At 42.2% G+C, this 70,295-nt stretch overlaps 4 protein-coding genes, 1 long non-coding RNA gene and 1 other non-coding gene across 14 annotated transcripts; 3 read left to right on the forward strand and 3 right to left on the reverse strand.

The window, feature by feature from the left end:
• Nucleotides 1-1,995: 1,995 nt before the first annotated feature.
• Nucleotides 1,996-36,347, forward strand: LOC117761257. The gene is made up of 11 exons (XR_004613812.1): nt 1,996-2,150; nt 4,071-4,252; nt 5,394-5,525; nt 11,001-11,142; nt 12,513-12,695; nt 13,094-13,184; nt 14,053-14,130; nt 32,504-32,623; nt 35,391-35,604; nt 36,006-36,093; nt 36,293-36,347. It is a non-coding gene; the product is annotated as an uncharacterized LOC117761257 (long non-coding RNA).
• trnaq-uug lies at nt 2,396-2,467 on the forward strand. Its single transcript has one exon. It is a non-coding gene; the product is annotated as a tRNA-Gln (tRNA).
• Nucleotides 3,665-30,127, reverse strand: LOC117761254 (tensin-2-like). 4 transcript variants are annotated; one of them, XM_034584959.1, is made up of 27 exons: nt 29,344-30,127; nt 22,988-23,093; nt 22,816-22,853; nt 13,547-13,579; nt 13,382-13,431; nt 13,064-13,247; nt 12,800-12,850; nt 12,548-12,670; nt 12,391-12,455; nt 12,132-12,215; nt 11,934-12,046; nt 11,785-11,845; nt 11,398-11,473; nt 10,993-11,122; nt 10,015-10,080; nt 9,783-9,899; nt 8,213-9,619; nt 7,951-8,101; nt 7,016-7,851; nt 6,785-6,914; nt 6,328-6,422; nt 6,027-6,104; nt 5,758-5,835; nt 5,374-5,542; nt 4,722-4,790; nt 4,381-4,410; nt 3,665-4,203 (listed from the first exon to the last, which is right to left on the reverse strand). In XM_034584959.1, exons 1-27 carry the CDS (start codon nt 29,467-29,469, stop codon nt 4,059-4,061), a joined length of 4,611 nt encoding a protein of 1,536 aa, XP_034440850.1. In that variant the 5' UTR covers nt 29,470-30,127; the 3' UTR covers nt 3,665-4,058. The 4 variants fall into 4 exon arrangements, with proteins under 4 accessions (XP_034440850.1, XP_034440851.1, XP_034440854.1 ...); XM_034584960.1 differs by lacking the exon at nt 4,381-4,410 and having other exon boundaries at nt 29,344-30,123; XM_034584963.1 differs by lacking the exons at nt 22,816-22,853; nt 22,988-23,093; nt 29,344-30,127 and adding an exon at nt 21,080-21,775.
• LOC117761255 (eukaryotic translation initiation factor 4B-like) lies at nt 33,396-43,533 on the reverse strand. 5 transcript variants are annotated; one of them, XM_034584965.1, is made up of 16 exons: nt 43,405-43,532; nt 41,531-41,680; nt 40,660-40,862; nt 39,929-40,045; nt 39,613-39,667; nt 39,244-39,462; nt 38,898-39,029; nt 38,489-38,656; nt 38,288-38,380; nt 38,053-38,239; nt 37,860-37,948; nt 37,424-37,685; nt 37,251-37,288; nt 35,454-35,583; nt 34,992-35,064; nt 33,429-33,967 (listed from the first exon to the last, which is right to left on the reverse strand). In XM_034584965.1, exons 1-16 carry the CDS (start codon nt 43,415-43,417, stop codon nt 33,890-33,892), a joined length of 2,007 nt encoding a protein of 668 aa, XP_034440856.1. In that variant the 5' UTR covers nt 43,418-43,532; the 3' UTR covers nt 33,429-33,889. The 5 variants fall into 5 exon arrangements, with proteins under 5 accessions (XP_034440857.1, XP_034440859.1, XP_034440856.1 ...); XM_034584966.1 differs by lacking the exon at nt 34,992-35,064 and having other exon boundaries at nt 33,396-33,967; nt 43,405-43,533; XM_034584964.1 differs by having other exon boundaries at nt 38,053-38,380; nt 43,405-43,533.
• A 1,955-nt stretch (nt 43,534-45,488) lies between these two features.
• On the reverse strand, nt 45,489-49,255 carry LOC117761256 (keratin, type I cytoskeletal 18-like). 2 transcript variants are annotated; one of them, XR_004613811.1, is made up of 7 exons: nt 48,689-49,237; nt 47,317-47,399; nt 46,872-47,028; nt 46,608-46,772; nt 46,399-46,524; nt 45,927-46,212; nt 45,489-45,793 (listed from the first exon to the last, which is right to left on the reverse strand). XR_004613811.1 is itself a non-coding variant. In XM_034584969.1 (7 exons), exons 1-7 carry the CDS (start codon nt 49,157-49,159, stop codon nt 45,754-45,756), a joined length of 1,263 nt encoding a protein of 420 aa, XP_034440860.1. In that variant the 5' UTR covers nt 49,160-49,255; the 3' UTR covers nt 45,489-45,753. The 2 variants fall into 2 exon arrangements, 1 of the variants encoding a protein (XP_034440860.1); XM_034584969.1 differs by having other exon boundaries at nt 45,992-46,212; nt 48,689-49,255.
• An 11,630-nt stretch (nt 49,256-60,885) lies between these two features.
• Nucleotides 60,886-66,848, forward strand: LOC117761259 (keratin, type II cytoskeletal 8-like). The gene is given in 12 exon segments (XM_034584970.1): nt 60,886-61,447; nt 63,058-63,266; nt 63,884-63,944; nt 64,050-64,145; nt 64,236-64,400; nt 64,618-64,641; nt 64,643-64,727; nt 64,730-64,743; nt 64,893-65,113; nt 65,219-65,259; nt 65,690-66,138; nt 66,241-66,848. Coding segments are annotated over 12 exon segments (1,851 nt in total). The 5' UTR covers nt 60,886-61,009; the 3' UTR covers nt 66,289-66,848.
• The last annotated feature ends 3,447 nt before the right edge of the window (nt 66,849-70,295 follow it).

Genomic DNA, 70,295 nt, shown 5'->3' on the forward strand with positions numbered 1-70,295 from the left:
AGTTTAACCCTAAGGTCTAAGTAATGAAGTGTCATTTGATAAAAGAATTTATTCTCAGATAAAGCATAAATAAATTGGTATGTAGTAGGTTAAGAGTATGTTATATGATTAAATGGTACAAATAAACACAACATATTTTGTTTTAAATACTTATGGTAGTGATACTATTAATGCTGGGTGAGTTGTTGCTCAAATAAACAGTTTTATGTTGCAGAAAATATGGAGCATTGTTGAAATTCCTTTGTCGTCTTCAAATATTGACTCTAGAGACCAGTGGTTATTTTTCTTTTTTATAATTCCTCAGCCGATAGCCAAGACGGAGGTGGACGCTGTTCCTGGACTCCTACTGTTTTTAGACTCTGTACAACACAAACATAACAAGACTTATTGAAACCAGATAACCCTTACAGGACCAGCTCTCAGATTTAATGATGCAGTGAGACTGACAGTGATATTTCATTCACACACACAGAAATATTAAAACCCCACACTGGCTCTACAAGTCTCTCCGCTGGGAGCTGCAACGTGGAGACCTGACTCACTGTATGAGGACCAGCGTGGTCCATCAGAGTTCCTCTAGTTCCCCCTTCTGGTAGGATGAGGGACACCGCTCATGCCTTAAGTGGAGCACACAAGCTTTAACGACACCACACAGCTAAATCTTGCAGTGTGTTACAGTTTTCCAAATGGCACAGGAGGAAGTCAGCCATGAATCACTGAGTGTCTGCCAATGAATGCAATGCAACCGGTAGAGCCAGTCCCAAGCGATTACATATTTGTGCAAACTTGCAAGAATGGTAATGTGGCCTATGATTAAAACTCTAAAAATAGATTTTATACTAAATGGAGGAAACATCATTCCCAACGCCAAGGAGGTTATTTTCACTTGTTTCCATTTGTTTGTTTGTTTGTTTATTTGTTTGTTTATTTGTTAGCCAGATTACGCCCCAACAAAAAAACAGTGAAACTTGTTGGAAGGATGAGCCGAGAGAGAACACATCAAATTTTGGCACCAATCCAGACAAAGAGGCGGATCACTTTCTTTAACATGACGAGATAAAGCTTCTTTTTTTTTGTATTTTATTCGCACTAATTTCCCAGGGAATAATACATACAAAAGGGTTGGGATTGGCTGCAGCAAGATATATAGGTTTGATTTGTAAAATGTTTTTAACCTTAATTGATTGCTCCATACATTTGTGATTGTAGAAAATAATTGTGTGTGCAGTATGTGTTTGTTTCCACAGACCTCTCCGGCAGTGAGTTCAAAATCTCCTCAAGCAGAGTTGTTCTATAGGTGAACCCAACATCACTGAGGTTTAAGTAATCTCACAAAACACAGTATCACTTCAGACGTCTAAGGTTTTTATAATAGATCAAACACCAAAGAGAGCATGGGTTTGCAGGTGGTTCCATATGTTCAACCAGTTAAAGAGATTTGCTTATTTTGTCAACTAGTAAAAGTTCAACTGAATTCTGTTCTGGTCAGAATGATGCATTGTTTCTTCGTCATGCAAGCCCTGGATTTGGATGAACTGCATGATGTAAACACAAAAGACTAAAATAATTGAACTACAATGGAGTTAGTGAAGTAAACAATCTCTAAATGATTTACTAAGCAAATAATACACTTAAGATACTAGTTGTTGTTACACCTCAGTGAGGTCAGGATCTGATTTCTCTATAGCAGACCAGGTGAACTACTCCTGTAGTATGACCACGCCTGTGACCTGGCATACAGCGCTTTTAAAGGAGTGGCTGAAGGAATCGGGTTCACATGGTGGGTTTTATTCTCTGCCCCAATAATGAACAGGGTTATTACAGGTATTATAAAAAGTTACATTTGACCCATGCAGGGGCAGTGGTTGGAGTAATGCCACGTGAATCCATACAGACAGCATATCTCTGGGCGCTTGCCTGTGACGCCTAGGTGTGTTGCCACAGGGGGGCGCTGCACGAGTTTGGCTAGCCTCTAGCTAGTCACTGGCAGGAAGAAGAAGAAGGAAAGGATGCACACTGGATGATGGTCAGAGAAAGTTCAGACACTACGAGTCTTTTCTGCGATGGTAGGAGTCTGGCTGTGACGTCGACTTGTGTGTTTGACTACAGAAATCTCCAGTCTGCCAGCAGGTGGTCGGCTTTCTGTACAAGTAGGTGGATGTGTGCGTTAAAAACGAGCCGAGTCTGGTTCCACTCTCTGACGCCGCTTGTGTCGAGTTACGTTTCGTTATCCGGGTCAGCTTTAGTTAGTTAGCTAACTAATATTGCCGAAACACGGTTAGGTAAAGCTTCATAATCCTGAATTCAACAAAACGTGTTGTAATGGAGCGGTAGTTTAACGTACGTCACCAGAGTATAGAATTAACTATCTTGACGTTGTGCATGCACTACACGTGGTCCCATGGTGTAATGGTTAGCACTCTGGACTTTGAATCCAGCGATCCGAGTTCAAATCTCGGTGGGACCTCACCCTTTTGTTCTCCTCTTCTCGATCTGTGCATTTTCAGTCATTGTTTTAAATGCACGATACACTGGCCTCCTCCTTTTTTTCACAGATGGTGTCTGTCATTTTCGTTTAGGTTTTAGATCTTATCACACTCACTTTTGTTTTTCATTTGTGTGAAAGATGACACAGCATTCACTTCTTGTTTATTATTCAGCATTTATTTTGGTTTCAGTCGCGAACAACTCCTGCATACATGCGTCAACCGATTTTAAAAATAGAAACCTCAAAATGTTCAGCTCGTTTGGTACATTTTTGTTGTAATTTGTCTTCTATCAATTCCTCAGACTTTTTGAAATATGCAGCCTTTTCTGCATATTTATGACATGGTCAGAACTTGCCATTTCAATGTGATTCAATAAAGCATTTCAGAACACAGCATTGACCGCTCATTTTCTTTTTACTTATTTGATATTGTAAAAATGGGGGGAAATGTCATGATCGACAGCTGAGACTGACTCGGACCTGGATCTCATGGTTTCACCCCCTGATCCCTATTGCGCAGATTCTGGCTCCAAAATAACACACTCGACTCAAAATGGCAGCATTTGTATCTGAGTTATTTAGGCTTCGTTTCTGGATAGTGGGAGAATGTGGAGACGCGTCGTCCATCTTTATTTAGTCAATAAGTTCAATACAAAAAGGAAATAGTTACCAACCAGTTTGCAAATAAGCACTGAAATATTTGACACAAAGCTATTAAATGATGAAGCACACATTTGTAACTGATGTCCTTTTATTGCTTTTATTTTCTTTAAAAGCCCCCCCCCCCCCCCCCCCCCCACCTCTGAGGCCTAAAATATATTACTTCTTTTACATAAAAATCCATTATGAAAAAAAATTGTCATCTAAATAGTGTCTCAGTTTATAGAAAATGCAATAACTCATCAACAAAAAGACATTGATAAAAAAACATCCCCTGCTTCCATGGCATTTTTACTTTTACAAAGTAAAGGGGTTTTGTAGAAAATATTCAATATAAATATTAAAGTCCTGTCCATGACTTTTTTAATTAGTTAATTCTGTGTTCAGGCTAACCTCCCTTTTACTTTCTCATGTGGTAGGTAACCACACCACATTTTGTTATATCATCTACCTGTCTGTTTTAAATTGTAGGTTGGTTCAGCATAATACACTGTCTGTTGGTATAAAAGTTTACCGTTTTTATTTTCAAGTTTTTTACACAACATCTTTCATTTAATCACTTTCTTTACCTTTCTCACCCTGCATGAGGAGCAAAATTGCCCCACTTTTCACTTAAAACATGGCCCTCTCCTTCTAATGTGCCCAATCTTCTCAAGCTTTGAATGTTGATGTAGAGAAACTTAAACAGTAAGGACATTGTGGCAAATGGATTGTCGTGCAGTTTGTTGTACATCATATAAACAGTTTGTAACATGAAAACAAATTTCAGGTGTTTGAATCTCATTTGGCAAATATTACAACATTTTGGCTTTGGCTTATCAAACGATTCCTCTGTAGACTGGCATATATAATCTCTTTAGGATCTCTCCCACATCCCCACTAGTCCAGCTTGTCAGATTCTTCTACTCTCTCATCTCCGCAGCTGCGGTCCCAGCATGACTTTGTTGATAAAGTTGACGATGGCGACTGCTGGCTGCTCAGGGTCCATCTCTGCAAACAGGTGACAGACGTTTTCCGTGGAACTGCCCGTCCGCCTGGCCACAAAGCCGAACATCCTGCAGAGAGAAACCAGACAAGAGAAGTCAAACGACTGGAGAATAAAAGGTATTTGACACTGAGAGAAACCCCAGAGTAAAACATCACATTGTTGTGAGTAATCGCCATGCAAAGTAGCACAATTTATAGCTGATATCACACAACCAAGAAGAACACACAGAGACACAAGCACTTACTTGCTTGATGTGCTATCAGAATTAGTCCACCTGAAGCACGGGCACCCAACGAGACACAGAGACAAAATGCAGGAAGACATGAATAACAAGGACAAGGAGACTGTTTTGTCAAACTAAGCAACAACTGGCACTTCTCATACGCATTCACTTCTCAGAGTAAAAGAAAACAGACGAGCAGATAACAGAGGGAACTTATATTCATAAAATATAAGCCAATACAAGATGAATGCTGCAGCAGCAGAAACCACACGTTTATTACTTGCTTTGGTGAAGATAATCAGCAGCAACATGTTCAAGCACAGGTTTGTTTTTTATTCAAATCAAAAGGGTTTGTTTTTTACCTCTTGTCTTGGGGGTCAAGGCTGCTGAAAGTGACAGTGTTGATTGGGTAGTGTCTCCTGAAGAACAGTCTGCAAACAACAATAACAAACACTATAGCTCATCTGTCTTTGGGTTTAGTTTTATGAACACTATCTGAAAGGTTTTCTGTCAAACTGATGCACACACTGTGTCATGCACCAGAAACTTGATGCAATAACAAATACCACTTTTTAAATAGATTAACCAATAACAAACTATTTAACTGAATTAAATGTGTGATAGATACTGGCTAACAAGTAGGATGGGGTAATAAAACAATATCAATATAATTTCATCGATTGCAATATGAAAAAAGTTTAATATATATAGGATATAATGCTTATAAGATAAGATAAGCCAAGAGAAGATGAGCTTTATTGATCCTATGATGGGGAAATTCACTCGTTACAGCAGCAGATAGTCAGAACAAGGAAGACAAGATTATACGTGAAACTATAAAAAAATTGATTCAAATGGAAAATTAAATTAGATAAAATTACAGACAATATGTAGATAATATACACCTTTAATGATAGATGGAAATATTATTTATGAAAATTTTTATCTTGATATCATTTTTAACCATATCGCCCAGCCCCACTACCAAGCAAGGCTGTTGTGTCTGAGGTGCACCTTCTTTTGCTGTCTGTCAGAGTGATCCCCTGAGAGGACACTTTAAAGTGGACCACCGTCGCCACTGGACGCAGACTCAGAGCCAAAGTGCACTTGGTTGCCTTGGAAACTGCCTCCGGCCCAGTCAGTGATTCGGTTTCCACTGAGTTCAGGTAAAGCACGTTGCAGCCTGGGTTAACAAGCAGATGAGAAAACTTATATAAGTCACATAAACATACAGTACAGTGTGTGGTATTATTGGTCGGTGCTACATAAATATGAGGCCTCAGCGGTCTCTGCTGGTCAAATGAAAGAACTGCAACCACTGCTCAACATGTGATTCAGCATCTGTTGAAGTTCATCCAACAACAGAATCACCAAAAACTAAACAAGCTCATGTAATACCTGCTCCTTGTTTGAGGAGGTTGGCTGCTGTGCTGGTGTTTGTTGCACTCTGTGTCTCTTGAAGTTCCCCGACCAGATCTGAAACATCAGAGTCTCCGGTTAGATAACAGCACTGTCTCAATTATTGAGGATCCAGACTGCAGCTGCTGTAACAACCTACTAGGCTTTGAAGAGAAGTCATTTATATGTTCTCTCGTAGTAAATGTAGCTGAAAAGACTGATATTTGATTTTGATTGTAAAAACAATGTATAAATGAGGCTGATTGGACCTTTTTCTGGGATGCGGAGGGCACAGGGTAGAGAGATGGGTGTAATTGAATGCTGGTACACCATGGCAGATAAACTTCCTGCAAAAGAAGAAGTCAAAGAGAGAAAATAGGTTAAAAAATATATATTTTGTATGCATGTATATAGTACAGAGTAGAAATAGGTAAAGAATAGAAAATAAGGGTCAGGGAAGGACGTAACTTTTTGTAGTTCTTACTGGTTAAAGCTCTCAGTGTCAGTATCTCATACAGAACTAAATATGTGAAACGCATTATGGCAGTTAGAGTCTACCACATAACTGACCGAAGTAGGACTCGTTCTGACAGCCCTTGATCTTCACTCCTCGTGGCCCAGTCTCGATGAGGAAATGTCTCACCAGCTGTTCCAGAGGATCCCCTGGGTGAGAGGAGAGAGGAGAGAGGAGAGAGGAGAGAGGCAGTGATGATGAAAAAATAAGGCTGACTGTCTTGCAGCAGAGAACATGTCTTTAGGATGCATGATTATGTTTGCAATAGAAGCCAGTGACAACATAAACCATATTGTCACTGCTTTTGTTTTTCCTTTCATGCATGAACAGAATAGAACAGACGTACATGAAAAGGTTTGATCCATCATTAACATTTGCTGTTTGAATGCATGAGAATAATGAATATGACTGATAAAATACATTTGGGTAACTATGACTTAAATAGGAGGCAAATAAACAAGGTAAGCAAGGTATGAGCCTTTTACCGAGTGCCTTTGTAGTATTAACAATACATTCATACCAGTGATGTTGGCATTAGGAGGGGGGGTGGCCACTTTGAGGGCCAGACCGTACGCCCCCTGGAAGGAGTTACTGTCTCTGATAAGAAAGGTTCCTGGTTCCTTGTCCTTCAACACAGCTATAGCTATGGTAGAGAGGACAGATTATTAACTCTCCAGTAATTACAGAAGACTGGATTACTTGGCAATGATAAATACATACATTAATTTTCTCAACAATCCTCACCTTGGTCTCTGGAGATGCCTGGTTTGTACCAGTACTTGGAACTATCCTGGACAAATTTAGCATTAACCCTGATGTCTGCATCGTCCTTGTAACTACACTGTGCAGACCCTCGTCTCTGCTGTCCCACAGCGGAGGAGAAACTCACATGGTGTGTTGGGGAAGGAGCTGAGGAGACTCTCAGAAGAGAGTTGTGTGCGTTCAGGGATCCTGCGGAGGAGGAGAGGCGTTTCTTCTCCGGGAGTGGTGGCTGGATGGCGGGGATAGTGACTGCAGTGTACCCCGTGTACGGGACATGGGGGACATTCAGTATTGGGTAGTAATAGGACGCTAAGGGAAATGTGGGTGTGTTATAACCGTCAGGAACAGGTGACGGAGGTTTGTTTTCAGCTGAGCTGTCTCTGTCTGGAGTCAGTCTATGGCCCGTGTCTGTCGCCAATGGGGAGTGCTGGGGAGAAGACTGCAGCTCTGGGGAGCCAATAAGAGAATTTGGGGAAGTGGTGGAGGGGCTAGAACTGAGACTGGCAGACGGGTTCACAGCTACACTATCGGATGGAGTATCGCTGGGAAGAGCAGCACCATTGAGTTGCATTTCGACCGGAGTGATGATGACAGCAGTGTAACTTGAAGTATGTGGCTTGTTAGATCCCTGGGTGCTTCCTGTGATCTTGGCTGCACCATCAGAACTTGCTATCTGCTCAATTGATGGTTGTGATGAGATTATAGATATGCTGGAAGTTTGTGTTTCTGTTGGTGTTGTGCTAGTTTTGTTAATATTTGTGTTGGGTTCTTGCTGTGCGGGGGTTTCTTGGCTTTGAGGAGGGCTGTCAGCTGTTACACTGGGGACAAAATATGAGAAAATGAGATAATTATCCACATATATGGATAAATGTCAATTTTAGTATGAGTAGGAATCAAAAAAAGGAAGTATAACCCACCTGTCTTCAGTGTGTGTGGGGCTGCTGCTACCAATTATTGTGTAGTCATGATCAGAGTCCAGTCCGGGAGTGCTTGATGGGCCATTAGAGTCTGATTTACCCTCTGAATCCTGGGATACGTCATCCTCTGCATCAGTTTTTGCCTTTTCCACTTTGAGAAGTGAGATGAAGGAAGATGATTGTATCATTTATAACAAAACAATCAGAAAAATTTGTGAAGTAAGAAGTTAAAAAAGCAATTCTCACTGTATCCCTCATTCACCTTCAGCACGCTGCTGTTCTCTGGATTTGGACGGCATCTCAGGCAGCCTGCCTCTCCCAGGAGATGGGCTGTTAGCAGGTAGAGGCGAGGCCGATCCAGAGTGGTATCCCGAGACGTAACCCCGGCTCTCGTGGCTCTCAGCTGGGGATGATTGATGAGAGCAGGGGCAGGAGTGGCGGGGTGGTGGAGGGGTGTGGTACCCACTGCTGGCTCCATCCCGCACGTCCACCAGAGACTGGGGACCGTGGTAGGTCTGGTGAGGTGCGTGGCCAAATCTCGGCTGCTCCTGGTTTGGACCCTGATCCAAAGTGGAGTGGCAGACTCGGAACACAGGGGTGGCTGATTTGCACTGCCAAAACTCGGAATCTCTCACCAGCTCCCATGGATTTTCGTTTTCCCACAGCGTAGGCACCTCTCTTGTTTGTTGTACCCCTGCTCCTTGGGACCAGTGCGGGGTCTGTATTTGGTCTAGGTGAAACGGGTGGAATGTTCTGACTGAGTCTGACTGGTGCTCTCGCCTGCTGGAGCACTCTCGACAGAGGCAACCAGAGGACGGTGTTGGAGAGCTGAAGAACATTTCCCTGTAAGGGCTGGAGGGCAGTGACTGATGGGACAGATGAGTAGACGGGCTGTGTTTGGAATAATGGAAGAAGTGACACTCCTCCGCATTGCAGAGTCTGTTGCTGGGAGGGAGGGAGTTGCTATGTGGGTGTGTGTGGTCAGGGGGAGAATAAGGGTAGTAGGGCCTGTGGAGACAGGGCAGGGGTGGGGGCGGAGGTGGTGGTGGATGTTCCCATGGTAAGTCTGGTAACAGATGGGCACTGTGGCGATGGCAGAGTTCCATATGAGCTGAATTTGGGGGAGGGGACACAGATTTGGTTGGTAAAGCAGGCAGCGTTTGACTCTTTGGATGAGTCTTAATGCTGTTGCAATGGCCGAGACAATGACCATTAGAAAGGCAGGGCCCTCTCTCCCTTTCCCACCCCACATCGCCACACTTTGCTTTTCCACGACCACAACATGAGTGCTCTCGCCTCAAACCTCCAGAACTTACAAGGTCTCCGTCATCTAAAATAGCCGTCTCCCTATCCTTTTCTTTCCCTCGTGTTTTCTCTCTTGCTCTGTCTTCCCCATGTCCACTCTTCGACGCACAGTCAGTGTTTTCTCTTTCAGGGCTGTTTGTGGATGGAGAGGCATCTTGCAGATGATCAGTGGGTGGTGAAGAGCGACTGGAGTTACTGGTGTAGCTGGGAGGCTGGGGCTGGCTGGGAGTTTGGGGCTTCACTGTTGGGCTGCTGGTGAGGCCACCGTTGGTAGACGCTGGTGAAGCAGTCGAACCGGGCCCACGTCTCTTCCTCACCTGTGCGTACAGACTGCCGTCCAGAGGGCCCCTCGTATGACAGATATCTGGTAGAAAGGAGAAGGGAGTGTGAGAAAATGTTTGACTTTTCCTTCTTAATGCGCAGCTTACATACACCTGTGGTTTAGGTTAAGGGTCAGGCAAGCTGTTACTATGGTTAAGGTTAGAGGTCATAGTGTGTGTGCATATGTGTGTGTGTGTGTGTCTTACTCTCCATGCTGTCTTGGTGATGCAGGTTGAAGTTCTCATAAGAATCCCATCTGACCACAGGGTCTGAGGTCTTATAGTCCACTTTGATAGAGGCATCATTCTGACGGCATTCTCGACCTTGAAAAACAGACGTTATGATGTGACACACATGAAGATAAAATAAAGAGAGGGATTAGGAATTTAAAATGCACCACAAGATGCAGTGTGAGAGAAATAAAATGATAAAATTCACCTTTCATTTTTTCTGGCCCATTAGAGAAGATAAACTCGACTGTGGCATCGGGAGGGAACCTGTCATCTATAAACGGATATACAGGCAGACTAAAATATCCAGACTGGAGAGAGTGATACAATGATAAGACAGAACATGACTAAAGTAAACAGAGCACGGCGCTTCAAAGAAACGCACCAGCCAAGATTTATTTTTACTTTCATGCATGAGTGTGGGTAATATCATTTATACATTGACAGCACGGAGCACTTAGAGCAACTGTCAGGAGGCTGCTGCTTACTGAGCCGGGTTCAAGAATTTGTCTCATGTGATGTGACAGTCATTTGCTGTTTGTCTCAAAAGGCACCACAGTGGATTTAAGTGGCTCTTGAATTGTATTGATATCTTAACAGTAGAAATATACAGATTTCCATTTGTACATTACGATGTTTAGATTTCACTGCAGTACAATGTATTCTACTTCAATGATATAGTGCTATAGTTACCTGTAGAGGCCATATTTTCATAGCTACTCAACCCATTTCCACAAAACTTGGTGGAAGAAGGGGAAATGGGCCAAGGAAGAACATGTTAAGGGAATTAAATAAGGGATGGATCCAAACATTTTTATCACTTTATTTAACTTTGCCTCTTTTGACATGTTCACTGATTTCCCAGAGAATAATTCATGGATCTTGATGGGAAAATTGGCCATATTTAGGGGACTGATGTCTATGAGTTTGTGGAATTCGGTGCCTATCTAAATAAACATCTGGATCTAGCGGATGGGGTTTTGTAGGGCGGTATGCTTTTACCAGGCCCTTTTATGTTGATAATCTTTGGTGCAGATCTGGACAAAGGTGAAGAACCAGGAATTGTGCCATTCTAGTTTATGACTATAGTTTTCTCTCTAATCCCTTCTGTGATTCCTTCATGTCTTTCCAAAACTGAAACTGACTTCTTAGTCCCTGCATTTTCAAACCATCCTCTATTTTATACCTGTGCAGGCCACGTCCAGTTCAGTCTTGCCAAACCACAGCTGGGCTCCGTGCACGGTGCAGGTGTGAAACTGGACTCTGAAGACCACCTCCCTCTCTGCTGCTTGACTCCGCCGGTGATAGCACTTCACCTGCAGAAAAGGAGGCATGTGTGAGTAACAGAGCTATAAGTGTGATCAAATATTACATCATCATCTTTGAAAATAATCAAGCATGTTATAAAGTTATAAAAGTGTATTACAGACCGGACAAAGAAATGTATGTAAAACTGACTGCAATAAGCAGGTATTAGGTAATAGCAGCAGATGTACTGCAGTGTATAGGATGTGCGTATATACCTAAGATTAGAATCAAAGTAAGATTTCTAATTAGAGACAAACAGTTCACAAGAAGCTTTTTTTCTCACCATAATGTCCCCCTTTAATAACAGTGCAGGCTCCATAGTCACACACAGCTTCCTCGCCCTGGAGCTCTGAGGATCACTGGACACACACACACACACACACACACACACACACACACACACACACACACACACACACACACACACACAGTGTAAAAAACACAGCCACAGAACCATATATAAATCCAGTCAAAAACATGTCTCAGTCGAGTAAAATGCTGGCAAACAACATTCACTTTAACGTAAGCACAGGCCAGCCTACACCTAAACACAGACACCGGCCTGTATAGACAACATCTGTCAAAGGGACAGAGGGAGGGAAAGACTTCTGCCCGCGGGACATGAACCAAAAACCCAGGGGTACAACCCGACAACTGACCATGTACTTACTAGACGCCTGAGGTGTAGACCAGCTGTAGAGACTGATAGATCTTCAGGAAGGGAAAGAAACCTGCAAAGACATTAAGATTAGTTTTTTTTGCCTTTGACATTGTTAAACACTTTCTGTTCACACAAGCCTTAGTTCGTATAACACTGACCTCCTCTAGTCTGGAAGTTTGGTAACGAGGGAATGATGATCTGGTGGAGGAACAGAGCACTGCTGTTCATTTTGATGGTGCCTGACAGCAGGCCGCTAAAGTAGTAGATGTACCTGAAAATACATGAGGTGAAGAAACAATGTGATGACAGCAGCTTCGCAAGAAGTGGTGTATGGAGGAGGAGGAAATATGTCCGACCTGTTCTGAGAGGGCTGTAGCGAGGAGGACACTTTGTCTTCACAGAACTTCCTCATGGCCAGTGTGGTGAGAGCCTGGTCCGCTCTGTGGGCACAAACACACATGTATTAATGAATCTTATACAGATTTGTGTAAAAAAAAAAGATGCAATGTACGAGGTAGGGATTGCTCCTGCATCTTTCATGGCAGGAGTATTGATAGGATCATGGATAATTGATTTTTACACGTGTCTTATCATATTAGTAATAATAGAGATTACCCAGCGGATATCTTGCTGTAGTGCATGTAGGCAGACACGATCACCCCCGTCTTCCCTTTGTTTCCCTGTCAGAACACAGATCAGGGTAACTATGATGTTGTTTTTTTCCTCCACTTTAACAGCAAACTAAGTTGATGTGGACTCAGGCTGTATAAACCTTGCAGTGGAGGACCACTACGTTACTGGGGTCAGAGGTCAGCCAAGTCTCCATTGCCTTACAGACGGCACAGATCCTGTCCAAGGGTGGGGCGTGGAGATCAGGCCAGCCATAGTCCTGCACCTATGAAGAAGCAGAGGAAAATACAGTGAGTTTGTTAAACTTGTCAATACAAAGTGATCTCATAGTTTATGCATCTCATTAGTGTCTCAGTTACATGTTATCTTTTCATACAGATGTCAAAATATGTACCTTTTGGTTTAGTCTGGTGATGTCATGTCTCTTCTCTGATAAATTCAGTAGCTGAAAAAGGCAGAGATATGACAGATTTCAGAAGATATCACACATAAAAAGTCTCAAATGTAATAATCAGAATTTTTGCCCTTAAAAACTCTTAAATACATTACAATATTGAGGGTTTGAATATGTTTACATAGGTCTTGTTTCCATTGCAGCCATTACTAAATTTCATCCTTTTACGATACAAATTGCAACCACTTCAGTTTGATTACTGACCAGAAACTTGTCTTGGTGCTTGGATTTCAGCATAGAGGCCACTTCCTGGAGGTTCCTGCGGTAGCGCTGTTCCTCCAGGTCTGGCAGGAAGAAGACGGAGATGATCCTCTCTGTGATGTAGGTGAGGTCAAAGTCGTAGTGGCGCTCCATCACATGCTCCATCACTTGCTCCACACTTTTACTCCTGGACATTGAGAGAAGCCGTGCTTTCAGTGCAGCCAAAACATCCATGAGGAGATAAAGATTGACAAGCTCTGTGTCCATAATGTGGATTTTACTATAAATATAATTTTCTTTTGTCTTGTTGATTTGTCTTACCTCGGTAAGGAGCCTCTTTTCTTCTGGGATGTAGATTTAGTGGAACCTCTCTGAGAAACAAACGTAAAAGAGTAACTATGCTGCAGTTATTGATCACTTTATTGATCACTTTATAAATTACCATTAATTTAAACTACTTTCTAACAAGTGCATGTACAAACTTACCAGATCTGATGTTGAGGTGCAGGTGGGAGACACCTTAAAGGAAGACAGGAGAATATGGTTAGTTTGTCCAGCAGCCACACAAACCTATGCACACACATACAGGCACACAAACACACACTGGGAATGAACCAACACACGCCAGGTCATGTGTTTGGTTTAATGCTCTTGGTGCTGCTCCAGCAGCGCAAATTAAGAAATGGAGGGATGGAGGGAGGGATGAAGAGCTGATGGAGAGGATGGTGAGATCTGTTCCTACTCTCCTCCTGCAGCTGGGGCTGTCAGCGCTGATTCTCATTCCACATGTCACATTATTTCAGACACGCACACACACACACACACACACACACACACACACACACACAAAATTCTCCCTTCACACACTGTGGAACAACCAGCTGGTGTGAAATGTGTTGACCAGACATTAGAAAAAGCAGAAGTCTTCAGAATAAAGTGAGATACTCAATAAAAATGATTGATTGTGTTTTCTCTTTCTTTGTCTCGTAAAGAAGAGTGAGTTGGGAGAGATTGATCAAGTTTACTGGAGGACGACTCGACATGTGGCGTGCAGTTCTTCTACTCTGCTGGTGAGCCAACAGCCAAAACCACAAACACACGTAAAGAGAGAGAGAGAGAGAGGTCATGCAAACAGACTACAGCCATTATGCTACAAATAGACCTGATCGGGTTTCTGTGGCTTCCTCTGCTCTGGATTGTTTATCATGAGGATAATAGAGCTGAAGTGATGTGTGGGGAGAAAGTGATATGTCAGTCGGGGCATGTGTTACTTTTCGTGGTCATTTGATGGTGTCACAAGGTAAAGTTAGTAATTTATGATGAAAACATCACGCTTATAAACCACTACTATAACAAAAAAACTGAAGGAAATGAGCCAAGAAATGGTTTCAAACATTCAGTATTATGGCACAGCTACATGTATATGTGCGCTGACTGTAAACCTTGGCAGGTGACACCTTGTCAACCTTTGACCTTTGAACCATCCCACGAGGATGACTGACAGCTGAGCTGCCCTCTGAGTGCTGGACAGTGCTGCCAGGTGTCAGACAACAGGTTAACAAGTCAAATGCCTGACAATCACAATGATCTACGACTGATAAGCCCCCAGGACAACAACAGCAGTCAGGTAGTTATGCACTGTGTTAAAGACGAGACAGATTGTATACCTTCTTCCATTCAGATCTTGTATTAGATTAAAGCACTACTTTGTAAACTGTCCCTGCTCTGACACTCAGAGTAACTATCAAAATAGAATAAAAATAAACTTAAATGCAGCTCATACTCATTACAAGTGATTCTCCAGTGTTTCAGTTCCAGCTCCAGCGGAATTTAATTTTGGGGTTGTTTGATTTCCTCTGACAGTCGAGGTTGATTTGTTTTTGACTGTGTTCAGTGGGTACAGAACGTAATCATGCCAACATTACCATTAGGACAAAACTGAGTCAACCAATAATTCATTAATTTTAATACCATGCTGCTTAATACAAACCATTTCTTTCTCTAGAGAAACAGAACAAGACGTATCATGCATCTTCGGTTCATATCTTCACATCTCCAGCGAGGAGGTCATGTCTCCACCCCTGTCCGTTTGTTTGTTGGTTGGTTTGTTTATTTGTAAGCAAGATCACACAAAAATGTCTTGACAGATTACCATGAAACTCTGGAAAGGTGTTATGGGTTAGAAAAGAATCGGTGCGGATCAAGACTTTTTTATCACTGTCTTTAACATTGCGCGATTTCCCAGGAAATAATTCATAGATCTAGATCAATAAAATCAGGCACATTTTAGGGAGCTGTATATATATTTATATTCGTGTGTGCAGCTTGATTAAAGGCGACTTTTGGGCTTTGTCAGAGGTATTTGAGTTTAGCACTTGTTTTAGTGCTGTGTATTACCAAAAACTAGACACAATGACATCTGAACCATAACATTTGATTTCTTTTATTAAAAAATAGTCCAAAAAGCTTTGTAATGTGTTTTCTATGGCATGAAACCAAAGCTTTCTTTGTTATAGGACACACAGAGTCAGTGATACATGAAATGGAGAGAGGGGGCCACAGTAAAGGGACATAAATAGACATGTGATCTACAGAGGAATGAGTTAAAGGAGGAGTGCAGGGAAAAGGACAGGCTGTAATTGGTTACAACACAGCAAAATATGCTGCAGCTGAACTGACGGAATGATGTGGCCAATATTCATCACCAACATGCCTCACTAGTTGATTATTGGTCAAGGACTTTTTGAATCATGAGTGGTCTCTGAACAACTTCTGAGTCGATCATCTCTCTTCACATGCTGTACCACACGCTGCTAATCTCTACTTTCCTGTGTTAGTGTACAAGGACGCATCATAAACGTGTAATAAAGCCTACAGTAGGAAATGAAATGGCGATCAAGCCCCAGGGGAGAACTCATCTCTTAATAGCTTTAATAACAGTGAAGTGGATAAAGTGGTCGACTCCAGGAAGGAACAGTAGGAGACAGATGCAACACGTGAACCCGCGTATTAACACAAACATGCACACAAAAGAAGAGCAGGGCTGAACCTAGAGGCAGAGAGCAACGACATGCAGCATAAAGGCAGAGGAGGAGGACGGTAGAGTCAACAGGAAGCAATTTGCAACAGGATGTCAGCGCTGGTCAACCTGGGTTTACACATACAAACACACACACACATGCAGGGTGTATACACGTGTTTTGGGTAGCTCCTGCCAGCCTCAGGCTCTTCATTAATACATGCGGTGTGTACGCTGGAGCCACTGGGAAAGCAGCCATCTGGTTCAGTTTGTCTTGTTCATCAGCTTGCATTTACTGAGGTGCCAGTGACAGCGCTCGATCCCGCCCCCAGGGACTGACTGACTGACTGACTGAGTGAGTGACTGACTGACTGACTGACTGAGTGAGTGACTGCGTGAGTGACTGCGTGAGTGACTGCGTGAGTGACTGCAAGTGGACTGGATGCCTGGTGTGTTCAGTGGTTGGGCTCGCCTTGTTCGTCAAGTGCACTTGTCATTCCTCCTTTTCGTTCCTTGTCTGTGGAATAAATGTGAAACTGCAGAAGCAGCCACTGGACTTTGCTCTGCATGAAGACAGCTGTTGCTTGATACATGATAAACTGCTTCAAGAAGAACAAGGGAAAGCAAAACAGGCCAGACAACCAGTCTTCAGTCAGTCCCTGAAGCAGGAATATGAAGCCACTGCCAGCAGACAGTTAGCTTAGCTTAGCATAAAGACTGGAAAAAGGTCAAGTGAATAGACTGTAACAGTGATCACCTACTTTGAGAAGTGCTCTGGTTCCAGGAGTAAATTCCCCATAAATATTCTCTATTGGCTTTTCTGAGAATATGTATAAAAACTATTTAAAGTCTGAATCCAGGCCGACCAGCTCGTGATCATAAAACATTTAAATCAGGGCAAAGCTAATGTTAAAAAAAACGAAATAAAGGCAAAGGTACAAGATTCAGTACATTACTTTAAGAGTGAAGGAACTACACATCCCATAAACCATTGCCATATTAGAGAGAAATCATGATTGTTCTGTGGTAAACGTAATGTAACGCTGACATGATTTCCGTGGTTGTGATAAACATTTCCACTATTACACCTGAGGATTGTGGGTAGTGTAGTATTTCTCCTTGACATTACATAAAACATTGTTTCACGATCTTGTAGCCTGTGGTAATTCTACATTGGATGGTTAAGAAATTATGGCTGATAATCAAAATCTTTATTCAGATAATGAATGATTTTTTACTTCTGGAGCCGTGCAGTTGAGATCTATACTTGTGTGGGCAGTGGACTGGGTATTTAGCACTTTTTTCTGATCTGATTATTTCCATTATCTATTTGATGGTCACAGGGGGCACTGGAGCTGATCCCAGTTGACATTAGGCGAGAGGTGGGGTGCACACTGGACAGATTGACAGGGCATCGTGGAGCTGACAGTCACATTCACACCTACAAATTTAAATCTCCGATTAACCCAAGCCCAATCTGAGTGTCTGTGGGAGGAAGCTGGAGAAAACCACACAAAGATGCCAACAGAAAGAAAGTGTGTGTGTGCACCAAGCTGGGATACGAACAGGGAATCTTCTTATTTGATCCGACCAATCAAATTTGACATGAATCTGCTCTCAGCCTTTAGACTACATCTTCCTTGAGAGATTCCTGGCTGTCAGTCCCCTCCACAACACATCAGTTGTGACACAGGTCTCAAACGTTCTCACTGCTACATCTTGAATCATTGAATCACTCCTATTCCAGGGAGAGGAAATCCAACACAGAGCTTTGCCGGAGCAGCTGAGTCAGTTACGAGGTAGCGGAATATAAATGTGAGACTTTGAGACACAGGCGTAGTCGGTGTGCCATCATAGAAGGACTGACTTTCATTCTGACACTACGTCACGCTGTGGAGAGGGAGAAGTGAGTAAGCTTTCCCATTTCAACCTGGAAAGGAAAAAAAGAGCTGTGGCTTATTCGAAGTTCCATAGTCTCATTAAAAGACACTGATGCAGTGAAGTCCACTGAAAGCTAAATAAAACTCGTAACTTTTTTTGCGTAGGCTGAATACTTTAACCAGGGCAGCAGAGGGCAAATTTAGAAGCGGTTATTATTTTTGGAGGACTCACATTAAAGAGTGAAGTTCCCTCCATTTCTTGTGTCATTATCGCTCTACCTCACAAACTTCTCTCCTCCTCTTTGAAGCCTTGTTTCACCATCTCCTACCCCCTACTGCTGCCACTCCCCTCCACTTCCTCCTCTCCTACTACCTCACACCCTCTCCCTCACTTGACTCTCAGTGCCTGCGGACAGGATAATCATCCCTGCGGTGAGATACAAGTATTTGCTCCCCTTGGATAAACAACGTCTGATGACAAACAAGCCCTTGATAAGCGCCACCCAGAGCTGGGGCAAGTTGCTATGTAACTGGCCTGGAGAGAAGGAGAGAAGGGGAACAAGAGGAAGCACAGACAAAGGTCTAAAAGCAACAGACAAATTGTCTGGGGAGCAGAGACAGACAGAGCTTAGAAGAAAAAGGGAAGACAGGAAGAGGAAAGAGGAGAGGCAAGCAGAGAGAAAGTGAGAGCGGGCGCTGGATGGGAGAGAGATGTCAACAGCTGAACATGCCTGCTGACCAGTGACACAGAGCAGAGATTTCACTGAGCTATTTTGATAAAGCTCCTTATTTTAGACCACACGTCTCTCAGAACACTCAAGGGCTCATTTTGTATATTTGTCCATCAGTCATCTCACAAATCCACTTTCTGCCTTTACTGCAGCAGCACGACAACAGCAGGACAATGTGTGTCTGTGTGTGTGTGCATTGTCGTTGTAATACTTCATTACTGAAAAAAGGCCAATAAAGCAGATAAATTAAATCAACCATGATAGTTATCTGGACACAGTGCACCATGCCAGCAGTGATTATAAAAGGAAACAACAATGTGACACTAATGAGTCAACACCTTAATCAAGTTACACAGATGTTCAGCTGACGGGATTGTCTGTCCACATCTACTTCAAACACAATCCTAGTGTGTTTTTCTGTATTAATCTCTCTATTGACTCTGTTTTTACCTTCCTATTGATCTGCAAGGAGCTAGGACAACATGTTCCCCGTGGAGCAACACAAACAACAGAGAAGGTTGCAAAACGTGACTTGCTCAGAGCACCTGATAAAGGAGAAGAAACAGAGCCTCACAACTTCTGGACAGCATTGCTGAATTTATATTAGCAAAAAGTGTCTTGCAACTTTGCAGTAGAGTTTGTTTATCTGCAGGTTCCAGCCTCACTAGCACTTCAGGACAAACTGACAACATTAATATATAAATATATAGTATACGCATTTTTGTGAGCATACAAGCACATGCTCCTTATAGCATCATAATCAATTCATAAATCAGCATGAAACATTAGCAGAACAGCTGGTGTATATGAGCAATGAACTGTGACCATCTGTTCTTCACTACACAACATCAACATCCATCAGATGATGATGATAGGAAAGCTGAGTGTGTCTGCAGTGCAGCCATTTGTCTCTGTCAGGTGCCCTTTTGGACAGAGATGATATGCACAACATACAACACAGATGGTGTATACACAGCGTTTGAAACGGACCCAGTGAATAGATGCTGCAGGAAATTGCATTGTGACATCACATCATTCAATCTAACCCCACAAAATGTCACGTTTCCAGGGTTGTACAGTATATAGTATGGTATAGAACTGGGTTGTTGGTTGGCTACAGTTTCCATAATCTGCTGCCCTGGACCTGGAGACGACTATCTCATTAAAAAGTAAATCTTTCGAATTCACTCTGTGTCATTAAAAATTAAAATCTGTGTATTTTTTTGTAGGTCACAGCAGGAGTCTGCACTTCATTTTCTGCACTTGCCTTAATCACATCACACTCAATGAAATCCTTTTTCTGGGCAAATCAAGAGCACCCTGGCTACAGCTTTAATGGAATAATTTGCACAATCACATGCTGCGTTATCGAAGCAAACACTGTGGAAAGGGGTTTAAGGAATTTAGATTGCAAGTCAGAAGAAAATTAAAAGTCACAACTGACGTGCTGAGTACATATGAATGAAGTAAACCAAATAAATAGAGCACAGAGCGTGTTTTTACCTCTGAACAAGCAGCTTCAGTCTGTCCCTCTGCCTCTGAGTAGTCCTGTTCGCTGACTATCACACACCACCTCCCTCTCTCTCTCGCTTTCTTACAAACTCTGCTCGATCCCTCTCACGACTCACTTTACCTCCCTCCCTCTCTCATGATAACACACACACACTGAGCCGGCAGCGCATGCAGCACATAACTTTCCCCTCTCGCTCTGCCCGTGTCATACGCACAGAGACGTTAAAGCCAGAGTACTCTGCCTTGCACATGTGCAGCACAGCACAGACATCAATACCCCGCATGCAGACACCGGGCAGCCCTGCACAGTCACAGGGCGCTGATGTCCACTGACCTTTTCAGTGGCCCGAGGCTGAGCGAGAGATGACAAGAGGCAGAATAAAAGTGGCAGCGGGGGTAGCGTTGGATGGAGAGATAGTGTTTAGAGGACAAGAGGAATAGAGAGATGATGCACAAGGGATGCAAAAAACGAATTGGAACTTTAGTAGTGACTGTTATGGAGATGGCAGACACACTGATGAAAGGAATGTTTGAACAGAAGAAAAAAAGTGGGAGAGGGAGGGAGGAATTTTAACTGTGACTATAAAACATCAATATCAATACAGAGATTAAAGGTAAGAACATGATGACAAGAGGAATAAGAAAGAAAGCAATATGTTGAAATTTGAGGAAGCACATAGAAAAACATAAATAGCATGACATGAAGCCTTGCAGCCATTATTATTTATACATACCCCGAAATGGACTGATTACACACGCACACACGCACACAGATAAACACAGTATGCCTTCCCAGCTGCTTCTCACTTATTTGTGTCCTCCCGCTGATCACCCACTGGAAGGCATCTACGGCACTCTTGTTATTTTCTATATTTACCCGCTCAGACTTCCCCTATGCAGATTGATCATCGTCCCGTGTGACAATGTCCACTCGAATCCAAGGCCTCTGCAGCCAGCGAGTTGTTTTTGGCCGTATCGCTGTGGTGACCCGGGGGGGACGAGGATGACAAAAATAATAATCCTCTTTTAATGCATGCTGCTAAGGCACAGCAGCTGGTAGGGCCCAATCATACACCATTACGGTGTGTGCGTGTGTGTTTGTGAGCGGAAGAGGAGGAGGCAGGAACACCCAGCCCCCCCCCCCCCCTCATAAATCCTGCAGGATTGGATCTGACCTGAAGAGCCAAAGAATAAAGGCAATGGGTCCCTCTGCGTGACACAGAGCAAGTGTGCAGTGTGTGTGTTTTTTGCTGTTGGACAGTGCAGTTACAGCAAGGTCAAGAGCTCAGTCAGTGTTGTGTGATGCTGAGCTACTGTGAGCAGGGTCACATGAGAGCGGAGGCTGCCAATGCTCTGACATAAGCAGATGTGGACAGAGAGAGACAGAGAGAGACAGAGAGAGAGAGAGATCGTCTCTATTGCACAGTGCAATGACAGAGAGTCCCCTCCTGGTGCAAAAACAACAAAGATTAAGCACCTTTACTAAAACCCAATCTTTTGACATGCACGCAGTCTGAACCATCAGGGCAACTGTCTGTGGAGAAAACTGTATCTCTGCCTCCTTCACCCCAAGTTTAAACTTATGACATTTTTTAATTTTACTGCAATATGGTGATATGAATCATTTCTCTTTGTTGCCCAGGGACTGACAACAACACCTGGCCAATGATGCAGTGAATTAAAAAAATTAAGCTCCTTTGTAGCTGCACTTGAAATATGTCTATATGAGCTAAATTAATTTAACGCTTTTAGTTACTGAAATGTGTTTAATTTTTCCCTCCTTGAAATCTTGAATTTTATCATAATTTCCCATTAGGGTCATGAAATCATTTTGCTTATCATTTGTTTTTCAAATTTATTTATATTTCAAATTCACTCATCATCTACTCACCACGACTTACTTACTTCAATTGTATTGGATTTGGCTGCAACGCTGTTTACCTCTCAAACTCCAAAAGTGTTTTATGGACCCCCTCCATCTAAATAGTGGTGACTAGATAATGAGTGAATTTTCATTTTTGGGTGAACTATACCTTTAAGGGGGCAGTTTTTTTTTACATTTTTGTGAATTTCTTGAGAAATAATTCATGGATCTTCATGAAAAAAAGCACATTTAGGGGACTGATGTCTATGTGTGTGAGATTTGGTGCAGCTTGATTGAATTTAGGTGGACTGTTGGGTAGCGGCGGTGGTATACTCTCTACCAAGCGCAATTCTGATTGATCTTCGATCAGATCAAAATGTCCCCAAAATGTTGACCTATTCCTTCCAACCTGCACTTACAAAACATTGTCCTCACTAATCCCTGCCAGTTGTATTCAGGACTGAGAGCTAGAATACTCCTCACACACAATGCTCTTCATACATCGACTACCTGGGTGCTTGAGGACACTTGGGGGGGTCCTGCTATACCACGTTAGCACATGACTGAATTACTCATAGTGACATGGCTGGTTGTTGTTCAGGGGGGAGGCCTTCTTCAACCAGACATCTAGGTCAGTGCACATGGCTTACTCCGCTTAGGTCTCACGTCACATTAACATTGCAGCCCAACAACCTCTGTCACAGGAGCACAGTTTGCTCAGGTCAGAGGGACATGAATATAACGCTTACCTTTGCTTCACAAGTCTTGTGAACTGCAGCCTTGCAATCTGCAAAGAGGAGGGAGAGAGAGGACAAATCTGATTTGACATCAGGATGAGCTGAGGTCTACGACGGTGTGTATGGGTGCTTGCTGTTCGTGCTCTGGGTCTGCCACCTGACCCAACTGAGATGTCCAACTCACCCTTGCAGAAAGACCCGGGGTTGTCGATGTTCTGCTTGCACACATCACACACACGTCTCCTCTTGAAGCTCTTCTCTGTGAAGTCATGGCTCCCAGCTTTGGCGAGCTGCAGACACACAGGAGAGTGAAATCCGATCATCCACACGCAGCATGATAAGAGGTATTCAAGAGGTGAAGACAATGAATGCTACTGCCAGAGGAAGTCAGAAGAAGGCTTTTAGATAGATCAAACCCAACAGTCTCTGCATGTCTTTAAAATGGCATGCAATATTTTCTTTGTTTTAGCCATTTTCTTGTTGCTTTCTAAGGCATGTGATCTCAGCATTGTTCCAAACAAAGCACTGGACGTCCACAGTCCCCTGCATGGCTGCTGTCTGTGTGGATACACTCTGGCTCAGTGACACACCATCGTGATCACTGGTGTCCTACGCCTGCTGTTCTTTCAGCTTCCTCCACTAAAAACACCTGTCATATCATGCTGTGTTTCAAGGCATCCTGTTTATCATCTTTTTTTTAACTTGTCCTTATTCTGTCTCAGTCTGTGCGGCCAAGAGCATAAATTATAATCAGTTTTCAGTGCTACGAGCCCACATGATCACAAGTCACTGAATATACGGACTTGGAATCAGTCACATCCATAGATTGTGTATAAACATGGACACATTTAGCCAAAGTAACTTGATCGCCACCTGGTGGCTGGCTGCAATATGGTTCATAAATCCTACATGAGCTTTTTGTGGGCAAAGCAAGAAAAGAGCCAAAGGTAAATTTGAAACACACAGACTTACTCGGTTAACGGTTTCTGTGTCTCATAATGGGAAAGTAAGCACTCTGACTTTAGACACACACACACACACACACATGGATTCATCTTTTTATAAACCAATACTCAATTCCTCCAGTGAAACCGGTGAAAAGAAATAGGACAATGTTTATATAAAGTTATGCTTATCCCAAAGTGACGCCTTCAGAGCTGCAGTCAACCATTACATCTTTTACAGCAGAGAGGGTGAGTGGAAACATCAAGTGGGAGGTGGTGTCTGGACTGAGTGTGTGTGTGTGGGTGTGTGAGTCAATGGAAGAGTTGTGGAGCGCCACGAACAACATACCTGCTCACACTGCTGTTTCTTTTTCCTGTTTTCTTTCCCTAACTTAATGCATTTTTCCGGTCTTAAAAAAACATTTTTTCAGCTCTGGCACTTTTTTTGCTTTTTCCAATCCCTGAGTTTTTCCAAACAGGAGCAGCATTGAATGTTACTCTGAGAGGTGAAGGTGCCTGCTCACCACCTTTTAGACACTTTCACAACCAAACACTCACTGACTCTCTGACATCACTCTCATTTCTCCATCTTGAATTGTGAGTGGAAGAAAACATACACTCAACGTGATGTATTATGAAACAGCCTTGTCTATCAAGTGGAGCGTATGCAGTCTAAATCCTTTATTAATGGAAATGTATAATGTATAATTATGTTTTATGTTGCCCTACCTTGAGCTTAGCGTGGTTACATAATGTGACCATAGTGCGGTGGCTTGGCTCCGACTACACCTCACAACCCACAACAAAACAGAATTTCTGACTGGCTTTGTTAAAAACAGTTAATGTTCTTCCCATTAACATTAACATTCAATTTCTATTTATGTTTGTTTAATCCACTTACAGTTGTACTTGTAGATGATATCTTTTTGCCTTTTTTTAGATTTTCTGGCTTCACTTTTGGGGAGATATCCTATCATCCATCTTTATAAAGTGTACAGTCTATGCGTTTCATGTGCACATTAATGTGTAGGCTACAGGTGAGTTAGAGAACTTAAGTCTGTTTTATTTTGGTTTATGTTGGTGAGATGTTGGTTTGATAACTGTGGACAGTTAGCAAGTAAGCAAGTTAACATATTTACCTAAATGTCAAACATGTTCTTTAAAATAGTGACAACAAAATATTCCCACATGATTGTTTGTAACTGTAGAGAGGGTTACAAAGGTGGTAGAGAATAATGAGAATAATATCATGAACCATACTGTGATTGTTAAGACATGAAGAATATTCATATATTTAATGTTTAAAGTTTAATTAGGGTATGACGTTGTATATTCGGGTGCGGCAGGGTGTTTCAAATAGTTCAGTTTGTAATGAGTTAAGTTGTGTGTTTATTTTTTGTAATTTTCATGTCGCATCTAACCACAAAACCCCCCTCAGGTGTAAAAACTGTTTATTTTGGTCACTGACCTGGACTGACATTACCATGATGCTGTAGCTATTGATCTTATAATCAAACCAGCAGAGTAACAAGCCACTGGACTATTGACATATGTCCTCTGCTGATATGATGAATGGCTGCTGCTATAAACTGAGGCATCCACTTCATTTGTTGAATGTGTGTGTGTGTTTGTGTGTGAGAGAGAGAGAGAGAGAGAGAGAGAGAGAGAGAGAGAGAGAGAGAGTGTGAAGGGATTTAGGGAGAGAATTGATGAACCTGACAAAAAGGGGTCAAACGAGGGGAGGAGTGGATCATCACCCCACCTCACCATTCAAATTTCAAATGTTATTACATAAGTCTTGGAGGGGGCATCGATTTGACTTATGTAATGACCTACAGAGCCGCTGTCCCTTTATAATCCTGACCAGAGTTCACCTGCAGGACAGTAACAACACTGAGAGGTTAGTTAGATCCCACTCATTGTAAAGAATCACTTCTACATCCAGAATAATAAAGCAGCATGAAGTAACGCAATGAGTTAGGAGAGAGAGAGCGAGAGAGAGAGAGATGTTGATGTTTAAAATCCCATTTATATAAACCATCCATGCATCCATTCATCCATCGATTATCTATCTATGCCATTTATCCTTAAAGTGTAGGGGGGAGGTGGAGCTAAGGTACAACATGAACAGGTCCCCAACGCATGACAAGGCCAACATGCGGAGACAAACAACCATTCACACTCACATCAATGGCCAATTAACCTAAGCAGCATGTCTTAGACTGTGAGAGGAAGCCTAACTACCTGGAGCAAACGCACAGACACATGGGAAGAACATCCAGTCCACATGTCCACACATGTGAACATTCAAACCATGATAAATGTAGATTGGAGTTTAAAAAAACCACCATAAAACATAAGTATAGTCACAGTTTTTTGGCATGTGTCTATTTAATATTGAGTTGTTTTTCCATGTTGTTGCACAGTCAAATAAAATCCCCACTAATATGTCTTTAATACATGGCAACTCACTAACACATCCTCTGCATTTACGGCTCATCATTTATGGAGCAGTCCCTCTCTATACTGAAAATACTGTGAATTCTCTCAAGAGACAAACATCTCAGACAGAAAATGTAACTTTTCATTTTGGACAAAAAAACATTTCATTACTTCCACAGTCAGTCCTCACTGACATTGTTTAACTTGTAATGCCAGTGTGTTAGTTTGAAGTTGAAATCTTTTGAGAAAGCAGAATGAGTCAAGGGCACCTCTCAGTGGTGAAGTAGTATCAGTGCAGCTCAGGCTCAGACTCACTAACATAGTCAGAAACTATACATGCAGATCCTCGTGGTTTCATGTACATTTCTTCTGATTCTACTTAAAATATCTGGACCGTTACTTAAAGAAAACACAGACCTAATTAGATTCTTCGACTTAATTTCCTTAACTTTGAAAACGTGGTCATTATAATATTGCCTATTATATTCACATTTCACTTTAAACTTGTGTGAGAAAGTTTTCACTTGTATAAACATGGACTCTCTTTCCTATAGTGATTGCTCAAAGGTGATGAAAAGATGGGAATCTCTTGTGTTCTACAAAAAAAAAAATCTGTTTTCATTAGTGAATAGCCCTTAAATGTGAAGGAGATTTTTTGGTAATTGTCTGTCAAATGATGAAAAATGAGACGAAAGAGAGTCATTACATTTAAAACCGACACAGATGACATGACTCATGATTCTCTCAGTGTGTTTTTTTTTTAAGGTAATGGTGCACTGACACTTTTTTTCCAGTGGTTCTTTTTCCTCCATTTCTCTCTGAGTCGATCCGTGAACAGTGGAGGAGCAGAGGGAGAGAAAACAACAGCAAAACACAAAACATATTACACTGCAATTTAATAGCTAAATATTATCAATGAGAAACTTTTATGTCGACAATGACAGCATTAGTTTGACGTTAGATAAACGTGAGCATTTGAATCTGTTGTTGAGGATTCTTGACTTTGTAGAAGACGGTTCAGGTGATCAGGAGCTTGTGTCTGCCAGCGTTCATGTACGTTCAGCAGCAGTTTGGTTGAGCGGACGTTCGGTCTCCAGAGGCTCCCGTGACTATCAGCAGTGTTGCAGCATTGCATTGCAGTATTACAGGAACCCCACCCTACCCAGATTTTTTGCAGCCAAAGTCTGTGTCATTCTCCAAGCATCTCTGACCACTGCAGAGAGCCCGCAGCTCTTCTCACATGGAGATGAGGAGAGGGTCGGACACCAGTGTAGAAGAATAATGGCGTTCTTTATGACTGTGGCTGCACGCGCTGTTTATTACTTTGAGAACAGCAGCAGAGGCGGTTTGAGGGTGTTAGTCCAAAACAACTCGTATAAACTGATACAGAGCATTTAGAAAAACTACGTGATATAATTACAGTTAGATGATCCTGATTATCAGTGTCATTACCATGGTGATGCACCAAACATACATGCACATGCACAAATCATAAATGTAATGAAATGTATTCACTGTGCTAATGCATTGAAATGGTTAAAATATACAGCTGCAACACACACACAGACACACACACACACACACTGTAAATGAACACAGGGTTCACACCTCGTCTGTTTTTTTCAATGACACCTCACAAGTGATGACATGCTGGAGAGCAGGAGTCACAAACTCAAGCTCTTTGTGACACACACACACACGTACACACACGCACACAACCTCACACATGATCTGGCTAGGAAGGGACGGGAGCAGGTGGCAGGCCAGGGGTATGTTCCAGTTCTGGCAGGGTATTTATAACCTGCATAAGCAGAGACTGTCACCTCCAAACACTCATGAAAATGCTGAAAATAGGTGCGGGAATGAGTGTGTGTGCGTGTGTCTGTCTGTGTGTGTATGTGTGTGAGAGAGAGAGAGAGAGAGAGAGAGAGAGAGAGAGAGAGAGAGAGAGAGAGAGAGAGAGAGAGAGAGATTATAAACAACCTATAGAAAGAAGAACTCCTGGACAGTTCACATGTATGACACATTTCATTCCTCTTCACTGCAGAGTCCACCCTTTCAGTTGGGACCATTCTGTCATAGTTTGGCACACACACACACACACACACACACACACACACACACACACACACACACACACACACACTTGCACATACACACACTAACAATAAGGACTTCAGGGGATTTGAAGCCCCATGTGATCTGTGTAATGTTTTTTGTTCCACCAAGATGGAACAAATGACCCTTTGGAGTTCTTTTGCTCTTTGATTTATAACTTTGACATACAGCATGTCCATGTGGGATTTGTCCATGTCCGGCATGTGAGAATGCACACATTCTGGTGCGTACGACTTAAACCTCAGACGCTTTTTATTTTAGACTCTACAAACGTCCTCCAGGGGCTTTACATGTGTAGCAATGCGGCTTGCTCCTAAATCCATGCATGTTCCTAAATAGAGGCAGCAGACAGGGCGACGGCAGGTCGAAACCGGACGGTAACTTAAACCACTTCCTCTTGAACCTTGACTCCAAAGGGACATGATTAACTGCTATCAAGTAGACAGTCGGCCGCTGCGGTGGGAATGTGTTTTTTTCCAACCCCTCTCATTGCTCATGCTTTGTTTTTATGACATATTTCTTGCTGAATATTGACACTGGCTCATATGCAAACATTAGCCGCACATGCAAACCATGCTCGCTGTGCAGGTGTAAAAGGGACCCACAAAACACGCTCAGACTTCGGTATGCGAGCATGAGATGCTTCTGTTCTAAAACACAGAGGAAATATTTGAGACAGAACCACTTTGGATCTAATATGGTAATTTGGGGATTCTTTTGGTTGACTTCTATGACTCGTATATGATGAGTGTCGCATCAAATAATTCAAGTCCAGCTCCTCCTCCTGAGTCAAATATGTCCAAAAACATCTTGGAGCATAGATGCGGTCAAAATTGTCCAAGTTTGAAGATTCTGAATTGTCATTGTACAGCTGCAGACAACAACACAACAAAAATGAACACTACGAAATTGCAAAGTTCAGGAGTCAAAGCCAAACTTCTATCTCCAAGATGTAAAAGCCATAATGGATGACGGCACATGACCTCTGTGTTAACCAGCATGTTTACAGTAGACCAGAGAGCAGGCATTCACTCACCTCAGCCAGATGGAGGATTTCAGGATGTACCTCAGGCTCTGCCGTCACAGGGATTCCTCCTGTGTCACTACCAAGCTCATGTGTCTTCATCTGGCCAGTGCCCGGGCTGCTGTGAATGCACCCCATACTTTCAGCGGACACCTATTTCTCTTCTCAACCTTGTATCCTTGATTTCCTCAGCTCTTATCCGCTGATTCCAGACAAGTGCTTTTCGCCCCAGAAGGTCGCTCCTCTCCTCCGATCCCTGTCCACGTCGTGAAGGGCCCCCTTATGTTGTCAATGTCTTCTCCAGCATGTTCCCTTCTTCCCCCAGTGACTCCTCACCACCACCCCCTGCCCTTCTATCTGACAGCTCGTCCTGCCTTGAAATCCACTCCAGATAACCCCTTCCCCCCCCACACACCACACCACCAAGACGTGAAACCAAGCACAGACCCTCACCTCCTCACGCACCCTCTCCTCTTACACTCTCCCCCTGTCCCTTTGCTCCCTGGCTTCCCTCACTCTGAAAGCATGCAAGCACACACTCACCACCTCCCCTCTTTCACCCTCGCCAATACCTCCTTTCCTCCTCTCCTCTACAGACCCTCAAATGTTTCGCACGCCGCTCTCTCCTGCTCCGCACTGACAGACCCTCCAGTCTTCCCCTCTCTCTCCTGCTCCATCAGTCTCCCCTTGCTGTCTCTCCATGGGGGAGAAGGGGGCAGCTGTTTTGGCTTGCTGATGTCAGGCCCTTCCCCTCTCCCTTGGCTTCACTTCAGCCCCTCTCACTCTCCTCTTACGCACGGGGGAGTAATCAGATAGAGCCTCTTTCACTCACTGAAAATCTCTAGACTCTAGACTTGACATGAGAATGACTTGATAGTTTTGATCTCACTTTTCCTGTCTCCTCCCGCCCCTCATCTTGTTTTTTTGTTTTTTTAAGTTAACAACTGGAGAAAATAGGCCCAAGCTTGAGACTTTCTTTTGTCAATCAGGATCTCTTATATCACCACATCTGTCCCAGATGTAAAAATCCCAGATGTAATGAACTCCACAGCCGTGACTGATAGGACACATGACACCATCATTAACGTCCTGTCTTTATTCCCTCAGTTGTACGCTGCTCTCTCTGCTGAAATGAAAACAATGATAGGCTCTGTGCTTAAATCTTAAATCCATCCTCGCTCCCCTCGTCAAATTCCTTTATACAGTTCTCTCTCTCTCTCTCTCTTTCTGTGAGACACATAACTGTATTTCCTCAAACTGGGTTCACCAGACAAAATGCTGCTTTAAGCTGCAGGGTTTTTTAGGGTTGTGAGGGGAAAGGTCTCCCAACAATAAGCTCTTTCTGAAGCCATGTTTTTAGCCCCCAGTTAGACGATACAAAGCAGCCTTTGGTTTAAATAAAGTGAGACAAATCCGCCGCTGCTCGCTAAATGAGGTGACAAACCATCGACATGCGGCCGTAAGTGAGGACTTTTATAGCTACTTCAAACCTACCTCTGTGTTAGCGCTCCAGAGATCTGCCGACGAGGGTAGATGTCCATGATGCACACACACACACTGATGACATTACAATGACTTACATTGATTTCCTGGGGGCTTAATCTGACCCCAACCCTTAATTCTTGCATTAACCTTAACCTTAAATTTAACATTAACCTAAATCTAACCTTAAAACATGTCCTCATCATGATTTACATTAAGAGATATTGCTTTTTGTCCATATGAGGAAGACAAGTCCCCACAATGTGCCTGTGTAAACAGATTTAGGTCCCCACAACATGAGTAATACCTGGACCACACACACACACAGGCCTACTATACTGATTTCACAGGTATATAACCTGTACAGTATTATGACTAATTTTCCTAAAACATCATGTCGGGGTCTAAAGAACAGACCCTCCCACTCAGGTTGGGACTTGAAGGACCCTCCTGTGTGAATCAGCTGCTGACTCATGTTAACAGGGGTAGGTCAGTGCAGGACCACGCTGTGTATACACAAAACTTTGGGACAACTTCCTGTGTGCATGCTCGCAGCTATTCATGGTTTTTCAATGAATTTCTCTGAAGAGCTTCATGGCACCCAGATGATGAACCCCTCTGACTCTGGTCATCCCAACTGTTCCTTTAGTTTCACCAGCAGGTGGACATGTGCGTTCTTGAATCACATCAGGTTGATGTTCATGTCATCAGAATGAATTGTAGAAACTTTGGTTTTCCCACAGCATTTTACTTATAACCATTACCAGGTCTTTTTTTTTTTTTACATAAGTTCATGACTACATGTACAAACATATTTAGCCTTTTTGAATATGCCAGGAGAAAGAACATTGAAAACAATAAATATCTACTTAACATGAGCACATTAGCTTGTGATTTTTTGTTTTTCTTACTTCTTTTACCCAATGTTTTCTCTTAGATTGGGTGAATCAAGGTGGTGGACTTAACATAAAACTGCTCATTCCAGTCACACATGATAAAATGATGCTGAAGCATTTGTTTTTAGCTCTGTGATAGTTGTGATTAGGGCTGAGCAATATGACCAATAAATATGTAAAAATAAAAATGTTCATATCAGTCAATTTCAGTAATTATCATGGAGAATGTCACATTATAATTTTTTTAAACATTTAAAGTCTGGTACTTGCTCCTGAGTGAAGGTTGTGGTTTTAATCTCTTTATGAGCAGAGAATGACAAACAGTTGACAAACAGCAAAACATTTTACAAATCTGAGGTAGATCAATGTATTTCTCCTCACTGTGCTTCCACCATGCAATGTTGATGCTTATTAAAAAAATTCTGTTATTTTATTGCCCTGCCCTATGTAGATTTAAATCAAATGAATTGTCATATAAATTTGTAGATGTGAGTGTATAAACGTTATATGACCTTATGAAATTAAGTCCCAGTTCACAAGGGTGGTTTATGCATAAAGCTGATAGTCACTTTCTATCTCCTGAATAGCCACTAAAGTTAATAGCTGACAACAAACCCAGTCAAAAAATGGACATTGTAAATGTCAGCGACCTCCCACTATTGAGTATAATTGTCCCATGACACATAACATTGATGGTCACTTTTGATACATTGTCTAAAACACACACACACACCTGCTACAGCTCAATGTTCCGTTTACTGTCAGTCTCTACTATGCTGATGTCTGCTGTTCAGAGGTCCTCAGGAGTCTTATTCTGCAGTGTGTGTGTGGGACGTGGAGCTCAGCAGGATCCTGACCAGCTGTCACCAGGAGCCAGGCCCTCAGCAGGAGGCTGCGACTGTAGAAACACTGAGGTAATGTTCGGCCCCACAGACCACACCAGGAGAACAATTAGCAGAGGAAAGATACTTTGTTTTTCTTTCTGATAATGCAACTCGCCACACTCCGACTGACTAAATCTAAAATGGCGTGCTGTCACAAAAAGTGTGTAAGGCCTCAGCAGGTGAGGAGTTCACAGTCTGGCCTGTCTGTGAACATTTAACTAGTAGAGACAATCACAAAATGTACTTCAAATGTCTCTAGGTACATTTTGGCCTATGGCTAAAAAAACATACTATTTTAATGTGTAATGACTCCCAATTCATTGCAAATTGGATGACAAATTGACATAATCTCATGGAAACCCCCACAGTCCAGTTTCCCCAAATATTTTGTTTTCCTCACTTGAGGAAGAGCAAGTGATTTTGACAGCTGCAGAGAATCTTTAAGACGGCAGGAGATGAGATCATGATGAGCTTTTAATGAATATGATTATTTCATCAGGAGCTGGAGAGAAATGGACACATTATAACTGACGGCACTTGAGTGAGGATCAAGTTGCTGCTGCTTTTCTTTCAGCGTCGACATGAAAATCAGTCCTGCAGAACTGTCTTATAAATTAGACTCCTCTCTTCTAATGATCTGTCGATCAGTTCAGCTCAAAAGAAGAAATTCAATCAATGGTTTGCTGAATGGTGAATACATGACTCATTGAAGCGTTTTAATTAGTGACCAGGTCTCACACTCATGCTTGTTAGTAGTGGAAGACAAGATTCGCTTGATTATTTTCATGAATTAATTTGTTAGATTCATTTAAAGCAATGAATAAAAAGGCTTGACGATGAATCGTTAGACATTTAATCTACAGGGATTATGACAGACAAAAAAAAAAAAGTGGTTCCACTTAATGAAGCTACATCTTTTGTCTTGTGCTCAGACTTTTCCACATCTGTAACCCACAAATACACAAATTCATTGAATTCCCCCACTTTTTCCATTTATTTATTACAATTAATTCAATGTTATCCATCATTTTCCATGTGTCTATTCCTTTTTTCCATTTTAAAACAAGTCCAGTATGTGACTATTCTTTAGAACCTGAAAAGTCCTGAAGGTGGGACAGAAGGAGGAGCGGGGGGGGGGTGTTTCAAAGCAGAGGACGGGTTTGTAGGAGGAAAGGAAGGAAGGGTGGAGGAAGTGAGGTCTTCCCAGGAGATTTATCATCATAAACTATGTGAGATTAATTTTGTTCTGCATTCATCAGTTTCTCCTCTTTTGGGATGCGTCGTCATTGACGCCCTCTATTCAACGACCTCGGCATCATCTCCCTGGTCTCCGTCCATTAGCAAAGCGGCGTACTTACTGGCTGAGCTGAATTTCTGAAAGAGAAACAAACAAAGGAAACAAAGAACCTGGATCAGAACAGTATGTTTGTTGAACAAATGTGGCAAATACAGAAGATGTTATGTTCTTGAGGAGCATGAAACAACATTATGGTGGCCCAACTAAATTGATTGTTGGGGATCGCTGCGAATGCCGATTAGGGTGTAAATAAATTTGGCAAATTTATATATAGAATTTCTTTTAGATGTCATTATCAAAGCCTTATGAAAAAAGGGTTGATATTTTACAGTGCAACTATAAACTATTGAAAATCACTATAAATAAAACCCAAATACAACTAAATATACAGAACTTGAATTAAGAATGTTTGTTAAAGGTCCAGTGTGTACGATTTAAGTGAAAGGATTTATTGGCAGAAATTGAATATAAAATAATCCTAGTGTTGTTTTCACTAGTGTGTTTCATCTAAATTGTACAAATAGTTGTTTCTTTAGCCTAGAATGGGATCTTTATATTTAAATACTTTATATTTACATCGGGAGCGGGTCCTCTATGGGAGCCATGTTTTTTTTCTGGAAAAACTGGACAAACTAAACACCGTTTGAGTTTTTATGACAACTGAAGGCTACCACAGGTTCTCCATGTTTGGAAGGGAGGGTGAGGTGAGGGGTATTCAGCTGCAACATGAAACTCCACCACTAGATGTGACAACATTCTACACACAACCTTTAAATAAGCTGTAAACATAAATGCACATCTTTTCTGCATCGTTTATACTGTAAAATTAAAGTTTTCCTATCAGCAAAAACAAATGCAGATACTGATGTCTGTGAAAGGCTCATCTCCGCTGATTTTTATTGGCCAGCTGATAAATCGGCCCAGCCCTACATTAGGGTAAACGATTTTATGAGGGTGGGCTTCTTATCTAGTTCACAAGAGGATCTTTTTTCTAAAATCTTCAGTGTAAAAGGGAGAGACTCAAGGCATCGTGGAGACACTAAACTGACGATGGAAAAAAAAGATTTGTCAGATTTTGGTGTCACTCAGTTAAGGACTTACAGGGGTTGGGGTTTCTTCGTATTTCTTTGGCTCTGGAGGTGGTCTGGATTCTCGGTCTCTTCTGTTATCCTTTCTACAATCAGAACGAACACTAACGTTAAAACTTATTGGATGGGCCAGATACAGGAAAGTTCTCCCTTTCTGAGAATCCTCAATCCAGCAGTTAAAAAGACTAAGCTTATTTTCATGATCTGAACATTATCATGACGAAGGGCAAAATTCTGAAATGTTGAGCTTACTGCTGAGGTTTCCTGCATTACACCATGGGGATTGTAACTATTTGGTGTAAAAAGGGAAAACATTAAACATGCTTATGTCCTTGTTTCCCTAATGACCACAATACCAGGAACAATTCATGCATCAGCAGTTATAGAACTGAGCATAGGCCACTCTTTACAGATGCCCAGTGAATGTCCTCCCTGCCTTCAGTGATCTGGAGTTGCCAAGCTTTGAATGGCTGACCTGTCTGCCTCCGTTCTTCGGTCTCTGTTTGGCCCCTGTCCACGGCCCCGCCCTGCTCCAGGCCCTGCAGGCCCCCCTCTTGCCCGCGGGGGCCCACGGTCCCGACGCACACCGTCAGCCTTGTTCTCATCTTAAAGGAGAAGCCAGACATGTAAGTAAAGGGAAGTTGTTGGACTTGATACAGTCGACTACACTCACAACACACTGCAGCGTCAAAAGCCACTGGGTTTGATTCAAAAGTTGTTAGTCACTGATGTCAGGCCAAATGAGAGGTGCACCACTGCTTGAATGCAAGCGGAGTCTGTGCAACAGAAGACAATTCTCGTAAATTTGATACTGGCTCACGCTACACCAGATTTCCGAACAATTAGTTAATGTAAGGCCAGTTCTGATACAGCAATGCAGATAATGGACCTTCTGCTTAATTCTAGACCAGATACCGTTTATGTTCAAGTCAGAATCATGGTAGATTTGCATATGGTGCATATTTAGTACCATACTCATCACTTCAGATTTTTCCATGATAACAGACTAATGTTCGACATATTTTAGTGCTCCCCTTTACACTGAGGTGGAAGATGATCCTGTGACCTGCTCTTTACTCAATATATTCATTATGACAGTTTGTTCAGTGTGAAAGGTAATTATAACAGCTGCTCTTACACCTGATGTGGAGGAGCTTGACTTTGTTAAAAAACACTGAAATTCTCCGATGTAACTTATCACTCGAAATGTATAATGAGGATTGAGGCTGTTAAATATTCAACTTTACAAGTTAGATTCCTGTCACCTCCTCTGGACCACAGGAGTTTTAAACCACCTTCATTTTTACGTTTCAGGGAGAATGATCATGAAAAGAAGTGAGTGAGAAAAGGTCCTTATGAGAGAAAAATTCAATCTGGTGCAGCCACACTCCACTGGAGCAAAGTCCGCAATCATCAAGGAAAAGAAACAAGGACACTGCGTAGATTGTGGACAACAGTCCCAAATGCAATTTTATATATGGGCAATCAGATGTTTAAAAAAAAAATTACACTTTCAGATACAATCTACACAGGTTGAGTAGAGAACTTTTTAGGTTAGCGGTGGAGCTGTAGAAATAGCGGTGCCAGTTGGTGCGCATGCCAAAACATTGGTTTAATATCTCAAAAAAACGATTGTATGGGCTGCTGTCATTTGTCACGGAGCCAAATAAAAGGTCAAACATTTCCACTCATCCAACACTTCATGACAGAACGTCGCTAAAATCAATGATAGACTTCCCATCAGCTCTAAAATCGGATGTTTAATATGCTCACATTACAATGTCACCATACTACACATTGTTAGCATGAAAACATCAACAGCTGTGGCCATGCATGCTTTCATGAGCTTTTTAGCTCAAAGAACTGCAGAGGCTAATGAGAAGAGTCTGAGATGTCCTAAAAGGCCACCATACACAGAATATACTGTTGTGATAAACATAACATGGCTTTTCCACTGGTGTCAAATTGTTTTGCTTAATTGGTGGTAAGAATAAAAAAAACCCAGCAATGTTGTGTGATGCCCCTTACAGTATCGCAGGCTGACATATTGTCTTGTTCAAATTTAAAGTCCCATTATCTCATAGCTTTGCAGATGCAAGTGTATGCAAGTGTTTGTGTTTACAGAAATATCTTCCTTCCTCAGCTTCCTGTGTTTTTGTTGAGTCCTTTTATAGTTGCACTGTCTCTTGGTTGTTCAATTGCATTCAAGCTTAATGTGGGGTTTGGTTAGGGTGAAATTCCACTGTGCCTAGCACTCATCAGTCGTCCTTACCCTTTACAGATTCTCTTTCATCCGCAGAACTTGAGGAGCTTTAAAAAGAAAGTGAGGACAATCAGAAAGAGGAATTAGGACACCGATAGCCTGTGACAGACAATTTGTGTGGGTGAAAACATTTTGCTTTATGTTTTTTAGATAATAGTTTCTGTTCCCAACTATATTCTCACCTGAGCTTGGGAGGAGCTGATCCACTTGGGGAGACAGGAGAGACTGGAGGTTGTCCTTCCCCGTCACTAGAGCCTGTGTTGACGACACCTCTCTTGGCCCAGGCGTTCTCCTTGGGAGGAGGTGCAGGCATCACCTTCAGGGGCTCCTTGGAGGAGCTGGTAGAGGGGGGGCGTGAGGGTGGCCCGGGGGAGGAGGGTTCACCTTCTCTCGCACTGAAAACCTCATTCTCGCCAGAGCGATCATTATCTCCACACCGAGACCCTGATAATAGAAAGAAAGGGACACAATTTTAAGTCCGGACTGACAGAATAAAAGTCGAATGTTGAAAACAGGACACATTCATGTGCAAGTGCAAAACAGTCTCTTCCTGTTTACAAGTGAAATACAGATTTCTAAAAGTAAGCTATATAGAAATGAAATTTAGAGTTATCTCACCTCTTCCAGAAGTGCTTCCTGGCTGTGAAGACTCACTTCCTGTGCGAGATCGCTCAGTATGAGATTCCTCATTGCGCCAGCTTGGGTCTCTGAAAACAATGAAAAAGCAAGTTTTTAAAAAAAGCACCATGAAAAAATATCTACAATTTCTTTATGTAATTTGACTTTATAACCATCCATGTCAGTCCCTGACCTGTCTCGCATTTTTCTGTCGGGTCCCCGGCCTTTGTCCTCCTCCAGCTGCCTCTGCAGTCGTTCTTCCTCCTTCTTCAGCCTCTCCTCTACCTCCCTTTCCTTAGCAGCTGTGTCAACAGGCTTGGCAGCGCCAAAGATGGATGAGGTCCTGCTGCCGGAGCTTGGAGCAGCAGCGGAGGAAGTACCTCCACCGCCACCACCACCGCCACCGCCGCCACCACCACCACCACTACCGCCACCACCACTACCGCCGCCGCCACCACCAGCTTCCTCCTCCTTGGGCATACTGCGGGGCATAAGGTTCAGCTTGGGTCTCTGCACAGGAGCTAGAGTGAGCACAGCACATGATTATTATAGTTTTTATTTTCAAGAATATATTAATTGGATTTGTGGCAACTATAATGCTAATGCAAACACCAACACTGAACTCTCACCTCTGTCGTCACGCCTCTCCTCCCGTTTCTCGTACTTGTCATCACGGTCGCCATAACGATCCTTGTCCCCAAAACGATCACCGCTACCCCGATTGTCATCATAGTCACGGCGGAAGCCGGTGCCAAAGGCACGACGACTACCTCCACTACCACCACGAGAGTCAAAACCTGACAGGATGGAAGGGACACAAGGGAGAAAAAGGTAAGATATGAAAATAGGAACTTGAAAAGATGATGAGAACAGGAAATGCTGTCAAAAGCGCGATTAGGATTGCAGCTAAACAATCCGGAGGTCATGTATATCAATTATTCCATTAGGGTGGGAATGTAATTTTTTTAAACTCTTTTACATATTTCTTTAGATTTAAAAAAAAAAAGACAGCAGCCAAAGAAATGCACGACTACTCACCACCTCTGTCGTAGTCTCTGCGGTCCCTGTCATCATAACGATCCCGGTAGCGGTCTCTTCCTCCTTCAAAACGATCACCGTCACGCCGTGGTCCATCTCTGAAACGATCCGACTCGTAGCGGTCCCGTGATCCTGCAAAAAATTAAAATGGAAGATAAAGTTGAATCACATATCCTCTTCCAATGAACTGCCAATGACTCAATGTCCTGTGGTAATATATCTACAATCTGGTTAGACTGGAATTGACTTATAAGTCCTTTCTATCCAAAACTGCATCTACTTAACAATTATTAGAAATGAAAAAAGTAAAGATGTTGAAGCACAAACTAAACCATTTCCAACTCACTCTCTCCAAAGGCATCACTCTTGGGAGGTCCAAAGGCATCATCTCTCTTGGGGGGTCCAAAGGCATCATCTCTCTTGGGGGGTCCAAAGGAATCATCTCTCTTGGGGGGTCCATCATCATCTGAACTTGGCCGAGCTCTCCAGTCACTGTCCGTCTTATCAGGACCCAGGTCCGCCATCCGTCCACCCCTGTCGCGGCCTCCCATTCCACTGTCTCTCTCTGAAGTGCGAAAAGGTGACATCAAGTTTAATTATAGAATATGAAGGTTGAAGGGTGTACTTCTATTTGATAAATTACTCCAAAGACAAGGAGGAGCCTTGCAGCATCCAAAGGACAGAAAAAGCAACAAAAATATAAGTTAGCATGTACCTTTATCATTCGACTGGTCTGCAATATCCACACGAATCCTTCGGTTCCCCAAGTTCTGTTGAACAGATAAAGGAAACAAATTGTTTTTCGATTCTTTGATTACACTTTCATGAAAAAGAATAACTGACTCATCTAAAAGTAAAAGTATAAATGATGAAACTATACTATTGTAATGCAATACAGCTCAAAATACTAGTCCATTTTATTGTGTAATTCAATTATGGGAAACTTGTACAGACATGACAATAGTAATAGTTCTGGGTGTAAAAATCAAAATGCAGAGATTTGAAATCCATTTTTTGCTGCATCATCTCACCTCCTCATTGAGACTGAGGGCCCTTAAAAGGGAATCCACATCGTCAAATTCAGCATAACCAAAGCCCTTCAGCCTCTCTGGGTTACTGGGCTCTCGAGGCAGACGCACTGCACTGATCTGGAGATGAAGACAATAAAAAAACAGAATGTGATGATCTGGACTCAGCACTGTACAGTTCACTGCTACAAATCCAGCACTACGAGGATACAAAATCTGGAAGAAATGGGCTGAGGGATGGAGGACATTCCAGAGTCCTGTGTTCAATTTCTGTCATTCCCATAGATAATAAGTTGTCAGGTCATTTTAGAATCAGATGGGCTCAGTTATGTCACTAAGTTTTAAGCAATATGTACTACTGAGATATGATGAGCCATCTGCAGACGAGACAGAATTAATATAGGTGATATTTTAACTAAAAAACTGGATGTTTTATGGCCACTCAGACTGTTTTGCTGTTGCTGAAAAAGGACACTGATCAGCTTGGCCTTTGGAGGCTCTGTTATCTGTGAAAAAATGTTTTTCCTTTAACATTCCTGACTAAATGAGGAAAATGGTAATTGATGAGACTAGATGTTCTTTTTCAGGTTACAGGTGCTATATGGAGCAATAAACTATCTGAAACTGTCTCTTTTTCTGACTGTGCTGCTTTGCAAAACAAAGAGAAGCAGTAACTGTTACCACCAAGTGCTATCTGTTATAGCCTGCACACTGCATGTGCTTGTTACACCTACTGCCAAGCCGCGGAAGAAATCTTTGATTGACTCTTCGGTGACTTCATAGGGCAGGTTGCCCAGGAAGGCTGTGTACGGCGGGCTACGGGGCAGTCGAGACCGGTCGACGTTGGGTTCACGGGCTGAGCGAGGTGCTGTGGGCAGGACGGAGCGGTCAATTGATGACCGGTATGACTCCTCATCTGTGTGCCACGAAGTCGAGACTGGAGAGAGAAAATTTACACATACCAGTGTCACACACGGCATAACGAGAAATTATTTTCATTATCAATTAATCTTTTAATAGTTCTTGATAAATCACTCCTTAAATATTTGAGAATTACAAAAAAAACATTGTAGGATTCAAGCAAGTCCCACAAGAAACCCCAAAAAGCAAAAGTGAAAAACAAATATCCCTGAATGTCAAAAAAACTAGTACGAGATTGATAATATAGGGTTTTGGTGATGCAACAGTCATCAGTCAAAATATGGAGCTCAAATGTCATCAAATCATTACCAACTCTGGCAGAACTTGTTAGACTCAAGTTGAACATTGAAAAAAAACAGAGCAGCAGACAGTTTAACTGACATCATTTTGTGAATTTGACAATGTATGAATCGAATCAGTCTTCATCACCATGTATTTCAGGTAGTGGTGGACATGAAACACAAGTATCACCCTTATATCAGCAGAGACTGATGTGTTGTCATACCTAAACTGAAATTGTGGAGTTTAGCCATTTGCACTGCATGCACCTCTAATCCATCTGACATTTTTTACTGCTCTACGCCTTAGGGCGAACAGACAATTTTTTTTTCATTCAGTCAAATGTTAAACTATATAGATTGATGGCAAAACCAGCATATGCAGAGTATTTCACTGCATACTCACCATCTCCTTCCAGGTCGTCAGTCTCATCAGCCCAGCTAGTTGACTTTGCCGGGTAGCTGGGCGGCGCAGGGTTGTTATTGCCTCCGCTGTTGTCCTCTGCCAGGAAGTCAGTCAGAGTGAGGGTCTTCCCCTTCTTATTCTTCTTCTTAGCTAAGGGGTAATGAACAAACAGATCATGGTCAACCATGATGAACAAAACATGCCAAGTCATGGATTAATTGCACACATGGATTTTTTTATGATTTATGATCGCTTCACTGGCTTTTATTAGATGCTGTGTTGAACTATGATTATTTATTTAAAGATTCAATTGGAAAATAGACAATGCTGTGAAATGCAACACAAAAACAGTCGTAGTTTAAAAAGACTTGTGTGTGTCCACTGTTGTTGACAGCACCATCTCTACAACAAACAAGATGTAGTCCAGCCAAGCCAGATAAGGAGACTGCAGAGTGTGTGCGATAACAAAAACGCAGACTTATTTCTCTACTGGAAAGCACAACACACAAGGAGTGGTCTGCACATCCAACTGACAGTGTGCAGGTGCTCCGAGAAGGCTCATCTCTGTTCAGCTTCAGGAGTGAAGTTGTGTTCTCTTATAACTACAAGGATGAATGGATGACTTCTAAAATGAATCCTGTATAAACTGCACAACATTCCTCGTGGTGTGTATTTGAATGATAAACTGTTGTTAGGTGCCCCCCACACACAGCTCATAGACCAGCTCTAGTTTGTTTTAATCTGAGGCAGAAAAAGGAGGTGAGCTATAAAGATGGCTGTGAGCTTTATTCTGAAAATCCAAGCTGTCAGGACATTTTATACACGTCGTTAAAAAACCTGCACGAACACACGGAGCAGCACAAAGTGTTCCTGAGAAAATAATGCTAAGTCATTGCTTACATTAAACACAGGCCTAGCTACCCGGCCTTGACTCTGAGCTGATGAACGAAAAACAAGCACTGTTTAGCATCCCTCTTGGAGCTACGCTAACATGCAACATTAGCACGCTGGAAGCTGCGTAACGTTAACTTTAGGGAGTTGCAGTTAAAGCAAGATTGGCTGCTAGCTTAATGTTGAGGCTAACCATACTGGTTGTTTGCTTGGTGTGTACGCAGGTCGCTTTTGTCTTTATGCGGGCTTAGTCAGCAAAGGACTGCTGACGGGGGAAGTATCCCTGCTTAGCTAGCTAGGTTTTAGGGCCTAGTAGCGCACGATGCAGCGCCAGGCTCCAAGTGCGCCATCAGCGGGGCTACACTGGGCCGACCGGCCGGAAAGGAGGGAGAGCTCGGAGTTGTCGAGCTGCCATGGGAAGTGTTTAGGAGGCGACCCAAACCGGGCCCAGGTGCGACATTTCATCCGCCACAGATGCAAGGAGAGCCGGGGCTGCACACGTGGGGAGACTCCTCGGGCAGCCCGGACTGCTCGGCTCGACCCCTCCTCCACAGAACGCGCCTGCGCCCGGTGCCTTTCTGCTGTGAGCGCCACGGCGAGTTCCGCCACAGACATACAATGTGCCAGCTCTGCACGCACTAGCAAACATTTCATAACGTGGCACACACTTCACAATGTGCCCTATATCACATGCTAACGAATGCTAACACCGCGGTAACATTAGCCCCCGGGAAGAACAGCAAGTATGGAGTCGGTTCAAATGTTCGGAATGTGCTAGTCGTTTCGTCCCTTCCTCCGGCAGCCACTATCCTTACCGGGCCCCAAAACAACCAGCAAACCTATTTACACGAGCGGGACCCCGACGCGGATCGACAAGGCGATGTATTAACAACCTCGAAACGTAACATGTTTAAATATATCGGCGTATAAACCGCTGAAATCCCCACCGGCCGACCAAGATCGTTCACCCACATAAACCTCACCTGACGCCGCCATGTTGGAGAGCGAGTTCGTAGTAATTCCCGGATGAAGGCGTCAGAGGTTTATTATCGGGAGCGCGCATCGTGAACAGCGGGGCCTGTCTGTCTCCTCCCTTGTTTGCTCACTGACCCACATCTGCCCAGTGGCTGCTGTTTCATAACTTTACTTCATATCTGTCACTGTTGTTCCTCTTTACTTCTCTTATGTCTTTTGGAATAGTTTCATCTCACCCAAAAAAAGGTTTGGAGCGATACTTTAGATTCTGTATTTCTTCCCTGTCCCTGAATTTTTCGATGCCGGTTACTTTTACCACCTCTTGATTATAATTGAATCCCCTTTCTCGTGTCCCTCCTAACCCTACTCCCTTATACGATAGCAATTTTTGCCACAGTCACACTTATCCAACAGGCACATTTACCATATTAGAAATACCCTTCCCTCATATTCTGATACTGAACAGTTAGTTACTCTCTTTACCTTATCCTGCTCTGACATCATGAAATATCTAGCACCCCTAAATTAAAAAACATCCAAGGTAAACACTGCTGGTATCCCCCTGCCTTAACAAGTATGTGCTCTTAAATGCAGCAGAGCTGAGTGCAAATATACAGATATTTTACAGGTTTCATATGCTGTTTTTTTATTTTATAATTGAAATCTCTACCAAAACTTAGTAGAAAGAGCTGTTTAAGACAATTAACTGTATCGTAAAACTCTTCCATGAAACTGATCAAATTAGATCTTCCATCTCACCCAGTCTTCTTCAACCTGTGTCCTCCTCCCACTTCACTGACCTTGTCTCTCAATTAAATCCCACCTCTTGTTCATCAGATATTTTACCATCTCAACTCGTTCAGTAGGTTTCAGTAAAATATGTTATTATAGCCATGAGTAACAGCAGTTTAATAAATGTTGCTGTCTCTCTTACCTTTGAACATGCAATTGTGCAACCTCTTCCAAGAATGCAAGAATGCTTATTAATGTCACTGGATCCCAGTGACATTAATAACTACAGGCCTGTCTCCAAGCAGCGATTTATTTCTAAGATAAAAAAAAGTGGTCATCTATCAGGTCCCACTCTAGTCCCAGTCCAGTTTTAGAGCTAAGCACAGAACAGAATCAGCTCTGTCACTGATACCCTTCTAATTGTTGACTGTGGTTTTCGTGCCATTTTAGTTTTGCTCGACCCTACCGCAACTTTTGGCAATATTGACCAAAACATTCTTCTTAAACGTGTAGGTCGAAGTTGGTTTTCCAGTATTAAAATAATTTGCCAAGTATCAAAGATACAGGTTCTTTTCAGTTTAAATAGGAAAGTGCACCTCATCATCTGTACCCATAAAATGTGGTATACCGCAAGGCTCAATTTTAGGCCCAGTTTTATTTTAATTTTATGACTCTATTTTTCAGAAGCACATAAGCAGATGACCCACAGCTTTATTAGGGCTTAAGCTTAAGCTTAAAATTAATTACAATCGATTAAAAATCTCTGTAACTGCTCAGATGACATCAATACTCCCCTTACCCTTTTAACCCTAAATATTTTTTTCTTTTTCCACATGTTCATGGGACAAGTCCATATGTGTGTACAGACAATTTATCAGTCAGCATTAAAAAATACTTGTTATTTCCGATATTGTTACTATAGGATCCATTCACACACGAGAACAATCAGTAATGGCACAGCAACTGCAACAGCAGATATGCCTCTAGTGGAAAGACAATATTGCCCTGCTTTTATGGGACATTTGCAAACAAATATAACAGACAAATAGGGTTGTAATATTTCAGGACTGTGAGTCTCATTTGGAAGTTCTCATGCTTTCTTGTAGTTCAACATAAATTAAGGCATCTTTAAGCATCCTGGAAGTGTACATGAAAGACTACAACAACAGTATATAATTTGTAATAACATGTCTTTTTAAAAATGTGGATCTTCTGTCAACATAAATGAATTACTCATCTCGTTTAAACTTAGTTTTTCATGTAGTGGATGCTATGGTAGTGTATTATGTATGACAACAACTTATAAAGAAACATAGAACGCACATTCTTTCATTATGTACCAATACGCAAGAATCATGGCTGTGGGTCAACGAGTGGTTTTATTTTATTTTACTGACTAGTGGCAGGCAGCGGTTGCTGTTGAAACAGCCCTGCAAGTTTCATTGTGGTGTGGAAGAATGCCTTTATTCAGAGTTACACAAATCATTCACGATTTTACACCGCATGTGGTCTCGGTTCAAAAATGGCTTCAGTTGATTGGATCAGCAGGACATTTTTTCCATTATTTATAATTGTGGGTCACTTTGATTTCATCGTTGGGGTGGTCCCAGATCCTTTGTTCCAAATTAGCTTGTGGCCGCCAGCTCGTCCAGTGCATCCTGGAGCCTGTACCAAACAAAAATGGGAAATTTCACTTTCAAAATATTCATGTTGAATTGGTCATGTGGCACTCTGCCTCACTTTATGATGTTGTTATACGTGACCATGCAAACTGATAACAAGTTACTTTAGTATTCACCTCCACCACCATCACCACTTTGCCTCGATCAGTTTTTTTTCTTCTTCCCCACTTTTAACTCTTACTTGAAGTCTCCACCATCCAGCAGCATCTTGTAAGTCTCAATCTCTGCCTCCAGTTTCATCTTCATGTTTAGGAGCGCCTCATAGTCCTGGGTCTGTTGCTGAATGTTTGCTCGCAAGTTAGTCAGCTCCTCTTCCAGACGAATAATAAAGCCATTGTACTTCTCCATTTCCATGTTGTTTCGTTGCTCTGTATTGCGTAGTGTGTCCTCTAGTGAGGATTTCTGATAAAGGATAAAAGAGAAAGTTTTTGGGCAAGCACAAAAAGATGTTTAACAATTGGAATAGGTGATATGTAGTCGTGAGTGTATTTTAAGGAAGACAGTTATTGCAGCAAGAATTTAGATATAATGAGAAGATTTGATTATTTGCAAATAAGTAAAGACAGAATATATTCGTAAAATACTTACTAAGCTCTGTTGGGATGAAAGTTCAATTTCAAGGGTCTGTAACTGTCTGGCTAAGTCACTCGTCTCCATCTGGGCCCCCTGGAGAGCTTCTGTGTTCTGTGATACCTGCACCTGTACATCTGAAATCTGACAAAGAGACAGGAAAATAAGTTATCCCCCAAAAATTATTTCACAAAAATTGCACGATTGCCCTTTCAACATCACATTACTTGATTTTCGTGCCACTGTTTGAGGTCCTCCGCATTCTTCACAGCGATCTTCTCGTAGTTGGACCTCACGTCCTCCATTAACTGGGACAGGTCTTGACCTTTAGGAGCGTCTACGTCCACTTGCACACCGGAATTGGAGATCTGACTCCTTATCTCCATCACCTCCTACAGGACAGACAGGGGAGGGCAGAAATAGAGAAATTAACAAAGTTGTTTAAAGACCTCTGGCTCTACTCAAGTGTGCTGATGATCACATTAACTCACATTCTCATGGTTCTTCTTCAGGAAAAGGAGCTCCTCCCTCACAGCTTCAATCTCACTCTCGATGTTCATCCTGGTCATGTTGGTGTCATCAATGACTCTCTTTAGGCCAACAATGTCAGCCTCCACAGACTGGCGGATTCCCATCTCATTGTCGAACCTGTGGGAGTGTGCAGACACAAACTGTATTAGAGACACAACCAGCTCTTGTTCACACTGCACTGTGTGGTGCAATGTTGCAAAAAGCCACAGCTGAGTAGATACAGCCCTGCTATTGTAGAAACCTCATTCTACCAGACATTATAGATACTACACCACATGAACTGTACAAAATCTGTATGGACTTCTGCTATAACTCTGTTTGTACAGGATGTAGAGAGTCAGCTTTGATTTGTAATTCATATAAAACAACATAGACTACATTGAAATTTAATATAAAACAACTTACTTTACTTTGAAGTCGTCGGCAGCAAGACGGGCATTGTCAATCTGGAGCACAAAACGAGCATTCTCCGATATTTTGTCAAAGATCTGCGTAGAAAAAATAAATTTTGACAAAATGATCTTTATGTGGTACCTGCATTTTTCTAATCTAACTGGTTAGAAAGAATCCCATTTGTAACAAAGAACCCCTTTGCTCACTTTATATTGTGAAATTCCCCCTTTTTACACTCAGCTAAAGAATTGAACATGTGATTTGAATCAGTATTTCCATTATGTAACAAAAGCTACCCCCAGATTCAGGTTTCACATCAGGGCCACAGCATGATTTAATCCATCGTGTATCATAGAGTGAGAAAAAAGAGGAACCACAAACTGAAGAACAGGAAAAGAGGGTGTTCTCGTGCCAAACCTGAATCTGGTTTGTTTTAGCATTGTTGGAAAGAAGGGTTTCCTGTCTGACGAGTCATAAAGAGAATTTTTCTTCTCTCTAATTTCCACCCAGCTGCACTTTTCTCTTTGTATACATGTGTTTATATGTGGAAAATTCTTTGTGCATGGGCGTGTTTGTGAGTCTGTATTTTTTTGATGGTATCCTGAAGTCAGAGGAAATGGGAGATACAAGTCCCTTTATGTATCGAGACAAAGTGCCAACATCAGTGTGTCAGTCTGTGACAGTGAAGAAGTGGGGTCTGGAGAAGAATGTGACATTTGACTCTGCTGACTAGAGCTGATTGTTATTCAACCAGTGGACATGCATTCATTTACACACGCACACTCTCCCGCTGGTAGTCCCAGAGCCTTTGTGTGTGTGTGCATGTGTCATTACCACACATCTGTTTCACATTGAGGTCCTCCTACACCAGAGCATGCATGCAGAATCACTCTTTACAAGTATGGGACCATTTGAAATGCCTTTGTCTGGTGTAGGTAGTTTGGGAGCTTTCCAGTCTGTATCTCACGATGACACCCTCGTGCTGGTGATTCATCAGAGGAAGTTCTGGCTGGTTTGTGGCACGAATCAGTTTTTACAGGGGGGGAGGGTGAAAAGCTTGGCAACCACACCCTTCATTCTCTTGCCTGAAATTTGATCATCTACAAAAGAAAACTGTGAGTCTCACTGTAAACGGCCCCAATCTTGGTTTTCCAACTTCAGTCTTTAGATAAATCATTAACACACTGATGCAATTTACTGGCATGAGTGCTATCACATGCTCTCATTGATTAATCTCAAACACACTAATCCTCACTTATCTAGTTGTCTGTCTGAGCTAGCTTTGTCAATGATTTTCACTCAACATTTTCTGTTTTTTAGATAAAACCTCCTACTCAACCTTTGCCTGTTCATTTTATTGATTATTCATTATTTCCATGCTCACCTGTCTTCGTAGGTCTTCGATGATGGGTTCATACTTGCTGTAGTCTTTGACATCGGGTCCTCCCTTCTCCAGGGCGTCCCTGATCTTCATCTCCAGCTCCTGGTTGGCCTGCTCCAGGTTCCTCACCGTCTCCAGGTAGTTGGCCAGGCGATCGTTGAGATTTTGCATGGCCCCCTTCTCGTTGCCCAGTATCCCAGAACCAGCACCAGCACCGCCACCACTTGCCATGGATGCACCAGCACCACCAAAACCTGCACCCGCACCTCCACCCATTCTGTTGCTCAGCTTGAAGGCGCTCGAAGAAGAGGTTACTGGTCCAGCGGAACGCAGTGAAGCTGCTGAGCCATAGGAGATGCGGGTGCCTTGTCCACCAGCACCACCATAAAGGCTGGTGCTGCTGTACTGGGGAGAAGAGCGGGTTATGGAGATGTGGGGAGAAGATCTAGTCGTGCGGGTTGATCTGAAGCTCATTTTGGAGAAGTTGCGGCGCCTCAGGGAATGAAGTGAAAAATGAGATGTGGAAGCTCGCTGCTGCCTGGCTCAGAAAGTGACGCTGGCAGTGGGAAGTGGGGAACTTTATACTCCTGCTTCTCCCTCAATCACAGCTGGTCTCTCAGACCCTGCCCACTTCAACTTCGGCCCAGTCTTCCTGTCCTGCTCCCCCTCCCTGCTCTCATTCACTCGTATGTTCCCCTTTTTTTTTCAACATACGCTGTGTTTTTCGTCTCCAAGGAGACGTTTGAGGCATTTATCTGCTGTGGAAGCATTCAAACAACCAGAGCAAATCAGTTTAACTGGCTGAACTTTAGAGATCACATAAACGGCAGTTCACAGCAAAGGAAAGAAAGCCGTGGCAGACATGTTGTCCAGCATAAAATACACACTTCAACAAAGAGAAGCTCGAAAAAGATTAAAACAAAATGTTATATGCTAGAATAGTCTTTGCAAATTTAGTCTTACTTTGCAAGCATGCAGCCAAATTCCTTTGGTTTGCCCATAAAAGGCATGATGCCTACCACTTGCTGCATAGTTTCTAAGGTTGTGGTCACATACGTTCCAAAATAAAGATATTTTGCCAGCCTTCGTATCTAGACTAAACTAAAAGCAAGATACAGCAGCTACAGCACAGATTATTTTAAAACAGAGAGCAAGGACTTGTTTTTCCTACTGGTCTATTCTCTTTAAGTGTAAAATCATCAAGGAAACATTATCTTCAGCATGACATTGAACTCTTTGTCAGAATAACAGCAATCAAATTTCAACTAAGTCAACAGGGTGTACCGTATTTAACAATGAAACCTGCATCCTTCAAAGAAAAACCAGGCTTCAACCTTACCCAAAGCGTAGATTGTTAACTGATACCTGATTCAGAAAACAATCGTAAGGAAAGAAAAGCTGCCCTCATTCACAGCACACGACGAACTGAACACGTCACTTCTATTGAGGAGTTTGCACAATTAACTTTAAAGCCTTATCTTTGGTGCTCATGAGAACTAGGTTTGATATTTAAGTATGAAAAGATGTTTCTCTTTTTGTTCATGCTTTGTGAACTACTAAAAAAAAAGCCAATTAAAGCAGGAGTCATTATTTAATTTCCCATAATTTTTTTTAAAGAAAAGATAGACAAAGGCTACTTCCATATGTTATAATTTGAAAATCCACTCAAGCATCTTGGCTCTGAATGAGGTTTAATTTCCATCCATGCCAACACACCTGACAATGTAAATCACGTGACCACTTGCGTACACAGGAATTGTTTGAATAATAGCTTGTCTCCTATACATGTAAACAGTTGTATTATTGTAAAATGAAGAATTTCACTGTGTAACAGCTGGTAGAAAAGACAACAGGGGCACACCTGGCATTAACATGTAGTTTTTGTGATCCGATCACAAGTGGACCGCTCTGAGTGTGTGTGTTCAAACTTAAAATGTGGCCCTATGTCTCGTGCTCGGATCTCAGAACGGATCCCACCTCTGTTACGGCTGTATGTGGTCCTGTACTGTGTCCCTGTTTTCTCTCGTCTCTCCTCTAGCTCCACCCTGATTAAACCAGTCATCAATGAGGTGCACCTGGCCAGTGAATTGAGGTTCTTTTAAAGCTCTTGTGTCAGGATCAGAAGGGGGGGGCTTCCAGTGTGGGGACTGCTGGTTCTGCTGGGCCTCAGCCTGGGATGTTAACATTGTGTGTATTGTGTCATTTGATGTTAAGAATTCCCATGGTTCGGCTGTTTTAAAGGCTTTTTATTGTTGATTCGTGTCAGTGGTGGTCAGTTATCTTACATGCTGTTCGCCCCATAGGGCCACATAATCATGGGGTGTAACAATTGGGGGCTCGTCAGGGATAGAACATCCATGAGGTGGTCTAATGACCTTTTGTTTAAGTGAAGTCATCTCTTTTGTAGATCACTTGTGATTTTTGCTATGTGCAAATGCTTTTGACTGGGTGCTGGATTCCATGCTGGGTGTTTGAGAGCCTCCTAATTATTTAGCCATCGGGCATACTTGAGTCTTGCCACTTTATTATTTTGCCGTTCTTATTTTTTGTGGTATACTCGGGTGTGGGTACATTTTCAGGGTGTGGCAGGGGACTTTATCTTGGGTCTGCTGCCCACTTACTGAGTTAAACGTTTAAAGGAGCCTCCTGGGGAGCCACTGAAGTCTAGCTAGGCTAGTTAGGCCGGTAGGGTTTGGAATGCCTCTGCACAGCACCTTGATTGTGATCTCTTGTGCGATGACTTCATTTTGCTGGATCACTGTCTTGTGGAGCTGTGATTAATGCTTTTGATTCCAGTAACTTGTGTGTATGACCTTTTTGTGTTGTGGTAACTGCTCTCTGCATTTATTGGATCACTTCTTGGTTGCATGTGTGTTAGCAACCTGGATCTTTTGTGTTGTGGTTGTTGCAGTCACTTTGGTGTGACTGTTTTGTTGAACAGCAGCTATACAGAATTGTTGTGACCTGTTCGTGTGGGATGTAGTCACTCCACAGATCATTGGATCTTAGTGTGGTGGGTGTGACCTCCTAGTTTGTGAAGTCGGTGTATGTTGCTGGTTTACTTCATATATGACAGTAACTGTGGATGGTTGAAGACCACTGGGTGTCCATTTTGGGTTGTGGTAGTGGCGGCTCAGTTTTGTTGGGTCTTTGTGTTCTGCTGTTTGTGAATTGCATAACTTTGTAGGTCTACTTGTGACCCTTTTGGTTTGTGGCTGTTGCACTCCTCGTGTGTGTTGGTCACCTGTGTTTGTGTTGTGCTAAGGTAGATTGAGTAACATTTGTTCTGTGATTTGTCCACCTCATAGTGGTAGCCATTTTGTGTAAAGTGGGCGTGGCATCCACTTGTGTGCCTGCTGCTCACTTTTAATCCAGCAGCAGTAATTAGTTGGCACATCTGTATTGTCAACTTGTTTGTGCCACCAGCATTTGTTTTTTGCTGCATTCAATGCATATTTACATCAACTTTAGGTTTGAAGTCTTGTGTGTTGAGAGCCATATATAAATGCAGTCAGCATTGGCCCACATGCTAAGAAAAATTGGTACTTCAGAGTTTTGCAGATGTTTTCTGGTGTACATCAAGCTGACTTGTTAACATACAGCCTCAGTAATTGTAAAATGCATTGCAATGAAGAAATAGTATCTTGTCCTTAGTGAGTGAATTTTGATTAAACTATATATTTTAAGGGTGGGTGTTACGGCTGTATGTGTTCCTGTACTGTGTCCCTGTTTTTCTCTCGTCTCTCCTCTAGCTCCACCCTGATTAAACCATTCATCAATGAGGTGCACCTGGCCAGTGAATTGAGGTTCTTTAAATAATACTGTCAGGATCAGAAGGGACGCTTTCAGTGTGGGGACTTCTGGTTCTGCTGGGCCACAGCCTGGGATTTCAACATTGTGTGTCGTTTGATGTTAATAAATCCCACGGTTCGGCTGCTTTTAAAGGCTTTCTTTTGTTGATTCGTGTCAGTGGTGGTCACTGATCTTACATGTTGTTTGCCACATAGGGCCACATACTCGTGGGGCTTAACACCTCCTCGCTCCATACAACCAAAACACGTCCATCATTTCTGTTCACGACCACCAAGTTATGTTATTACCCAGTCGGCGTACACAACATATCTTTCTGCGCAGTGAAAGATATGTTGTGTACGCCGACTGGGTAATATTTTTTTTTAGATATTGATCATTATGTGGTGATCAGTGTTATTGTGGCAGTGGTCACATAGTGGTTCATAGTGAAACTGCAGCGGGTCAGGGGACGACAACTGAGTAGGTGGTCCTTCCTTCATGTTGCCCAGCACTCATTCACATTGCTTAATGACCTGGACCACCTTCGAATGTGGACTGGTGTGATTGGATCTAAATCCTGAGTGCTTTCGCACCTGTAGTTAGAGCTGTCCACTTGAGATTGCATCAAAAAATCACATGTTAACACAAGGTGTGTAAAGGGCCAAAGACAGCAACGCTTGTAATTTATTATCCATGTTGCATTCTTCACTGTTAGCTAAGGCTGATGCTGGTTGTTTTCATGTGATAGGAGCCTGATGAATCATCGTTAAAAAACCTTTCCGTTTGGGCCCTTCCAGACTAAAACAAGGTCTGGGGCTTTCAAACTTGAAATGGGCCAGTATAAACAGAAGGGGGATGGCTGTATACAGTACAGAGTCCCATAGTGAAGTTATTTATTCCCTTATGATCCCGCTTGTTGACCCTATAGTGGAAACCATCATTTCAAAATAAACTCAGATGGGGCTGTTTGGCAATAGTCAGTCAGTATTAATTGCAAATTTGCAATGCTTGTACCCAAATTCCCAACTTGATCCTTTTCAGAGTTGTATTTTGCTTTGGGTTTCCTGCTTGTTACATAACCACGTGCATTAGGATAAACAAGGCAAAAGGGGAAGTAAGTGATTTGCCTCAGTGTGTAGTGTTCTGACCCTGGAAAGGTTTATCTGAGGCTGAAGTTGTGGTCGGAGAGGATTTTCATGCTGGCCCCCAGAGAACTGGACAATAAAACCAAATGAACCAGCCCCCAGGAGGGAAACGGTACAAGACATCTCAACACCCTCCTGAACTCCAGTACAATCTACAGTTCTCTCCTCTCCTGATCTTACCTCATCCTCATGGTTGATCAAGTTTCACTGTTTCTCACCTTCACTTTGCATTCATTCACCAATGTCTTTCAGTAATACTCAATGAGAAGGGAAAACAGCATATGGGAGGTCGCAAGAAGCAAAGGGAACGCCAATGAGTCTGGCATGTGATGAGGACAGGCAGAAGAAGAGGAACCATGAATTAAATCAGCGTGAGTCATGCCTCATGACAGTCCTGTTTGTTTGAACGTTGTGTTGGCAACATTTTTTACCTCGCCCACAACAACCTGAAAAACAAGAAACGTACAAAAAGAAAGAGGTACTTAACTTAATTCATACATACATATTTATGACATGTACCAGCTTTTAAATGAGGATTTTTGTGTTGCATATGGAGATTGTATTGATACCATACTATTTATTATTTTCCACAAATAAAATCTTAACCACACACATCTTCCCCAGATAAGAGAAGAAAAAAGTAGCGGGACAGAGGAGAAGCTCGGGTGTGTGAGTCATAGTTACACACAGCAGGAAGCTGCTGGGAACTATACCACAGGAGTTTATGTGCCTCACAAATCTTGGACAACTGTCAGATTATTACCACTCTCAGCCTGCTGCGACCTTAAATGCACTTCCCTCCCCTTCCTCGTTCTCCAGCTTCACTGCAGACTGAGAGCTCTCACACACTTGTATACAAAGCTAAAAATGTCTGTTTGCAAAGATGCATATTCATACTCGCGTGCACCCTGACAGACGCAGGAAGGAATGTGGATGTGAGTGCAAGTGTGATGCATTCATAATCATTTCCTTACGTCCTTCCCTCCTCTCTTCACTCCCTCATTGATTTACCCAACATCACTGAAAGCCACGCTAAGAGCCAATTTGTTTAACTTTTATATGAATCTATTTTCAAGTTGAATGGCCAGGACATTCGGAAAAGTGAAAGGGTCACACATCAGAGGTGTCAACTAAGAGACTTTTTCTCTGTGGGATGTCATGTCCATTTCTAGCACCAAGTTATTTCACATGAAGACATAAAAGGAACAGTGAGTCAGAACTGGAACACTGCAGAATCACCTATACTCTCATTTCTTCATGTGGAGACGAGATTCATTTAATTTCAGGAAGTAAGACCTTCAGTGCAGAATATACTTTTTAGGTATCTAGATACATTCTGAGTCAAATTCCTCTTTTTTTGTTATATTAAAGGTACATGTGCAAATGTCTGGGGAAAAAGCAAACAATATGAAAAGACAGAGAACATAGCTCAGATGAACAGTTCAGGGATCCCCAGATTTTGTATCCCCTGGGGACCTTGAACTTCTGTGGCAAATACCCAACCAGTCCATCCAATAGCTTTCAAGAGATTTCTCCCCAAAGCAAAATCATTTACTATAGAGGAAAGAAACAGGGGATCCCCACAGTCAGAAGTTGATAACCTTTAGTAGAAGGAAAAACTTGCATTAAAAACGTTTGAGTCCTGCAGGTCTAAATGATGATTAAGTCATCTGTCTTACCACTAGGTGGCTGTGGTAGGCTGTTTAAAATTTAGCACTTACTTTGCACCTCCACAACAGTAAAGCGATCTTTTGGTGAATATATGAAAATGACCCTTTCTTTGTCAGTTTCTGTTTAGAGGGGTATATCTTTATAGTCTGAATTATCTCAGTTTTCTTAATTCAGTCCGCAGTTTCAAATCTGCTCTCCTTTTTTTTATGTCTTTTCACCGTTACACTTTTCATTGTTTTCTAATCTCTCACTGCAGATCAAACCTTAATTCCAGTAAAGTAGCAGTAGTGGTGATGAAAGCAAAAAATCTACTTTAACCAAGAGTATTGAGTTCATCAAACAGGATGAGCCAGGCTGCAATTTATTATATAATGCATATTTTAGACCACAACATGTTAAAACATTTTTAATGTTAGGTTAGACTGGGTTTAGGCCTACAAGAATGCTAGCAACATGTAAAAAATGGAATTGGCACCTTTCTGTGAAAAAAGAGAAGCTGAAGAGCTGCATGTGGAGCTGTGACTTGCTGAACCCTGCCCTCTGATTCTCATGTGGACCATGATTGTCTATACAATACTTCAAGATACTTCAGTCCAGACCAAAGTGGTGGACCAACTGACTGAGCAAGGTTGTCATCCATCCAAAATGACTCAAGTTTAATGAAGTAGATTTGCTGATGTTCTATGAGACACTATATTTCTATATGTATATATATATGTGTGTGTGTACTATATGTGATGCCACTCCTGTGCAGTTTCTAGGGCTGCTCAACATTCACTTCCATCTTCCAGTCAGTAGAGGGTGTGAGTCTCAAAGCAAACAAACGTGTACTGTGAGATGCGTGTTGCAGTCGGCTCACAGCTGCAGTTTCTAACCACGCCTTGCACTCTTTTCTCAGAGTTATCTGCATTTAGTTTGTGTAACACAGTGCTCTGAGTGTAGACTTCATTCATGTGTTGTTGAGGTTATCAGTTTGCACAGGCATCTGAGTGCAGCAGGAGGTCATTTATATCGCTGATATATCTGAAAGCTTTAAAGGTAGGTAGGTAGATAGACAGGTTTGTTGGTAGGTAGGTCATAAGGTAGGCAGGTAGGAAGGGAAGTAGGAAGGTAGATAGGTGGGTAGGCAGGTAAGTAGGGTAGGTAGGTAGGTAGGTAGTTAGTTAGTTAGTTAGTTAGTTAGTTAGTTAGGTAGGTAGGTAGGTAGGTAGGTAGGTAGGTATGCCAGAAGGTAGGTTGGTGGGCAGGTAAGAAGGTGGATTGGCTATGCAGGATGTAGGTAGATATGTTGGTTTGTAGATAGGTAAGTGTGTGTAGGGTAGGTAGTTGTAGATAGGTAGTCAGAAGGTAGGTAGGTAGGTAGGTAGGTAGGTCAGACGATAGGTAGGTAGGTGGGTAGGTAGCTAGGTAGGTAGTCAGAAGGTGGGTAGGCAAGTAGTTTGTAGCACTCTTTTCCCAAATTTGTTGACTTTACTAGAGAATTGTGTGGAAACCTGTTGCCCTACACTATTTAAGTTTTTACTCAAGGTATAACTAAACAGGTCAAGTTGTATTAACAAAACCTTAATTAATGCAGAGCACATATTCAAGTTTACATTAACCATCTTCACTCAAAATCATTAGTTAACATAAATTATTTCTTAGTTGAATTAAATTATCATTTTAATTTTAAGTGAGATTGCTAAATGCATATAAGTCTTGAAGTTGCCCATCAAACTTTTCCCTCAATGATGATCTTTATTGAGGCTGAACTGAGATGCAGGGAAGATCAGAGCACAGCACCTTCATGCTCAACAAGGAGCATCCTAATGTCAATATGGTTGAACGAGTTATCATCATCAGAGTCCTTAAATAAGAGATAAACACATTAAATTAATATCACAAATGTTAGCAATATAGCCCCAAAAAGTTGTTGTTTAAAAAAAAAGTTGTACTAGTGTTAATATCGAACAGTTTGAGCTCAACAATAGACCACCTATCCAGCCTCAGTGGATTGGGTACTAAGAGAAGGGGAATATTTTGGCAGATTAAAAACCACATGAAAGTGGCACAATATCTTATTCTTTTAATTGTATGTTTTAAACTATGCCCATAAATGAAAGCTGAAACAACCGAGCACAATTTGGATTCGATTGCACAATTACGAAAGTAGAACTTTTCGGAAAATGTTTTCATGACATCTGGGAGTGAACTGTCGGTCTGATCTGCAGGTGGCTGACTGATGTGATCTGGAGCACCTGTGGCCCTTTGTGTGAAGGTTACATAAGCTCTGCATGCCTAATCAGCCTCTCTCTGCTCCTCTCCCCAGGCACTTCACGTTCCATTTTGGTTCTGTTCTTTTAGGTTGTCTTCATGTGTTCTTTACACCCTACAACATTTGCAGCCACACCCTTCACTCACGCACACCCTACACCACTGACTTTACTGACTTCCACATTTCATATGTTTACTCTTGACTTGGCATGTTAAATTGGGTTGATGTGGTTGATAAATAAAATATACTGTACGTTAACTAGTATACTGGTGTGTCTCCCTTTTTGTTGCGGCCACTTGAGCTGGCTCATGACAACATAAGCTGTGAAACAATGCAAGTGCATGATGGGTGTGCACCAGCCTTGGTCTCTTGTGAGAAATGTGAATAGCTGCCCAACGTTCCTTCTTTTGGATTGCAAGTAATTTCTGCTCAAGTTGTTTCCTTTCCACTCTACCTGTATTGTGTGTTCATCTCAATACCATCCTGCAGCTCTACAATCGCAGTCATTTGACTTTAAAATTGTGAGCAGTTCATTAACGACCCTCATTGTTTCATCCACAAGCAACTAAAATGATTAATATCCAACCCAACTTGAACTCCTCTGCAAAACTCCACTAACCCCTTTATGACCAATTCCTTTAAATAGTTAAATGAAACTGATAATGCCATGTATGCAACAAATCACAGTGCACATTTTGAATCTGTCTGAACAGTGTGCTTGAGCCCCAAGCACAGGCTACATGTATGCTAACATCATGCTAACACATACTGACACTAAGTTCGGCATTTAGCTCAACTCGGCGGCCGTCTCTGAGCCAACAGAAAATGTATTGCTTAAGTCAGCTTTACACAAGTTCCATTTGGTGTTGATGCTTTCAAACTCACACAGCTCCCATGCAGTCAAGTACCCCTGTTGGAGACAGCAGCCACGGGCTCCTCAAATGGGATGTGTCCTAACTTGTTACCAGGCAGAAATTCAAATAAGCCCCTCCCCTCCCTTACAGAAGAGAAACATGTTAAGTAACCTCTGCCTAACATGATCATTATCACTGTATGTTACAGCTGAATAATGCAAACAAAAACTTTTTTTTAGTAATGACATGACGTTTTTACAAAACACGACAGAATAATTAATTCAAAGTTTATTTTAATTAAAATCCAGGTTCAGAAGGTAGGTAGGTAGATAGGTAGGTAGGTAGATATGTAGGTAGATAGGTAGGTAAGTGGGCAGATAAGTAGGTGGATGGGTGGGTGGGTGGCTAGGTAGGTAGATATATTGGTTGGTAGGTAAGTCAGAAGGTAGGTAGGTAGCCAGCCATGTTATAAACATGAAGATGTGTGCAGGAGTGATGACATCTATCCTTTGTTGATTTATGCCTCTACTTTTAACTTGCTGTGCACCATCAAGTATCCCACCCTGTCCTCACTAAATGTTGCATTCAGTCTGTCGGTGGTTGTGAAATAGGTTTTTTTCTTATCTTTGCTAATTGTCCTCTCTCATATCCTCTAACAACAAATCTTCCCTCCACCCATTTTCTCCAGCTTGTAGCATGTATGTGTGTCTCTCAGCACATTCCAAACGTGGTGTGTCATATAGCAGCTTCATACAAAACATCACCAGCCTCTTAAGAGACTGAAGGCCGGGGGGTGATGGCTTTGTAAATGACCCCCCTCACTCTCCTCACGCACAAAGAATGATGAGTTGTCTCATGTAGAGTAAAAGAGCTTTAACCATGTTTCAACCATCAAAGAAAAATTAAAGCAGCTCTGTTCAACAGTTTGTCGGAAAGAGTGAGTTACTGAGATGACAAATCTGGCCGACTTGTACTTATATGGTTGCCTCCAAGTTTAGCACAGCAGCATCATTGTGAAGAGTCACGTCACTGCTTGAGGCTAATCAAGCAAATATGCATTTTTGGAGTGGTATAAAAAAAAGTGCATGTACCTGTCAGGTTTTTTAAATCACATTTAGTTGCCGTGCAGCAGAGAACCCTGGGATTTGGGCCTTTTCATTAGCTGATAAATAGGTGAGTTTTTTCCCCAAAACCATTTAGAACTTGGAAAAGAAAAGAATAGAGGTGTTGTGTGAAAACGTTGGAGCCTGAGGGGCCAAGTGGGTGTTTCTCTGGTACAATCCAGGCATCAGCCATGAAACTACTCAGAAAAGATCATGAGTCATGAATCTGTCAACTGTGTCAAGCCAAGGCCGAATCATGATTTCCACAGTTTGAGATGATTGTTGAGGTACATGTTTCTTTCACAAATTATCTATCTATCTATCTATCTATCTATCTATCTATCTATCTATCTATCTATCTATCTATCTATCTATCTATCTATCTATATATCTATCTATCTATCTATTTATCTATGCAGCTATGCAGCTATGTAGCTATCTATCTTGTGCAGTCTCAGTATTTGGCTTTATGGGTACGTATCAGTACTTTTATGGCTGTGTAAAACTACTCTTGGCGTCCAATGGAAAATATAAAAGACAAAACTCTGTTTGCTCTTTACTCGGCTGATACAGAAGGAATGTTCATCAATAATCCGTGTGTGTGTGTGTGTGTGTGTGTGTGTGTGTGTGTGTGTGTGTGTGTGTGTGTGTGTGTGTGTGTATTAGCAGGGTTTGGTCTGCTGATCATAGATCCAGCAAACTGCAAACAGCAGTATTTATTTTCTTCCTTTGAAGTCTTAGCTGTAAAGGTCCAATTTACTTGTATTTGCTTTTTTAAAAAAAGCTTGTAAAGAAAGATAAATAGATAGTGAAATATATTCAGTGGGTAAAGTTGGTTCTCCTATATTTACGAGACTGACAGTCCCTGCCCACAAACACGTAAAGACCGTCCCACAGGGCAACTGTAATTTACTTTGCAATATATCACATCTGTGAGAACTGTAGCAAAGGAGAGGAGAAGGTCATAAAACCATCTGCTTGTTCATTATAGCTCAGCTTTGACTTGCAGTGTGTGCATGTGCTGTACAACATGGAGGTACACTGTTTGTCTCCCTGTTTAAAGTACAGTGTATCTTTGTGAATGCATTGTGTGCCAATATGATGTAAAGCATGGAAAATAAAGTTTGCCAAACATGGTTAATGTGGACAAAACTTGTCCACATTAACAAGTTTTCCAGTATTTCTGCAGGGGTTTTATAGAAACTGGCACGTTAACTATTATGTAATTCCTTTTTTTTCTTCCACCATGGTTTGTGCGCTGTAAATGTGTAACATGATGCAATTTTCTTCCCTGACAGTCCCTCACCCCCCCCCCCCCCCCCCCCCCCCCCCCCCCGCCATCCTTCACTCCCCTGCTGAGAAAGGCAGCCAATGGCACCTCAGCAGGGTCCCTCCCCTGCTCTGATAAATAGCACATTGAGTACCAGAGAGGTTTTATCTGCCTGACTACCCTTTTCTCAGCAGAGTCTCTCACCACCTCGGTGCTACAGACTCCCTCTTTAACCATGTCCGTCAGAGCCATGAAGACCACCAGTTACTCCTCCGCGTCTTCTCACAGGGGCCCATCTCAAGGCTTCAGCAGCCAGTCCTACTCTGGCTATGGTGGTGCCAGGCAGAGCCATACTGTCCGCAGCTCCTACGGGGGAGTGGGCAGCTGCGGTGCCAGTGTGGGTGCCGGGGGGTTTAAGGTGGCTGGTGGGTATGTTGCTGGGGGTGCTGCGCAAAGAGGTGGCGGGGTAGAGTTTGGCTACATGGGATTTGGTGGAGGTATGGGAGGTGGCATGGCCAATGAGCTGGTGGCCCCCATCACAGCAGTGACCGTGAACAAGAGCCTGCTGGCGCCCCTGAACCTGGAGATTGACCCCAACATCCAGGTTGTCCGCACCCAGGAGAAGGAGCAGATCAAGAGCCTCAACAACCGCTTCGCCTCCTTCATTGACAAGGTCAGTTCATATTATAGATCAGTGCCATTCTACCAGAAGTCTTTTATATCAGAGCCACATGAGGAAAACTGCAACAACCAGCACATATGCATGATGCTTTGTTCTGTTCTAAAAAAAAAACTATCCAGCACAGAGTAGAAAATAACTCAGGAGCTTCAGAGGAAATGAATGCACTGCAAGCCAAAATAGCTCAAGGTGAAAGATGGACAAAATTCTCAATGGAGATCTTGTTGAGACAATCCCTAATAAAAAACGTACGTTCAGTCCACTAACAGCTAAGCACTGAGATTTCATGTAGGAGAGTGACTGTTATGAGAAATGTATTATCCTCCTAATATGTTAAGATCCTTGGACTCAGATAAGAGGATCAACCTGGCTACACAGTACATGCACGGCTGATGTGAGGAGCAGAACGATTTTGGCTGAAGGAATACTGTGCCACCACATGTGAGCAATAATCTGCAACAGAGAGTTTCAGAAAGTAGACAAAAGGACAGATGTATTCTTGTACTTTTTGTCATAAATCCACTCTTACACTCTGGTATTGTATTTTGTCATATGTTTTGTGAGTTTTTGAATTTCATTGAGTGGATAGTCACAAACTGTACAAACTTTTACAGAAGAAGAGAGGGAGTGGCAGGATGAAGGTTTACATAAGATAAGCGTGGTACATTCACAGAGGAGTACATCACTGCAGTAAAATAATTATCTGCTTAAAAAATATTTTCAATCTGAATAAGACCCACTTCATGGGGCTGTCACAGTCAAGAAATGCATTTTCAAGAAATCCATTTTCTTGACTGTAGCATAACTCCTTTTTATACACCCACCATCAAACAGAGATTGCAGAAATGTCATGTCATTCATGGAGAGACAGCAGCTCGCCTGTTCTCTAATTGAGATTTATCAGATTCTTCTGTTATCTGTCATTGTTACTCATAAACCATTTCTATTGTTTAGGGGGCTACCAGCAGTGATGCAAGTTAACCTGCAAATCAATCACGGCGAGGGGAATTTCAGAGTCAGAGTCTTAAAACAAAGCTCTCTGCCACTCCTCAACACACATGACTTATTGACATGACACATGCACACACAGAACTGCATGTCTCCCGTCATGTTTGCCGACCCAACCCAGGGTCAGGGTGCTGAATAGGAAATTCGTAAAGGGGCGAGCTGTGTCACAATTGGGGAACAGTGCCACATTGTGTTGAAACACAGAAGTATGGGTCAGAATTTGGTGACCAATTATTGATGTGACATCCAGAGGTTGCTGTAGGTCGGAGAAGTTCAGTCAGCTTTCTTCTAGTTGTCGTGTTTCTTTGTCCATGTCCCTAGGCAAACAAAGTGAGGCCAATAATATTTTCTGAGTCACTCCTGCCCTCTTTGCACTCAATGAGACCCTCCAGCCTATTTAAAGTTCACAGTGTTGAAGTCTTTATGTGAAAATAAGAAATATTTATTCAGTATCATATATCCATTCTTTAATTGATCAGACTGGTGAAGTGCATATCGTCAAACAAATATGAAACTTGGAAAATGTCAATGAAGCAAAGTTACAGAAGTGCTCATTTGCCTTTTTCTATACTCTTCCCACACCTCTCTCTTTGCAGGTACGTTTCTTGGAGCAGCAGAACAAAGTACTGGAGACCAAGTGGAAACTTCTGCAGGAACAGACCACGTCTCGCTCCAACATCGACGCCATGTTCGAAGCTTACATCGCCAACCTGCGCAAGCAGGTCGACAACTTGGGTCATGAAAAAGTCAAGCTGGAATCTGACCTGCATCACATGAAGGGCCTGGTCGAGGACTTCAAAACCAAGTGAGTGGAGATGAATCTGAACCAAACATCTTGTACCAAGCCGAATTTGATCAGTTAATTAATTAATTGGAAGTAATTGGAAATATCCTGTCTGTAGCCTGACCGACAGATTTAGACCAATACGGCATACATATTCAGCCGTTATACATTTGAAAGGATATTTTGACCTTTAGTAGTTTTTTTTACACAAACACAAACAAATTTGACACCAATGCCACTGATACAAACTTGACAGGATTATTTTACAATGTAAAATTGTACTTTTCTGTGCTCTCTGGTGGACAAACTATGTAATGAAGATACAGTTTCTAAGTTTCTCAAACCTAATTTACAATTTGTCTGCTGGAATTTCATGTTACTTATTGGTTTGCTTATAGACAGATACTGATATATCTGCAATAAAAAGGTAATACCAGTCTAACACTAAAGCATTCTTTGGTTTGAATATTTGAGTCAGTGTAGATGCCACATTCATGCATTATACTGTCTTGATATTTATATTTACCAAGGGTTATATTCAAATTCAAGAAAATGTACTTTCTGACGACTTGATTTTTGTAATAATAAAAAAAGAAAAATTGAGCATGTTACATCACAAAAAATGTTCTGTTTTCCAGGTATGAAGATGAGATTAACAAGCGCAACGAAAGTGAGAACAACTTTGTCCTCATGAAGAAGGTCTGTTCTGATTCTTGATCTTGAAATAATATGATTTGGCTTTGAGCACAATGAGCCCACACAATGGCAACTTTCCTCTCAGTGTCGTCTTTTTTTCCTCTGCAGGAAACAGATGCAGCCTTCATGATTAAGACGGACCTGGAAGCCCAACTGGACGGGCTCTCTGATAAGATTGACTTCTTGAGGCAGATCTACAACGCAGTAATAACTTACATTTGTTTTGATTCTTAAAATTTTCCAAAATCTGTCTTTGCATGTCTGTTCATCTCCGGTACATGTTTTCCTATGTAGGAAATCAGTGAGCTCCAGGGCCAGATCAAGGACACATCCGTTGTGGTCGAGATGGACAACAGCCGTTACCTTGACATGGACGCCATTGTCGCTGAGGTGCGCGCCCAGTATGAGGATATCGCAAACCGCAGCAGAGCCGAGGCTGAGACGTGGTACCAGACCAAGGTGAGACCTGATCCCCACTACCACAGCATGCTGTTGATTGATCTGGCTGTTGTAGAATGACCCTCTTTTGTCTTTTCTTCTTCAGCCCCCTTGGCATAAACTTTTTTTCTCATTTCTCAAAAGTCTCATGTGAACAGAAAACTAAACTAAAAAGATACCCAAGTTATAATGATGCCTTTTTCATGTGTTTAGCCTGACTTGTTCCTTTCTGTATCAGTACACAGAGATGCAGCACTCAGCCAAGCAAACATGGTGACGACGTGAAGTCAACAAAGGCGGAGATCGCTGAAATTAACCGCAGGATAATGAGGCTCCAGTCTGAAATTGAATGGTTAAAGCACAAGTGAGGAACACAGATTTCAGTTTCATATATTTTGACATGTTTCACAGTACAGGGGCTTTGTTTGATAACTTTTTTTTATTTCTGAATGAGTTAGAAAAACATGTCCTTATAAAGACATTACATCCAACTTCACTTTTTACATCTCTTAGCGCACCAATTTGGAAACTCAGATCGCAGAGGCCGAGGAGCGTGGTGAGCTGGCAGTGAAGGATGCTAAACTCCGCATGAGAGAGCTAGAGGAGGCTCTGCAGAGAGCCAAGCACGACATGGCCTATCAAGTCCGCCAGTACCAGGAACTGATGAATGTGAAGCTGGCCCTAGACATTGAGATCGCCACCTACAGGAAGCTGCTGGAGGGAGAGGAGGACAGGTAAGATGTCGCTGTCAGAGCAAGTAATGAAAACGGCATCTTTCATTTTTCACTTTGTCTCATGGTATTTTGCTTTTTCTTGTCTCGCTCTATTTGTCTCTACAGGTTAGCAACAGGAATCAAGGTTAATGTAGCAAAACAGACATGTAAGTTGTGTTTCACAGATGTTTTTGCCATTTTATAGGAAAAAAACGTGAGAAAAACGGAGAAAAGAAGACTGATGTGACGTCCACATGTAAAGAGGAGTGTGTTAGAAGGAAATCACAAAGAGCTATAGTGCATTCAAATTCAGTTCATCACTGCATGACACCACAACTGGCTGAAATGCATTAAATTAATGGAGGAAAGTCAGTTTTCAATTGCAAGTCCAGTTAATGTGAGTAAACATAATGTACATGTAATGTGTGAGTGGCCATATTATTTCTGACATTAGAAAAACTTCCCCAAAGCCTTTGCTGATACAAAAAGATGTAAAATACGGTCTAATGTGCAGACAATTACATGAAAATATCAACTCTATTGGCACCTTTTTTTAATGTCCATGTTAATCTTTACCTTTTACTTGTGCATGTGCAGCTGTGAACTACAGTGCCTACGGCCTAGAGAGCTCCTGCACCCCAGTCTACGCCAGCAGCTCCTTTGGAGGAGTCAAAGCCAGCAGCTCCTTTGGAGGAGTCAAAGCCAGCAGCTCGTTTGGAGGAGTCAAAGCCAGCAGCTCCTTTGGAGGAGTCAAAGCCAGCAGCTCCTTTGGAGGAGTCAAAGCCAGCAGTGGTTCCATCGCTGCCCTGGAGGGAGGAGCGGTGAAGAGCGCCACGATCACCAAGACAGAAACCGTGGTGATCAAGACAGAGGAGAAGAAGACAGAGGTGGAGGAGAAGAAGACAGAGGTGGAGGAGAAGAAGGAGGAGCAGGCGGTGATCGAGGAGCCGGCTACAGTGGAGCAGAAGGAGCAGGAACATGTGGAGGACGAGGCTGAGGCTGAGGCTGAAGCTGAAGCTGAGGCTGAGGCTGAGGCTGAGGCTGAGGTTGAGGCTGAGGTTGAGGTTGAGGTTGAGGTTGAGGCTGAGGCTGAGGCTGAGGCTGAGGTTGAGGTTGAGGTTGAGGTTGAGGCTGAGGTTGAGGTTGAGGCTGAAGCTGAAGCTGAAGCTGAAGCTGAGGCTGTGGCTGATGAGTGATGAGTTCTGGTTTATTGTTTTTGGTCTTGCTTGTTAAGAAAAAACACTTTGCTTTTCCCTCCAGTTTTTTAATGGTAGATTCACCAAAGTGCCTGCACTCAATACACAGACACTACTTTCTGTCAGATAACTTTGATGAAGAGGTGATAACTGATGAGATTTTATTCTGGTCTCTGGAAACTTGTGAAGGCTGAGAAATTGTGTGTGTGGGCGTTTTATCAGTGTAACTGTGGTCTGACTGCACCACACATGTTTAGCCAACAGGTAGCAGTGCTGTATGTGCTTTCCTCTGCTGTTTCCTTTTATCGTTTGACGAACAGGTAGCACTGTAAAAACTGTAACTTCAAATTAAATAAAATTTAATATGAGCACTTTGGAGTAAAATAAAACATCACCATGCTAAACTCCTTGTTCTAAAACTTCTGTATCCAAACAGTAAAATATAAATAAAATGCTCTTCGTGACTTCTACTTAGAAATACTTTTGTAGTTTTTCAGTGTGCTGCTGCTGCAACACCTGGGGTCCTGTTTGGTCAACAATAAATCTTCTTTAAAAAGTAATTTACATCGTGGTCTTTTGTATTTTGAAGTGAAATTTCCATGAACATTGAAATATTTCAAGTACTTAAACACTTAATGAGGAAATGTGCAACAGCACATTTGGAGAAAAATATTAAAAGGATACATTCAGAGATAATGTGAAAACTTGTGCAATCAGCCTGAGAGAATTTTTTTTGTAGGTTTTCAACTAGGTAAACACACACATACGAATGAAAATAAATTTTACTTTTAAGACAGTTCTAAAAAGAAAATGAATTTGATGGAAAGATGATTTTCCTCTCATCAACGTTTGCTCTGGAGCACCCGACAGGCCTCAGTCTGCCTCGGCCTATAGGTACATGCTCCAGGACTTTCTTTTGAACAGCCTGACATAATTCAAAGGTCATGCATTCTTAAAAAATTGCTAAGAATTGTACGGAGGAGTTTGTGTGAGAAACCGATGTCAAATTTGCTATTTATTGAGGAATAGGTTATTTTTCTCTTAGAGTGAATGCTTTCTTTAGGGGCCCTTTCCGCCCTGGAGGAACAGGTTTGAACATGAATGATGGGTGGTGGTGCCGCACCCAAGGCCGTACAAGGGCTTGTGAAGACAGAAACCTGCAGAAATCCCACCCAACGTCCGTCGCTTTCAACAGATGTCTGGCGGCTGACATTCACCTGAACATGACTCGGGTCTGAACACTTACTGAGTTAATTGCATGAAACACATAATTACAGAGAACATATTCTGTTAATACCCATACAAGTGTTCTAGACAATAGGTGACCTGTGGTGAAAGTGAAAGCTGAAAACCTTGCCAATGGTCTCAGCATGCTCCACTTTTCTGTACAGGTTGAGTAGTGAAAGCTGTGGTGACCTACTCTGACTCTGCTTTGACGGAATTATAAATATAACTGCATAACAAGAAAAACTAAAAATCCCATTCAGTTTTTATTTCAATTCAAATGACCAGAAACATGCTCATTTGTCCTCTTGGGAAGATTGACACCACTCTTGTATCCGTCTAGGCCTAAATATAGGCCTAAGGCTACAACCTGGAGAACGTTAGCTTAGCTTAGCACAAAGAGTGGAAACGGAGCAACGGCTAGCATGGCCCTGTCCGAAGTTAACATCTCTCAAGCTCAGTAATTGACATGTTCAACATCTTGTTTGTTCTATCAACTAAATGTAAAAATACAAATTCACCAGCATTATCAGAGTAACTTTAACTTGGCTTGGAATAGTAATATTTAAAGGTCAAATCCATCAAAAATGTTAATCTTTTCGAAATTGTTTGTGTATTATTGTGTTAGCATGTCAATGTTGCAGCAGCTGTGTCAATTTATGGGTCATCGTATTTTTGAGCCTCTTCTTTAAAACCACTACAGCCATCAGATAAATCCAGTGAAGCTAAAAGTTCAAGGTCTAAACTTCAAATAATTTCGGCCCAGTCCCAAATCCTCTCCCTTGGCCCCACCCCTAGATATGAAGTGCCCTTCGCTGGTAGTGTCCCCCTCCAAACGGAGCCACAACGGACAGGGCTAGAAAATCTTCACCTAGGAACTGTTTATGTTTACATGCTTGTTTTGACTGCGTGAATAGCGATTTTCCTGAAATGCTTGTCACAGCGACATTTTCATTTGCTACTAGATTAAAATAAGATATACCGCTGGATTCATTGTTATTTTGCAAGATTTCATACTTACATTTATGAGCATTTTACCCACAGCGGTGGCCATGTTTATTCGTTAACTACTTTAAGCCACTACATTTACTGTAGCTATAGCTTGTAAGCTTTGTCCCTGGCACGGCCTAAAGTTTGGCATGAAGTTTATGCTCTGCAGTAAAATGCACCTTTTCTAGTTTAGATCTAATTTGTTTAACAATGTTACCCAACGTTTTTTTTGACGTTGTCTCCTTAACTAACCATTTGAGGTTGAGCCTGAACCTTTAAGTGTCATGTCCGAGCTCAGTTGGTTGTTTGCGTTGCTGTGGAACAAGCTCAGCTGCTGGTACTGTAACGCAGACATTTCCATGCTGCCAGTAGGTCTGCTGTTTACAATAGTTTCATATTCACTCATCATAACATTGCAGGTGTTGATTCACTGACAGTTGTCCAGTCTGCCCCGAAGAGGCTCTGCAGATGACACCGAACCAGGATGTCTTTGTCTCTGCTGAACGAATTAGAACTATTGAGCCCTGATCTTGCTGTGCCATGAAGCACTGATAATGCTGCAGGCCTTTGTGTTGAAAAACTTAAAAAGGCAAGAATTGTGTTATATTATGTTGTGCTATTTCTACTTTAAATTGCATTGATTATATCAAGAAACTTGCCTTGCCTAACAAATAAATGCTGTAGGGGAAAAGCTTACAGATATTTTAGTGCACGGAGTGAGGACATGTTGAAAAGAGTACAAAAATTGAATGTACTTGGCTGCATTCCTATATGATTGATTGATTGATGGGGAGGCCACATGAACTCTCATTCCACCTTCGAAGTTTTAACTTAAAGTTATGTAATATACACAATAAGCCTCTGTCTAATATAGTATGGTTGACTTCCCCACGGCTATCTGCAGAGTAAAGATGTTCACACCTCCATCAGAAAAGAAAATCTAGTAATGCTCTTGCCTCATTCTTCTGCCTGCAGGCGAATGCGGTAACACTGCACTTGTCCTGGTGTGTACGTGCGTGTGTGTGTGTGTGCGCGCGTGGGTGCATGCGTGCGTGCATGTGTGTGCCTGTGTGTGTCTATGCAAATGCGTGCATATGTGTATGTGTGTGCATGCGTGCATGTGTGTGCATGTGTGTGTTGATGTCTCTGTGTATGTGCGTGTGTAGGTGTGTGTGTGTGTGCGTGCGTGCATGTGTGTCAGTGTGTGTGTGTAAGTGCGTGCAGGCCACAGTTTATGATAAAAGTTACCTCGGAAGACTCTCAGTCATCTTCAGCACTAATAAATTAAAACTCAAACAATGCTTTTGGTTTGTTGGTGCAGGCTTGTGTGTATGGCAGATTGTAATACATAGTGTTTGATTACAGAAACTTCCCACAGGGGCACAGTGAACACTGAGCTGGAAGTGAGTCAGATCATGAGCTCATGAGCTAGAAACTTAGGTTTCAACAAGCGTATTAAATTGTCTGACGCAAACTTTGGCTGCCAGGTGCTTCACAACTTTTCTCACTGTGTACAGTAACAAATGTTTATCCTATCCTCAAGTAATTCTTCATTCAACTTCACTGCCAATAAAGAGACACATTGACATGCATATAATTATTAGTGTTTGATGTCCCTCCAGGTATTCAGGTACTCATGTAAACTGTCTGATTTAATAGCCTCTGAACACTTAAACTACACCAGCGGCAATACGTTCATTCACTGCATCAATTTCTCTAATCCAGGATTTATCTATACAGGGCTTGATATATAAACGGTACAAGACTGACAAGTGTTTTTACACCATGAAAAA

The sequence above is a fragment of the Hippoglossus hippoglossus genome, chromosome 5 (assembly GCF_009819705.1).
Source record: "Hippoglossus hippoglossus isolate fHipHip1 chromosome 5, fHipHip1.pri, whole genome shotgun sequence".
In the NCBI taxonomy this organism is placed as follows: Eukaryota; Metazoa; Chordata; class Actinopteri; order Pleuronectiformes; family Pleuronectidae; genus Hippoglossus; species Hippoglossus hippoglossus.

Bases quoted from the DNA above. Each gene is read 5' to 3' on its own strand.
- LOC117761254 (XM_034584959.1), bottom strand. From the start codon at position 29,469: ATGGGGTGCATTCACAGCAGCCCGGGCACTGGCCAGATGAAGACACAT. The intron at 12,671-12,799 runs GTACATATTTTG...GCTTCTTCATAG, and splicing joins TCACCAGACTAAACCAAAAG to GTGCAGGACTATGGCTGGCC. The intron at 6,915-7,015 runs GTGAGGATTGTT...TCTCTACCATAG, and splicing joins AGGCATCTCCAGAGACCAAG to CTATAGCTGTGTTGAAGGAC.
- LOC117761256 (XM_034584969.1), bottom strand. From the start codon at position 49,159: ATGAGCTTCAGATCAACCCGCACGACTAGATCTTCTCCCCACATCTCC. The intron at 46,773-46,871 runs GTGAGTTAATGT...TCTGTCCTGTAG, and splicing joins TGAAGAAGAACCATGAGAAT to GAGGTGATGGAGATAAGGAG. The intron at 45,794-45,991 runs GTAAGAGTTAAA...TGTTTGGTACAG, and splicing joins CTGGATGGTGGAGACTTCAA to GCTCCAGGATGCACTGGACG.
- LOC117761255 (XM_034584964.1), bottom strand. The intron at 37,686-37,859 runs GTGAGATAACTC...TTCTATTATCAG, and splicing joins AGGAAGCACTTCTGGAAGAG to GGTCTCGGTGTGGAGATAAT. The intron at 33,968-34,991 runs GTAAGTCCTTAA...TTTCTCTTTCAG, and splicing joins ACGAAGAAACCCCAACCCCT to AAATTCAGCTCAGCCAGTAA.